Source organism: Diabrotica undecimpunctata, chromosome 3, assembly GCF_040954645.1.
Source record: "Diabrotica undecimpunctata isolate CICGRU chromosome 3, icDiaUnde3, whole genome shotgun sequence".
Lineage (NCBI taxonomy): Eukaryota > Metazoa > Arthropoda > Insecta > Coleoptera > Chrysomelidae > Diabrotica > Diabrotica undecimpunctata.
Genome location: NC_092805.1, coordinates 154656355 through 154728443, shown reverse-complemented (window position 1 = coordinate 154728443; position 72089 = coordinate 154656355). Strand labels below are relative to the sequence as shown.

Sequence of the window (72089 nt, the reverse complement as noted above, 5' to 3'; positions counted from 1 at the left end):
ACTTATCGTTAAGGGTACCTAGTAACAGATGTTTGTATTATCATCACTTTTTTGAAAGGATAAATATCTTAAAATAAACCAAAAGAAAAAAAATTTAAAGAATTAATCTTGTACTGAGGGCAGATACTCACCAGACTTCCCAAAACCAAAGTTTCAATTTTATCTTTTTGCCTGATATGGTTCCTAACTTAACGGGCAACGAACGCCGCAAGTAATTAACTACCAAGCAGACCTAGCTTGAACAAGCTGGCTAAACGACCGTTCCCAAAACTTGTGTATCTGGTGGCACAAGTATGGACACTATTGAGTAGTCCAAGTAATGGATAGACACTAGCCGATTTCCACAAAAAACCAAAGGATAACAGCCATACCTTAAAGAAGCTCTAAATAAGATCAGCATATCGTATTTCATTGGACTGTACTTGCACACTACAAGATTGAAAAAACTTCCTCTATGGCCAAAAAGACAGTCCTTAAAATATTTTTAAAACAATTAAAAGCCGCGTATAATTGAAAAACAGTTAAGAGAAGGAAACATTTAGGGCCCAAAATAACTGGAAAACTATCATTAAAACACAATAAGCGAGAGAAACCTGCTTAAGGAAATGTGCATTTCCTTGCACTGAGCTTTCGACATCTTCTTTGATATCTTCTTCAGGGCTTCCGAGATCTCAGTCTCTCGAGCCCCCAGACAATACTACACTAATAACTAACAAATGTATTACTGCCACTGGGAACAGAGAACGGTTTATTAATACCGTCGAAGAGTGAACGGAAGGTTATTCATCTGCATGTTGTTGGAAATGGACGCTAATATTAACCCGTGGGCTACTTTAGTAAAAGGATGCCCTTAGCTTTTAGAAAAAAGAAATCTATTGATAATGGATACAGGGTCGAAGTTATAGTTGAGAATGTACTTTAGTAGATTAAGAGATTCTTCTTTGTAAAGAGAATTTTACGTCTGTCTTTACTATGTCTTAATTTAATAAGAATGTGTTCTTTAAGGCTGAGGGCTTTTACGAGGTTAGTTTGTATCTGTTTGAGTGTGTCGGAATGGTAATTCAAGGAATGGTTGCTACCATTTTTCTTTTCTGTACTAGGTAGTGACTAATATGATATAATTTGTGCGAATAACTCGCATATCTAAAAATGAGATGCTATTTTTAAACTCAAATTTACATGTAAATTGTATATGAGGATCAAAGCAGTTAAAAACTGATAAGGTACTCAACGCCTTGTGCGGTGGAATTTCTAGAATCCAATCGACGACATACCGTTTCACAAAGGGAACTTGAAAATCTAACTTCTTGATACTCTCATTAACAAGATCGTCTAGTACAAAGTTGATTAGAATGGGGGAAATTGTAAATTCCATAGGATTTCCAATAGTTTGACGATAAAACTTGTCATTAAAAATTAAATAATTGGTGTCGAAGGTCAATTTTAATAATTCGGAGAATGTGTTAAACGATACTGAACTGTGGGGTTGGATTTGATTCTAATGGTTGCGGAGGGAAGTTATTATACTGGAAAGTGGAAGATTTTTAAACAAGTATGCCACTTCAAAGCTTGTTAAGACAAAGCCTCTGGGTAATTGAGCTATATTCGTGTTAGGAGAATTTATTGACGATAATATAGGTCTCATACTCATTTGCGGCTTGTAGATTTTGTGAAGACAATAAAACCTGGGAGCATTGCTATTGTAATTAGAGGGATTTGGCTTGTTTCTCGTCATATATACAGTGTGTCCGTAAAGTATGGAATGAATTCGATATTTCCTAAATGAAAAGCCTTTTTAACAAACTCTAAAACACGTCGATTTTTAAATGTAATGTTCTACATTTTACAATAAAATTTCAATATACAAGGTGATACACAATACAGTGATGACGTCATCGGCTCTTTTTTTAAATGTAACACCCTGTATTTTAGGACATTTTTCTTCTTCTTCAAGTGCCATCTCCGCGGCGGAGGTCGGCAATCATCATAGCTATTCGGACTTTTGAGACGGCTACTCTGATGTACATCAGAGCAGCCGTCTGCATGTGCAGTACATCCGTACCAATCTCTCAGGTTGCGCAGCCATGACATTCTACGCCTCCCTATGCTTCTCTTTCCTTGGATCTTTCCCTGCATAATCAGGACATTTTTAGATCGATAAAAATGAGCTGATTTCAAAAAAGTATAATACTCGGGTCTAATGGATATAATTTGAAAGATATGCGCTTAGAAAATAAATTATTTATTATCAATTGCAAAAAAGTTGCCTACTTCTAGTCTTCTCCTAAAAGTTTTTGGTAAACTGTAATTATTTTTAGTAACGTTCAATAACAATTAAGTAGTATAATAATTGTATTAATTCGTGAATATTCTGTATTATTGCTTAGAAGTAATTTTAAGTAGAAATGAATTTGACTGTAAAGCAAAGAATTGAAATACTCATGATGATTGGGTATAGAGACAAATCGCAAACTCAGATGGAAGTGTGTAATTTATTTAATGATAAATATATCGAGAAATACCCATCACGCAGTCAACAGTAAGTAAGATTAAAACGAAATTTCGAGAAACTGGTGCGGTTGAAAATGCACGCAAATCAGGTCGTCCCTCTGTAAATTATGTTACAACATAAGATGTTCTACTTGCTTTTAAAGAAGATGCGCACATTTCTGTTGGTAAGGTTAGTAGTGATCTCGATGTTTGGAAAACAACGGTACACAAAGTACGTAAAAGTAAGTAAAGTAAGTAAAATGCACAGTTGTACAGGAATTAAACGAGGATGATCTAGATAAAAGAATACAATTTTGCGAAATAATGATGGATAATAGCCACCGAAACCCTCTCTTGGTTCAAAATATTATTTTTTTCTGATAAATCTACATTCAAATTAAATGGCGAGGTTAACCGTCAGAATTGTAGATACTGGGCAAAAGAAGACTTCAACTGGATGCGGTAACATCATACACAATACCCGCAAAAAGTAAACGTATGGGCTGGCATTGTAAGAAATAAAATCATTGGACTTTTGATAAAAGTTTATGGTTTCAACAGGATGGTACGCCTCCGCATTATTTTAGATGTTCGAAGGTACCTAAACGAAATTTTTCCGAACAGGTGGATTGGAAGAGGTGGACACATTGAATGGCCAGCGAGGTCGCCAGACCTCAATCCTTTGGATTATTTTATGTGGGGTCATTTAAAGAATGTTGTTTATAAAACGAAACCTGCAAATTTTGGAGACTTAAAAACAAGAATTCGTAAAGAAATAAACAATATTTCTCAAGAAAGCATAAACAAGGTTCTACAAGAATTTGTACAACGTTTAGGTCACTGTCAAATACAACAAGTGCTACAATTCGAGCATTTAAGATTAAGTCATGTATTAATTACTGGATTACTTTCAAGTTATTAATTATAATTTATTTATAATTTATTAATATTGTAAATCAATAAAAATTAATTTTCTAAGCGCATGTCTTTCAAATGATATCCGTTAGACCCCCAGTAGTATACTTTTTTGGAATCAGCTCATTTTTATCGATCTTAAAATGTCCTAAAATACAGAGTGTTACTTTTAAAAAAAGAGCCGATGACGTCATCACTGTATTGTGTATCACCTTGTATAATGAAATTTTATTGTAAAATGTAGAACATTAAATTTAAAAATCGACGTGTTTTAGATTTTTTTAAAAAGGCTTTTCATTTAGGAAATATCGAATTTATTCCATACTTTACGGACACACTGTATGTATTGATATATGTATACATAATATATATATATATATATATATATATATATATATATATATTATATACATTATATATATATATATATATATATATATTATATACATTATATATATATATATATATATATATATATATATATATATATATATATATATATATATATATATATATATATATATATTATTTATTTATTTTGATATTGCGAGCTGATCACGACCGTTATGTGTTTAATTCTAGATATAAAAGATAAATTCATTCGGGGAAATTTAAAACATTACGTTAATTTTTAATAAGTTAGAGATTTCAAAATAAAACATAGCATAGATTATTATTTTTAATAAACTCATTACCTGGTTTGATTGTAATTCATTATCAGTTTTAGTAAATTTGTAACAATGAAAATTTGCAATTTGTCAAATACTTAGTCTATTGTTCTCGTTTAAATGACTCTAGTGAATTCTTGTGCCATTATAGGACAAAGTGGTAAGTTGTTTTTGCGTAGTTTTTTTAATATAAAAATTTAAGGATTAAAAATTTTTTTTTTTTAAATCATTAGTAAAAGTAATTCTTTCTGGTGAAAATTGAAATGGTAACAAAAATTTCCATGCCTGGCAGAGTATTTTTAGCTAGGACAGGAAGTACCTTCATCTGTGTTATTTCAAGCAATATTTTGGTTTCTGAACTAGTCTGCATGTATGTCATTCTAAACCTTAAGGGCCCCATTCGCGATAAGATCGGTATCGTTACACGTATCACAACAAATCGCGATATCTTGATATTTGTATCTGTACCTCTTCTGTACCTACAGGTTGAGATGGACTCATGAACAATCAGTTGAATTAAAATTTTCTTTAATTTACATGTAGAAATGGTGTTACTGCCATCACCCGTGCTTATTGCAGTAGCCATTACGTTGTCAGATATTTCAAAAAAGAAAAGACGACAAAATGATTATGGGTAAAGCAGTGGTAACCTCAGAGAAATAAATATACAGTGACAAATTTACTGCAAGAATTAATTAAGTGCACGAACCAAGTGCATTTCAGAATGGCGATAAAGCTTCTTCTTCTTATTTCGCCGTCTCCATTGAATAGTTGGCGATCCAAATGGCAATTGTAGCTTTGAAAACTGCTGCATGAAAGATTTCTCTGGATGAGCGGTCAAATCATCTCCTCACGTCTTTCAGCTACGAGTTCTGACGTCTTCCAGCCGATCTTTTGCCCTGAAGTTTACGTTCCAATATGATTTGGAGTAATTAATATCTTTCACCTCTCAACACATGACCCAAGTATTGTATTTTTCTCTCTTTAATTATGCTGAGTAATTCTTTTTATTTACTTATGTCCCAAAGTACCTCACCCTTTATAACTTTTTGCATACATGGAATTCTCAGCATCCGTCTGTATATATACATTTCAAAGTCATCTAATTTTTTTGCTGTTTCAGAGTCCATTGTCCAACTTTCTCAGTCATACAGTAAAACAGAGAAAACGTAACATCTGATCATTCCAATTCTGAGCTCTAGACTAAGGTCTGATCTTGTAAAAATGTTTTCATGTTCATGAGTGTTTTCGTCGCTTGTTCGATTATTGATAGAATTTCGTTTTTGGATTACACTGGCTGTTAATATTTGCTGACAAATATTTTATGAAAGTTACCTGTTCTATTATTTGTCCCTTGGTATACAAATGTACGTTTGTTGGTATCTTTGAAAATACTAAAATTTTAGTTTAGGAAACATTTAGATGTAAATCAAACATTTCGCTATGACGAACTATCGCATTTATTATTATTTTTTTTATTAGAAAAAGATGTCGCATCCACCAAAAGGCTATTAGCGACGGAACAAAATATAAATAACAAAGTTAAACACCTACAGATTATACAAAATGTTTATGGATCTGAGATAATTCACTATATTGTCACAGGAACAGTTTTGACCTAAAGCCTGTGGTAGAGTGTTTGGGATCTTGTAGCGCTGTCTTTCTTGGTCATATTTACTACTAATTGTTAAAAAGTGTTCGACTGTTAATCGGACGTTACACTGATCACATATAGGTGGATTTTTCTTTGTGAAAACGTAGGAGTGCGTTAATCTGGTATGTCCTAGACGTAAACGCGCAACCGCAATTTGTTCTCGTCTATTACGCGACGATGGAAACCACTGAGACACATTATTTTTGATTTTATTTAAATTGGAATTAGTTTGAGATCACTCATTTCGCCACAAACACAACACTTTATTTTTAAAATAAGCTTTTAAGTCACTGGAAACACACTTGTCTATCGGCTCCGACAAATCACTTAAAATTGCCTCTCGAGCTATCTTGTCAGCTTCTTCATTTCCTGTTATTCCGACGTGTGAGGGAACCCATAAAAACTAGAAGCTTCTTCCATGTTCATGAGCTTGGGAAAGCTGGTATTTTAGCAACTTTTCAAAAGGATGTTTCGGAAAAATGTGTTTTAATGAATGTAGAGAGACGTGGCAGTTGCTCTAATAACCTGCAAAGGCTATCAGAACTTACTTGTTTGTCACAAGGAAGGTAAACATTGCAAATAGATACTAAACTGGTAGATATGATTCTGATAGCAACGGCCTCCAAATCACTGACTATTGGAATTTGTATCGCCTCGATGGATTTGTTTACTAGTATTGCTACACCACCGCTTGCACGACTTGCATCTGTACGGTCTTTGCGGAAAAAAGTAAAATTTTTTGAATTGTACAACTGATTGGTCTTTAAGTTTGTCTCCTGTAGACAAATAATATTTAGAGAATATTCAGATAAAAGAAGCTGTAGCATAGGGAGACGATGGAAGAATCCATCAATGTTCCATTGAAGTATCGAGTTAAATGTTGTTAACAGATTCGGAGTTAGATGATACTGAACGATTGTCTACAGAAGAGTCACTATCTAAGTCAGAAATCTCTTTCCTTAAGTGGGTGTATAGTTTCTTTTGAAGTTTTGTAAACTTGCTTTTTGTAGATTTATCATTTGCATATTGATAGCTGCTTTGTAAAAGACGGAGTAAACCAACCATATCAGTTGTAAATTCTTTAACGACGCTAATAGTGTCGGGGGAGCCTTGGACATTATCAATCAGTAAGGACAATTGGTGGAAATTTAAAACGAATGGTGGGGTATGATTATCAATGAAATTTTCAAGAGTTTCCCGTGTAGATTGAACTTTAGATCAGCGCGGTTTTTTTGGTTTAGAGAGTTTGGGTTTTGCAAACAGATTTTCTGATGAAATTGCTGAATCTGAGGAAGGCGTGTCGATCTCACCAATACTGCGTTTTATGGAAGAACTTGCGTTTTCGCAATTGCTAATAGAGTTTTCACTTAGATGATGTGGCTTTATTACATTTAGAAGTACTGGAGGTACTGAATTGGTTGTTTCAAAAAATTGTGGTGATGTATCAGTTTTATTAGAATTTTCTGCAGTTGTATCTAATGGAAAAGGAGCTGATAGATTGGAAAATATTGCTTCCGAAGTTTGTGAAAACGGTATTGCCGCTGAATGAGGTTAATTAAAAGTGTTGCTATGAGTAGGAGTATTAGTAGTTTCTTTGTTGTGAAGATTTGTAGGTGTAGGTGATATGCTTGGATTTGATAATGGATAACTTGATGACTGCTGGGTGTTTGGTACCTTGTGTAGTATACTTGTTGAAGCTGTTTGATTTGGTACTTCATTGTTTGACTCAATATGAGTTGATTCCGTTACTGAACTGGTTTTGCATTGGGATGATATGTGTCCTGTATTTTTGCAAATAAAGCAGGTGAGTGTACCTTGAGACAAAAATATGCGGTAAGGTGTTTGGTCGAAATTTATTAGAATAGAATCTGGAATTGGTGATGTTATAGGGCTTACATAAACTTGCCTCCGAAAGCTCAATATGTGACTATATTCGGGAAGAGTCGAGCTAATTTTCAGAAATGTTATTGGGGAAATAAGCTTTAAACCGATATTCTGTAATTCTTCAACTAATACTTGATGAGGAATTGACGGGCAGACTCCAGACAAGACTAGTCTTTCTGCTGGAGAGACAAGTCTTCGTGCTGTTACAACTTCGCCGAGTACTTCTATAGAGCCATGTTGTGTCATGAAGTTATCTACTACGGTTTTGTTTGCCAAATACATGCAGATTCTATTATGAGATAATCTAGATGAAAAAATATTATTTTTTGGGTTGATGATTGTACCCAAAGGAATGAGATAATCCTGCAGTTTAGCATTATCGATACAACTAAATACAATTGCTTGGTTCTTACTCGGAAAAGAATGTGAAGCGGCTGAAGCATAACTGTTTGTGATATTCGAACGTTGATTTACTGGACTGGTTAGATCGGAAGGTGTGTTTACATTGTGCGAAGTCATTTTAAGCTGCGGTGGCGAAGGCCTTACTCCGACTCTGGTAAATGAAAAACCAATCGCATGCTACTATAAGCTACTTAAAGCAGCTAACCTCACAAAATGATTGTACGGTAGTGTATATTTATTATTTGACGTTTTCTTTTCACAATAATAAAATAATAATTACGTATAGATGACTTACGTAGTAGTATCTAGTAGATAAACACTTTAATTTTAAAAAACTATTTAATAAAACCACTTGTTTTTATTAAAAACTAGGAGTACGCTATCAGTACAACTCAACCGTACCTTGACAGGGCCGGTCTCCCCGCATTTATTTTATTTTGTATTTCTTGTGCGTTGCTTGCTATTAGGACCGTATTATCAGCGTACCTAATGTTGCAGCTGCAAGCGGTGATGTTCGGATGTCGTGTGCTCCATTTCAATTGTTGCCGTTTGGTGTCAATATAGTTCGCAAGAGATAATTCGCAAGTCCTGTTCGTCAATTCCAGTTGTTCTCAGAATTTCGATCATCTTTGGATGGTTAACGCAGTCAAATGTTTTTCGATAATCAATAAACCATGCATATACATCTACATTCATGTCTCTGCATCGTTATGTTAACACATTTTAAGGCAAAAAGAGCTTCTCGTGTTCCCAGTCCATTTCGAAATCCGAATTGAGTATTACTCATCTGAAATTAACACTTCTTGTAAATTCGTGTATGAATGATTTTGAGAAAATTTTTAAGGACATGAGACATCATGCTTCATATTCGATAGTCATCGCAGTGTGAGGCATTGGATTTTTTTGGTAATGTTACAAATGTTGAGTTTAGCCAGTCTGATGGTTTTTTTACCAGTATGATATATTATCTTATTGGATAGTGCTGTTATTAGGTCGAGGCTTTTACTTTCATTGTCTGCAATTATATTAAGTATTTCGACATTGATATTGTCTGGACCGGTAGCTTTTCCGTTTTTCTGAGCTTTTAATGCATAAATAACTTCTTCTTTTTTTATTTTTGGACCTTCTTTATTTATTCGATCATCCGTGGATGGTGGAGAACAAGGTATCTCATCGTTAAATAGTTTCGCTAGCTGATTTACTTCTTAACAAAGTTACAACTTTTTTAAGTTCTCGTCTAAAGGCGCAACGAGAGCTCTGTATTTAGTTCATGAAAAAATTGCGATCATTGTTAGGATACTTTTCTTTGCATTTTTTTTTACCAAAATTGTTATTGCCGATTCCCTAAATTATCTATTTGAATATTCTTTTTACATTGAGTTCAATAAACATTGATAAACTTGACTTCAATAAACAGAACTACATTGAGTTCAATAAACATTAATATAATTTGTATAAATTCATAAATTCCCCCCAAAACTCGCGAACCGCCATATTGAAAATTAAAATTGTGTATACTTTAAACAGCACGATGCCAAAAAATTAACATATACGTTGAGACACATCTGAGTTGCATGCACGCGTTATCATAGTTTCACGAGAATGATACAAAACAAACAGTGATACCTTTTGTTACTGATTAAGTTATACTGAGATAGTCAAATACACAATAATATGAGATTTGTATAAAAATATTGATACTTGCGGCAGGTATCGATACCGACCTCAACGTGAATGGTGCTCTTTAACCTTCGGAGTACCAAGACTGGGTCAAGCGTGACCCGAAATTCACTTATTTCTTAATATTTCCTGAAATAATTTTTTTACAAATCCTATTGATCGTAAGTGCTCCTTATCTGTTTCAATCTATTTTTTCGTGTATCATTCGTGAACATGCAAATTACAGTTTTTCCTCTACGTAAAATCTATGATGCCGGGTCAGTCCTGACCCGTTCTTGGCATTTCGAAGGATTTTTCAATATGTTTGTAGGTACACGTAAAACGCAGCCGTCTCTGTTTACCAGTAAACGTATTCAAGGCCAAATGATTATGTTTGTAGAAATATTAGTCGATAGAAGTTAACCTTGGGAGTAAATGGCATATCCTACAAGACCTAATAGGCATATCCTACAAGAAAGTCCGAGACAAGAGGTCCAACTTTGGTGTAAAGCGGTATTTTATGTTTGTTTATAAATTTAAATCAAGCATCGATCTTGAAGTGTGCAGTATTATATCAAAATGTGGAAAAAGAATAAACCTTTGGGTGAAGCTGAGTTGTATGCCTTACTCCTATCAGATAGTGAAAAAGATGGCCTTGCAGAGCTTGATGAAAGCAATAGTGAAGCGAGTGATAATGACGATTGTGTGCCAGAAGCACATGAAGGTAATTTATCAATTACTGAACTCGAGAACGAGGAAGTTTTAGACAACTTCTGAAAATATAGATAGTAAAAGATCTAACGTATCTGATGTTTTGTGCGAAGGACGAACATGGCGTTATTTAGCTCCAAAAAAGGGTAAGACATTTTCATGTAATTTATTACAGAAAAACGTAGGTCTAACTAAGAAAAGTCAAAATATTGAGACATGCATGGATGCCTTTAATTTATTTTTTTCTGATAGTATTATGTCAATGATTCTCGAGTATACCAATAAGGGAGCCATTGAGTTCATAGCTGCGTATAACAGTAAGAACGAGGAAAACATGAAGGATTGGATTGAAGTTGATCTAGTCGAACTGCGTGCTTTCTTTGGTATACTTATATTATGTGGAAGGTTCAGAGAGTCCCATGAGAAAGTGCAGAATTTATGGTCCAATACAAATAATGCATTTACGCGTCCTATTTATAAAGCATCTCTAAGCCGGAATAGATTTTTAAGTATTTTGAAGTATATTCGCTTTGATAATTTGGATACGAGAGCAGAAAGAAGAGAACGAGATAAATTAGCTCCTATTCGAGAAATCGCTGATCTATTTGCCCAAAATTGTAGGGAATCATATGAACCATCTGCTTTTGGTACTATCGACGAGCAGCTTATTGATTTTAGGGTACGTTGTCCATTTCGGATTTATATACCAAGTAAACCGAAGAAATATGGTATAAAGGCTTGGACCCCATGTGACGCTGAAAATTTTTATTGCTGTAACTTTGAGATATATACTGGAAAGATTGGTGATCAATGTGAACGTAACCAAGGCCCAAGAGTTGTCAAAACACTTGCAGAACATTGGTATAGGTCTGGTCGAAATATTACAACTGATAATTTTTTTACCGACATTGCTTTATCTGAAGAACTCTTATCCAAAAATTTAACTCTTTTGGGTACTATCAGAAAAAATAGGAAGAGTTTACCCAAATCATTGCTTGAAATGACAGATCGCTCACTGTATTCTTCAAAATTTTTGTTCACTAAAAACATTACCTTAGTTTCATATGAAACCAAGCCTAACAAGTTTGTTGTATTTTTATCGACCTTACACAATGAACATGAAATTTCTGATGAAAACCAAAAGTTTAAACCAAGGATTATTTTGGATTACAACAAAACCAAAAGTGGAGTCGATATTTTAGATAAATTGATTCGAGAGTACACATGTAAAAGAGCAACAAAAAGATGGCCCTTACGTATATTTTTCAACTTTTTGGATATTGCGTGCTACAATGCTTTCGTTCTATGGAATACGAAAAATCCTGAATGGAATAACCAAGTAAATATAAAACATCGCAGAAAACTATTTCTGGAGGAGCTTGGAAAACAATTAACCTCACACAATATAAAACGAAGAGCGGAAGCAATACAAGAAGAACCCACCGGATACCATAAATCCGTAATCGCTGCAATAGAGACCACCGGTGTTAGTGTAAAAAAGCAAATAGAAGTGCCGCAATCTGCAACAAAACGAGGTCGTTGTTATTCTTGTAGGGGTAGTGACAATAAATATTCAAAACGGTGTGACATGTGTAAAAGATTTATTTGTAATACTCATTCAAAACGCGAAGAAGTACATATTGTCAAAATTAAATGCAACTACTGCCAAAAAGACCAGGATGGTGAACCATCTTAAAAATTTAAATACAAAAATTTAGTATTATAATTATTTTGTTTCTTTGTTTTTTGTTAAATTAAAGATACTGTATAACAATACTGACTATTTAAAACATCCTTATAAATAAAATGAGAATGGGTCACGCTTGACCCATCATGGTAATCTAAGTAAGTAAGTCAAATAATCTTGGTACTCCGAAGGTTAAAGTATGTTTGTGTACTCTTGATTTTACTTTATTACCGTTTTTTGTATTATTTGTTTTTTACTTAAAATCCGATAACTTATTACCTGTTACTGTAATAGTATATCAAACCTCAAAATAAAAGATTCTCAATATGACATTTGGTTATTAAAATTCTTTATGCTTCCAGTTTGTTTACTTTATATAGCTATTATATGTGTTTTTAAGAAATCTATATCAAAGTTATGTGGGTTATCTGTTTTTAATGTATTTGATGGAAGTTCCTCTTTTTCTTTGATTTCATATGACGGTATATGACCTTATCTGACCTCGTTAAAGTGATAATAAAGAAATTAAAGGGTGCTTTTTTTTAAACTATCTCAAAAATAATCTGTTGGGTATTTGTCAATACGATACTGATACTTTGTCTAAGAACATATTATGCAGAAAGTATCGATGATAGTCGATTTTATTTGATTTTTCTCTATATTAAGTGTAGTAGCCATTATTTAGAATCTTGAATTGATGGCTTTGAGTGAGGATTTCCCTACGAATAAGTTAAATCTTTTACTACCTTTAATGTTAATTAACCATAATTTCATTTTAAAGTACATGTATTTTAGGTTTCTTCGTTTTAATTTATAATTCGGAAATCGTTCTAAAAAATCGCTTGTATTTTGAGCATTAAAAATGAAACCGATTTTATAAGAACTGTTAACGCAACTTTAAGTGACCCTGTTAGTCAGAGCGACAGTAAAATATCACTAAGAATGAGGAATCGTAAAATAAACACCTCCAACAGATGATACTAACAACCTTAACAACCCAATTGTACAACAGTCGCCGATGTTCAAGATGAATTCTGTTGCAAGGGAAGGAATTTGCGAATCAAAGAGGACTTAACAGGGGAAACAAGATAACACACGGACGAAAATTCTAAGTAAGAACTAATACTACTAATCAAATCTACTGAAAAAAAAAAACAAATTCTTAAATTAAAAGATAAAACTGAGAAAATTACACATTATAATCATGGCATCTGCACTCCTAGCGGAGTGATTGTCGCCCTCTTTGGGCTCTTCTGATTGATTTGTCGGTACAAATCAGTCCGCATTAACATTTTGGTTTTATAATTCGTTATGTATTTTTTACAATATTTCTTCATTATTTTTTGTTTTTGCTCATGGTTTTCCAATCTCTAACTCACATCTTCTTACGGTCCGAACTTATCCGGTTCTTTCACCTGGTCTTCGGTCTTCCTCGTGGTCTGCCTTATACTGGTCTCCATTTGGTGATTTTCTTAATAACTGCCTCTTGATCTGAGTATATGTACCTTGATCAATCTGACGATGTCATTTTCTTTCAAAAGTTTCTTTAACCCCTTCAGTACACGTGCTCTGTTCTCTTACGTGACTACACGCATGGATTACATCGTACTGGACATCGTACTTTGAAAGGGAATTGTTGGACTAATATTAAATAAGAAAAGTCTTTTTGATTAGGTGATTAGTGTGCGTACTAGAAGTACTTTAGTGTTTGTATTTATGGATCCCATTTTATTTAGTATGTTATCAACTACAGCTTTACTGGAAAGATTAATGCATACTTGGTTATTATATTCTTGACGAAAAAATAATATTTTTTTGTTGAACAAGTAGATCTAGTTGCAAAAGATAATGTTTTGCAAATTCGAAGCATTGTTAAAATTTTTCACCATTAATTGAACTGAAGATGATGGCTTGTTCTTTTAGTGAAGATTTTGGACTGGTTTGTTAAGATGCAACAACAGAATATATTAAACTACTTTGAGAATTGGTAGGAATTTCCATTGATAATAAATTATTATTAGTCATTTAATTTCACTAAAATACTTTATTTTAGTTATAGTCATATTTAAGAACGGCCCTGATTTTAATTGTTGTTGATAAAAAACCAGTCCAGTGTTGTCTTGATGTGATGATTTTATTAGATCGATTTCCAGAATTATATATGAATACAATCTAATTGATGTTCTTTACTTACGTTATTATGTCTTTATAATACTAAATTTAATAAACAGGTAGGATCACTTTTGTTGATTTACTATGGTGAAAATCCTAGTATAAAATGGCGAATATATTGGAGCTGAAATTGAACACACTATGTGGCTCGGAAATCAGATCTGGTTTTCGATATGTAGCTTTGATTGAGTAAATGTTTTTTATTAAACTTTTGTAGGTAACCAACATGGCACCAGATTTTAAGAAAAAAACCGTTTCTGCAGTTGGAGGGTCAGATTATGAAGTGATGCTGTTAACGCTGTTTGCTACAGGAGGATTTCACGATTATCGAGACCACAATTGGAAGCTGTCAAACGAAAATATAAATGCTGGAAAATTCGAAGATTTGGTATTCGAAACGGAATTAGGCGACATCCTTCTTCAAGCTAAACATAAGGAGAACGGTACACTAAGCGATAACGATTTTTTATCAGTAAATTCTTCCAATAATTTTAGTTTGGCCAAATATATTCTTTCTTTTAAAGGCATTAAAAGTTTTAAGAATGTGTCTCTAATACTCTGCACTAACAGCCAAATAAATAGAGGCACTAATTTATTTATTAATGGTTCTTCCGAACAATACGAGATGATTTCTAAAATCTGTTCAAATGTCCAAATTTATAAACTAAAACATGAAATATTAATAGAAACATTACTAAAAGCAGTTAACGAATATAAAATTAAGCTAAAAGAGGGTCAAGAATTTAAAGATGTAGTTGTAGATATATGTGATATAGAATCTTTTGTAGACAAGTTTGTATGTATTGTTCTTCCAGATGGTACCATTGAAAATTCTATTAGATGTCGACTTGATATCTTCGAAAAGCAGTACAACATTTCCATCAGTTACAAATATGTAACAGATCAAATAAAAAATTGGTATTCAGAAAAGCCGTCTAAAGCTACTTACATGACAAACGACTACTTTAAATCAATTTTATACTCAGAAAGTAGCAAAAAATATATTGAATCTTTGTTAAGTGAAACCATAGAATTTAAAAGCACTTATAGGTTTTCAGAATTTAATTTAGTGTTAGGTGAAGCGAGCAATCTAAAAATCGTTAAAATATTTCAAAGTTTAGGACTTACCAATTCTACGCCGGGTATGCTGAAGGAAAACCTCTATAATAAAATCATATTTTTTAAAGTATACGGTTGTATGAAAATACTACAAGAATTTATTAACTGTTTTTATATAAATAAATACAAATACTTAATAGTTCAGTTTGATGACGTTAAAAGCTCCGATGTCGTAGACTTCTGCGATAAAGTTAAAGTTGAGGTGAGTAAATTAAAAAATCAAAATTCAAAAACTGTAATATGTGTTTTAAATGACCAATGTTTGAATGAAGCCAATTATTTACAAAAATTTTGTGAACCGCTTTCGTTAAATGATTTTACAGATAATGCAAAAAATTATTTTCTCCAAAAGAAAATATTATTTCAAGGATCACCTACAAATCTCAACACCTTTATTAATCTTGTCGATGAAAAGTTACTGGCTGATCTCTATACTGTCGAAGAATATCATATTGGAGACCCTTTAAAAAAATTAGGTGTAATATCAAACTATTATATAAAAAGAACGTTAAATAACATGTACACGTCTATCAATGAAGACGAACTTTTAGAAAAATGTGAAGAAAAATTTTTAGTTATTTCCGATCAACCAGGCTCAGGTAAAAGTACTCTTCTGGTAGAAATGGCTAATAATTTAAAAACACTTAATCCTCACCATTGGATTATGCCGTTAAATCTTAAAACAACTGTAAGTTATCTTAACCAAATGGAGAATATATCTTTATTTGATGCCTTAGAAGCCCTAGAGCAATATTGTAAGAATGACTTTGAAAAAACATTATTAAGACATGTACCAAAAGTAATTATAGTTGACGGTATCGATGAAATAAGCGAGAAAGATAGAAAAGCTCTAATTTTGTTTCTTAATAAGTTATCACTTTTAGATGATGATATTGTAAAAATAGTTGTTACAACCAGATACTACACATTTATATTAGAAGAATTTGCCACTATTAATGATTTGTTAATTCTAACATTGCAGGAATTTACAGAACAAGAGCAAATAGAATTTTTTCAAAAGTACTTTTATTTTAAGCAAAAATTTGATAACGTAGATATTCCAAAATTTGTAAAAACTTTACCAAATGTTCTTTTACACTTTCTAAGCATACCACTCTACACTGAAATGGTGGCAGATATTGTTTTTGATAAAATTTCTGAAGAAACTACTTCATTTGAAAGTTTGGACTTTAAACACAATAACACATATGAACTTTTTGAACGGTTTTTGCAAAGAAAACGGGATGTTTTTATACGCTCTAAAAGTAATTCTGATAGCGATTCTGTATTGTCTACAATACTGGATGATTGCTTCCGACGGTATTTGGAAGACCTTGAAATCCATGCAATCAGATCAAATTTTACCGATACAAAATTTTTAAAACTACTCAACATTGATATAAACCAAGAGATAGACAAAACTGTATTACATGTAGGAATCTTGGAACATATACAAAACAATATAATATTTGTACATAAGACTTTTGAAGAATTTTTTGTAGCACGACATATATGGAAGCAACTAAAGAAAAATGAAAATAATGAGGAACTGTTTTTATTTATTTATCAGGAAATATTTTTACACATAGAAAAACAAAACATTTGTCATTTTATAGATTGTATTCTGGAGCAGGATTCGGATACTCAAAAACATTATCAAATTTCACAAAACTTTGGCAAACTTCTAGAAAATCTTTGGGAATCTTCGTGGCAACAAAATAAAAATATTATGAACCTAGCTTCCCAGGGGTCAGTTAATATTTTAAAACTGTTACTTGACAACTGTAGTACAGTTTCTAATTTTATTAATAACAAAGGAAAACATGGAGAAACAGCTGTACTTTTAGCAGGTCATCATCTACCAACAATTGAATACTTAGTAAAAAAGGGAGCTGACATTTCTGAGAAAGATAACAATGGCTTTACAATACTTCATTATGCAACAACACAATTTTCAAGCTTTGAAGACTTTGAATCGCAACTATCGGCACTTAGTAGTTCCCTACATTACCGACAAATGATGATCCACATACAGTCGGTACGTACTAATCTATACAGATACAAAGAACTGGATACGTATATAAAACGTTTGGTTTCGCAGCATCAGAAGAGCATAATTCTGAGACGACAAGGCAACAATTTTAATAAAATAGCTGATTATTGCAAAAGCAAAGGACTTGACTTTAACGTAGAAACAAAAATAGGGACTTCCATTTTACATTATGTTGCGTACTGCGGCAGGTACAAAGAATTTAAATATTTGATAAAACAAGGGGCGTCGATATTCCATAAAGATTCCTATGAAAATAACATAGTACACTACGCAGTACTTGGAGGAAATGTAACTATTCTTAAATATTTATATAGCAGAAACATCAATCTTAATGAAAAAAATTCAAATGGGGTAGCACCGATACATTTTATTCCTATTGGCAACTCAATTGACGTAGTTAATTTTTTTATTACGATTAAAGATAAAGTCCCTATAAATACCGAAGACTCTTTCGGCAGAAACTTACTTTTCTATATTAATTCTGCTACCTCACTAGAGTTACTTCAATTATTGATTAAATGCGGCATAGATATTGACCAAAAAAGTTCTGATTTACGATATAACATGCTGCATATGGCTGCGTATACGGGTGCCCTGGAAATTGTTAAATACTTGATAAATGAATATCCTATTTTATATTGTTGTGACAAAATTGGACAGTATCCAGAACATTACGCAGCTGAAGGTAATTCTGTGAATGTGTTAAAACATTTTCTAAGGTCAAAGTCAGACATCACTAATATTATCGACTTAAGAGGACAATCGGTTCTTCATTTGGCTGCTGTTGGAGACTCTCTAAATGCAGTTAAGTATTTAGTAGAGACATTGGGAATGAATCCTGATCTTAAAGATTTCTCTTTAAGATCAGCAGTTCATTGTGCAGCTGGAGCTGGTTCCCGACAGGTTATAGAATATTTTATATCAAGAAATGTTAACTTAAATTTACGTGATGATATGGGAGCCACAGTTTTGCATTATGCAGCAGACAGCAATTCATCTACTGTATTTGAGTATATATATCGTCAAATAAACGTAGATCAAGATGCTGTTGACTATATTGGAAATCACTGCTTACATTACGCTGTCAAATCTAATACATCAAAAATATTGTTATTCTTGTTAGAGTTGGGAGTAAATTATAAAGTAGTTGATTACAAAGACAATAATATTCTACATACAGCTACAATGTGCAACATGTTAGAAACAACGCAGTACATTTTTGACAAATATCCAGATCTGTATGCGCAAAACAAATTACATAAGTTTCCTCTACATTATGCTGTTGAAGTAGATGCTCTGAATATAGTAAAATATTATATCGCGAAAGGTAAAGACCATAACATTTTGTTAAAGAATAAGGTCAATATTCTGCATCTGGCAGCAAGCAAAAATGCTATTAACGTCTTTATGTTTTTAATTGAAGAATTAGGTATGGATCCAAAAATAGGTAACAAAGATGGAAAACTATGTATTCATTACGCTGCTGAGAACGAGTCTTTCAAAATAATCAAATATTTAGAACAAAGACGATTCCCATTTACTGATACCGATTTAAACGGTGGCAATGTCTTACATCACGCGGCTTCTGGAAACGCTATTAAAGCCTTAGAATATTTTACAATCGAAAAATACATGCCCCTTTTAACACCAGATAAAGGGGGAAAACTACCACTTCATTACGCTTGTCGAAATAATCGTTTAAATGTTGTCAAATATTGGCTTCAAACAGGATTGAAAATCGATACTCCCGACTATCGAAACAGCAATGTTTTACACTGGTGTGCCATTGGAAACGCTTTGGAGACTTTAAGATTTTTAGTTAAGAAATGTCACTTTGACAAACTACACGATAAAGATAATAGCGGAAAAATACCTCTTGATCTTGCCGTAGAGTATGATTCTGTCGAGGTCCTGGACTTTATACTTAACTATGATGTCTTTACGGTGATAGATCAAGATGGGAATACCTTACTTCATATTGCTGCACAATATGATTCGATTAAAGTTATTAAATATTTACTAAACGAAGAGGGTATGTACAATTACTTAAATAATAATTTAAGTTATTTATTTAATAAATACAATAAAACTCCTATTGATATTGCCATCCAGAATAAGTCCCAAAAGGTAATGGAATATTTTAATGTATACCAAAAACAGAAACGTAAACATTGTGCTGTTATGTAAGAAGAATATATAAGTTCTAATATTAGTAAAGAATGAACAGACTGATATGTTTTTGTACACACTTATGACAAATCAAATAGTGGAAAATGAAAAGCATTTTTCAAATATGTAAACTGTTTTGTATAAAACTTAGAAGTCGCTGGTTAAATGATATTAAAACAATGCAATATTTTGACTGTAAATAAATTATAGAAAAATAGCAAATACAACTGTGAATGAATTACGAAATTAACTAGCTTTAACTCATACTGTTGTCTGTAAAAAGAATATATACTCACCTTTTAAAATATTGATGTATTCGTAACAGGCAGAAGAATTGGTCGCGGTGCGTCAAGACGACATCCGAGGCACAAAAGAAAGGACGTCTCGTACTTACTGTTCGTTGTTTCGGTGTCGAAGTGGAAGTGTCTTGAGACTTAAGAGGTTCAGAAGGAACCTTCTAACCGTAAGGTGGTTTATGGACAAGAGCCTATAAATCAACCCTATTGTAGAACCCTTCTGAATAGCGATAATCCAATTCAATGGTACTTCACACGTTTTGTGTATATTGGCGACACAAGATAACAGAAGAAGTCAAATTCTCCGTACTTAAAAGACCATCTAAGCCAGTTTAACAATTTTACGAAATAACAGGAAACATATAGTTTAAAGTTAGGATATACAATTAAATTAGATCGCATTATAGTACAGTAAAAGAAAAATATTAAATGTAAAACATAAAAATAAATACCACATACTTTCCCAAACATAAACATTTATTTCTTAGCTGAGCGCTTTAGGCTTATAAAGCCATCTTCGGAGCTATGCTACAATAGAACAATGACATTAATAACTAATTTGAAGTTTACAATGTTTCACTTACGTCAAGTATTTACAATATCACTACTAGGAAAGATATCATTTGGTAAAATTTCAGAAATTTTCTTTTTAACCCTTTCACTGCTACATTTTAATTTAAGACATGCCCAGAAGCGACTATTTGTTATTCTAAAAAAATAAAAAAATTTTATTGAAAAAGTCTTTTTTTGGATTAAGGGATGTAAAATTATTACTCAGATGTCAAATTTGACATGGTGCACGGATCCGTGCCATTCGCACTGGTCAAAAAATTTTCTATGCAGTGCTCGTCGGCACGGATCTGTAACAAATAAATTGTTAGGAGTGGTTTAGGCTAAAATTTATGTAGAAGAAACTTTAAAAGATGCTAAGAAAATCTTTATTTTGTTAATCAGTAAATAAAATATTTGAACTCTAAGATTAAAATATTGTTTTGAAGCTATTTTCTTGTGGCATTTTAAATTAATTACTATTTAAATGGGAATAAGCCACAATTAAAGGTTAAAATACGTTTATTGATGTTTCAATTTCCACTTCGGAAATCGTTCTCAAAATACAATTAAACAAATTTTGTTTTTTGTTACTTAGTGAAAAATTCTTCTAATAATGTATTTTGAGAACGATTTCCGAAGTGGAAATTGAAACGTCAATAAACGTATTTTAACCTTTAATCGTGGCTTATTCCCATTTAAATAGTAATTAAGATTAAAATAAAAAAAGAACAAGAATAATGCACTTTTCCCAATAAAATAACAAAAACAGAAAAATATGTGTGTTGTAACAAAATAAAATAATCTAATACAATAAAAATATAATCATTTTTCCAATAAACATAAAACGAAAAAGAGCAATCTAAAACAAAAATAGTAAAAATGTTATTTATGGGTAACATCGAAGCAATCTCCCACACAATATCCGGATCGTTCAGGACATCCTTCAGAATGGTACAATGTCATTTTCCGAATTTTCTTTTAGGAACAAAATCTACAACGTTTTCTGTTTGTTTCACCTTTTTTGTTCACAGATGTAGGTAATTTTTCTCAGTTTATGTGATGTTGGGTTATTGGTCCAGGCAGCTTTAGTATTGAGTACTTCAATTTTTAATAGTTTTGATATGACAGCTAGTCGGAAATCATAAAGACTCATGGTTTTACCTAAATATTTTTTGAAGAGGAAAAAAGCATCGAGGAGCATAAGTTGTATGAAATGGATACCTAATTTTTTTACCGCCTTTATGTTTTTCTGTCACAGGGATAATATGCATTCGTTTGGTCCTGGTGGTCTACTCCGCCTATCTGCTTATTGTAATGAAAAATTGGTTTAGGTTCTGTTTTGGTACAATGTCTTCTATCTGCAAACTCGGCCATTTCGTTTTCATGTTCATTAGATAAATATAGAACATCTCTTTTTTCTCTCAATTTGCCTACCAACAGGTGAAAATACACTGCATATGTTTCACCCTTTTTAAGGTTTTTAGAAATAAGTTTCGTGGGATTATTAATTCTTTTTGAATTCTGCGTTCCAGTGCAATAAGTCTTGCGCTTAGTTAGCTGGTTGGCTAGGTCAAAAGAGTTATAGAAATTGTATAAGTATGTAGAATGGCCAACATCTAAATAGGTTTTCAGAAGTTGCAAAATCACCTTTGTGATATGACCTTTTCCTCCAATATGACCCGAAGCCCCGGTATATACCAAAGTTTTGCAGAATTGTGCCACTCGGTGCGACCTCGCCATAGCACCATGGATTCGTCGATCGATAGATTTTTCCCAAGTTAAAAAAATCTATAATTGGCCTTATTTTATATAATCGATCCTGGGCTGCTTGTCCAGGTATGTTTCTATTAAAATGTAAACACCTCGTTATCAGAAAAAATCGATCACGACTCATGTGCTGTGAAAAACAATTCAAATTAAATAATGGGCTTTTTCAATAATCTTGGAGGCGATTTAACCGCATTGTACCTGTGTGTAGCACTAGACCAATAAATGTTGAAAGTTACATTCTTGAAAAGTTACATTCTTCCACCTACTAATTCAAATTTTTTCTAAAGCACCGTGAGACAGGAAAACATCATCTACGTAAGTATTAGTTTCTTCTACTATGTGGCCTATAATTTGGTCATCAAGTATTGCTCTGAAGTAGTCTATGGGTTAATTTCCCGGTATCTCGTTAGTTTTAGAAAATGGAATATCTAACATACGCATGGGAACTTCCGACCACTTTGGAATGGTACTTGCTGTGGTTTCAGCAAGAGTTGTGCCTACTGCAGGATTCGCAGCTGCACCCAGATCTGTAAAAACGGGAACTTGATGGTATCATTGTGTAGTCGACAAAACTGCTCCTGTAACAAAATTTATATTAAGTTTTTGAAAAACTAATTAAAACTATTTTTGAACACTACATATATAATACTACAGTGGCCACTTTTAAAACTAAACAAAATTATGAATTTTACTACCCAAATAAATATGAACTGTAATCCTACCTGATTCATTGTCGCCATCATCTACTCCATTACTGTCCAACTCGTCATTACTTGACTCATCGTCGAGTTCAAAATTGTCATCGTCATCACTAAAATATGTTTCATCATCACTCAATTCTTCCAATAGTTGTAACAGTTCCTTATCAGTGAGTTTTTATGATTTTTACACACTAATTTACGTTTTTTAATGCCTGACGGCCCTGCATTACTATCATCCATAGTACTCTATCTACGAAAAACAAAATCCGAAACGAACGAACTTTTCAGAAGTCCCGATATGTACGCTACACGCTCGTCAACGTACGTCTACCTTGAACTAGCGCTCAGTTCCTACTGGCAAGGAAAGTGATGATGTGCAAGTGTCATGAATACATGCCACGCGCACTGTCTGAAAACTCAGCAATGAAACGGTTAAGCTTATTCTATTAGAAAATTTTCTAAATCTTTTTTTTTTAAATGATTCCTTAACGTTGACAATTCATAATGAAAGAAGAAATTCATCGAAGACTGTCCAAAATAAAGTTTTTTAAATCTTGGTTGGCGTAGCATCATAAAGAATAATATGTTAAAAATTGACTGAAGGTGAAAGTACAGTACATTCAACCAACTTACACCTCGAAACTACTCACGGAATTCGCAGAAAACCTTTCGTTGTGTAAAAGGCATGGTAAACTGTACTGGTGTTCTCCATAATGTTTAATTGCTAAATTTTAGGTATAAAATAAATATATGTGTGTCATTAACCCGTTGTTCATAGTTTTGCATATTTTGTTACATTTTTTTAATAGTATTAAAAGTACTAAAATATCACTTTAAATTTTTGTTAAAAAATACTTCGGAGTTAACTAGAACTTTTTAAGTCTTTTTAAATAGTGGTGGTTAGATTGACCACATGGCTTTTAGGGTGTACCGTTTTTGAGACGTCTGCGATTACGGGTTAAAGTTAGGGTTTTGGTAAATATATTCAACTTTTTATTTTCAAATGAAAATACTTGTATACTTAAAAAAATTATTTTGGGAAAACATTTTAATTTCTTTATCTACGGTTTCCCACTATTTCTAAACTTTTTATCAAACATAATTAAATTCCAATCGGCATTTCTAATGAGCATTAGGCTAATTTGCTTAATGTGTTTAGGATGTTTGTAAGTAAGCGGTTATATTATATTTTACCTCTTAAGCACAACAGTTAGAAAGTTTCTGTCATATTGATCTAAACTCAGTATATTATAATTCAAGCGTGTATTTTCAAGTGACCATCATGCCTAGACGTAAGTTGGATATTGATGAATTACTTGTAAATGTGAATAAATACTTTACCATGGAAAGAGGCAATGGTGGACCCTTAGTCTTTACATTATTATGTATAAATCAACTCGGGATAAGTAAAAGTAAGGTAAAAACTGTAATGAAGACTGTCAGATATTCTCAAGAAAATCTTACTGTGACTGAGTATCATGAAGACAAGAAAGCAACTCGTAAACATTCTAGGAGCATTGACTTATCTGATGGAGAAAAATTTGAAATTCACCATATTCTGTATCGAATGCATGAGAACAATCAACATGTCAGTTAGATACTTTACTGGCCAAAATAAGAGAAAGACAAGTTTCAAATTACCAGGACTAGCCTGTGAAAAGTGTTAGGAGATTTAGGATTTAAATTCAAAAAAGAAAATAATAGGTTACTTTTATGCAAAAGGAGTAGTGTGGTTTACAAAAGTATTAAATTTTTGAGAAAATATACTAGATTTAAATTTGAAAATGCAACATTGGTATACTTAGATGAGATATGGATATTTGCAAAGGGTGGAATTAAAAGAATTTGGCAAGACGACAGCATAAAATCAATAAAACACACAAATAGAGAAGGCAAAAGACACATCATTCTTAATGCAGGAGGGAGAGAAGGCTATATAGAAAAGGCAGATTTGAATTTTTCTTCAAAATAAAAATCTGCTGATTACCATTAAAACATGAATGCAGATATATTTGTTAAATGGCTTGAGGGAACCTGTTACCTAGTTTGATTGAACCATCAGTTATAGTTTTAGATAATACACCTTACCAGTCGGATATTTTGGAGAAACAACCAAAACAGTCGTGGAACCTACCGTGCATAAAAAATTGGTTAGTTAAAAATAATATCAATTTTCCGGAATACGCTTTCAAATCAGAGTTACTGGAAATTTCGAAACGTAATGAACAGTTTAGTATAGTTGATTTAGTATAGTTGACCAAATTGTATCAAGTTATGGACATCAAGTACTACGCTTACCGCCGTATCACTGTCAGTGTAATCCCATCGAACACATCTGGGGTATATCAAATGCGTATTATGATAATCACGTTTGTATGCAGTGGATACAGTGACGATGCAGTTAGGTAAAGATAGTGCAAGCACTCCTGACCACGACGCTTCTTCTTAAAGTTCCATCTCCTATCGGAGGTTGGATATCATAACGGCTATGGTCACTTTGTTGGCTGCTGCTCTGAAAAGTTGTAGTAAACTACACTTAAACCATTCTCTAAGGTTCTTCAGCCAGGAGATGCGTCTTCTTCCTATGCTTCTTCTTCCTTGGATCCTTCCTTGCATAATAATTCTCAGCAGCTCATATTTTTCTCCTCTGGTTATGTGACCCAAATATTCTAGTTTTCTTCTTTTTATGCTGTTCATAATTTCTAACTCCTTATTTAGACGTCGTAGTACCTCAACATTGGTAATCCTTTGAACCCACTGAATTTTTAATATTCTTCTGTAACACCACATTTCGAACGCTTCTATTTTCCTTATGTGTTGTTTCTTCAATGTCCAAGCTTCCATTCCATATAGTAAGATGGAAAATATGTAACATCTTAGAGTCCTCAATCTAAGATGCAACTGAAGGTCTCTGTTGGTAAGCATTGTCTTCATTTTCACAAATGCTTGCCTTGCAGTTTCAATTCGGACTTTGATTTCTCTGCTTTGGTCATTTTTGTCATCAACCCAGGTTCCCAGATATTTATATGTCTCTACTTTTTCTATTTGGGTTTGCTCTATCATTAATCTTTCATTTCCATGTTGCGTTTTTGAGACAATCATAAATTTAGTTTTTCTCTTATTTATTTTTAGTCCGTATCTAATGCAATAATCGTTAATTCTATGCGACCACGACGCAGTAGACGAAATTTGGTTTAGTCCCCACTTACATGCGAAACGCATTGTACTGCGCACTGTATAATTCCACTTACAATAGAACCTTTGTGTCTATATATATTTTGCCTTCGCACAGCTCCATGGTCAGGAGTGGTTGCACTATCTTTGAATGTGGCAAGAAGATCTTAAAATTTCAACTCCATAAATATGGGCAAAAACTGCAAATAAATGTGAAAATTAATAGAAGAGTGGTGGGTCCAAGAAAATAAAATTAGTGAAATTAATCCGGAAACTAACTGTCGAAACCAAATTTAGATTTCTGCAAGGCAAAATCTTTTAGAATCATTTTTAATCTGTGCCTTCTAAGAATTTCAAGGCAAAACAGACGTTGATAAAGATGTAATTAGAGACATGGGGAATCTAAAATTGCATTCCACAACATATCTCCTCAACTAGGCAAAAATCCTTGGCGAATTGACTTCTAGTACTCATAAAAAGTATATCGAAATAAAAGGAAAGACAGTTAAGATTTTATTTGATGTATAGTGCGTCTGTATATCCGCTTATACGTATATCATCCTAAAAGGAATCTTCTAGGAGCGGCTTAGAAGGCAGAGATTAAAGCAGAAATCTGAATTTGGTTTTGACAATTAGTTTCTGGGTTTATTATCAGATGTCGCCGTTGCGTCCATATCGAAACCATTTTAGTGTTGCTTCTACTACTATAGGAAAGATTGTTTTCACGTTCAGAGCGTTTGTAAATATCCGCTCCAAAGATTCCTTTTAGGATGAAATACGTATAAGCGAATATAGAGACAAACTATACGTGAATTAAAATCTTAACTGTCTTTTAGTAAAATTAATCCAGTGATTATAGATTTACATAATGATAGCGGTAGTGAATTTAGTAACGATGATGATGATTTATAAATTTAAATAATCAGTAAGTACACTATTATGTTATTTACAAAATAATTGTACAGCAGGTTAACCATAATGTTTATACATTCATTATTAGCCAAATAAGTAATAATATTTAAAATTAAATTTGAATTTTTGCTCCTCATTTTATACAAATTAACTGATTATACAGGCAAAAATATTCTAAACAAAGTAATTAAAAAATTATAAGAACTCCAGTGCAATTTACTACAACGAAAGGTTTTCTGCGAATTTCATTAATCGTTTGGAGGTGTTAGTTGGTTGAGTGTATTTTAGATTCAAGAGAAAAGTTATCCCCAAAATAAATTATTCAAATGGCTTGGCAACATGGCGTTTGACGAGAGTGTTTATAAGAAAGTAGATCGTCTAAAAAAGTGCGATTTAATAGAAATTTTAATATCTAAAAAGGTGCCAGACTCGTTAAAAGTGAGTGAAAGTATTAAACAACTGGTGGAATACAGGGAGACTGATAAGTCCGCTGAAAATGGTGTGATCAACAGTGATAATCTCGAGTTGAGGTTAGGATAATCGTGAAATTGAAAACAATCATGAAACCTTACAGAAAAAAAAAGAAGCTAAATGTAAGTCAACTACCGTCTCTACATCGATGCCTCAACCGTCCAATAAGAAAAATGATCATGATCACGAAACAAAAAAAAATTATGACGTCAATAGTTTCCCTAGGAGAAGGCAGCTCTTCAGACAACGGCAGATGGGAAGAAGTTCGTCATAGAAGCAGAAGACAGAGACAAGCTATTGTAGGTACAAATACCACGATAAAAGGTACTCCTAAATTCGTGGATCTCCACGTATACAGAATAGAACCAACTGCAACAGCGGCTTCTATTGTACAGCATCTAAAGCCTCATTTTCCAGAGGTCATTTGTGAGGGGATGAATTCCCGTCATCCTGAATTATATGCATCCTTCAAAGTACCAAGAACCAAGAACACTTGCAATGGATCCTGCAGTATGGCCTAAGAATGTGTAGTAAAGCTTGTGTAAATAGTTTTTTATACCTACGGGGGCAACCTCAAAATCAGGGGTAAGTTTTAATCCAAATTTAATGCTGTTAAATATTCAAAGCATAAATAGTGATAAACTCAATAAGAGGAGGAGGCGTAGGAATTTGGGTTCAAAAAGGTCTTAATTTTAATAACAAACTCAACTCTATAATAGGATAAAGCAATATTGTGTTGATAAACATTCTGAATTTTGTATTACTTTTTTCAAAGACAAGAAAAATAACTCATATGTTATATTAAATTGTTACAGATCACCATCTGGTGATTTAAGTATTTTTTTGAATAACCTCGAAGGTATTTTAAATTATTTATATAAACCAAATATACGTTTTGTAATATGTGGTGATTTTAATGTAGATACCAGACATATGACTAACGACCATGTTAATCTACTCAATGTTTTACTGAATTTTAATGTTAATTTTAATCTTGTCAATTGGCCAACTAGGGTTACGGATACCAGCGTTACAACATTAGATAATGTATTTGTAAATTTCTCGAACTCCGGTTTGTCATGTGTAGTTGACAACACTGTATCAGATCACAGAACGGTTTTAGTGGAACTTGACTTTGAAACGGAATTGTCATACTTTATACAAAAAAGACAATTTGGTGAGGAATCGAGAAATCACTTTATCGTTAACCTTATTAACGAAAATTGGAATAATGTTTATGGAATCTTAGACACTAATCTAGCATTTCAAGCTTTTATTCGCTCCGTGCGTGACCATGATAGGGGTACCTTGAAACGATGCCAGCGTGCGTAGCGGCGAAATATGACAAAATTGGAATCATTTTATGCATACATTTTATCAAAAATGTGTGCAAATACATGTTGCGTATTTAATTGTGCTAATAATAGCAAAAATAGTAAGTGTAGTTTTTATAGGTTCCCAAAGATTACATATAAATTAGAGAAAAGAAAAAGATGGATCCGTGCTATTAATATGAAAAAGTAAATATCACATAACCTCATTTTTATGTAATTGAAATAGGAAATATTTAAATAATTTACCTTAAATGATATTTTATAAGGCTTCAAGCTAACTGCAGAGTACCTGATGACTTTAGCTTTTATATCATAACTTTTACTATTACTGTTTTTAATTATATGCTCTTCCACGTGAAAAACTTGATTTGCCAGTACTAGATTTTTCCCTTTCTTTTCCGTTTGGGGTTAAAAAGATATATTATGATGAATTTTGAGAAACCCAGTTTTTAATACTACATTTATTTTGTACATAAACTGAAAAAATATAATTAAAAAGTTAATTATTAATAATTGTCAATTTCGCCTGTATTTAACAATGTCAAACATATGTCATATGTTTAACCTGAAAATTAGTAGGGTCCAAAACTGTCAGATGAAGGCGGTAGGTGTCGCGTCAGTCACGCACGGAGCGAATAAATATCTTTTTGTATCATTTTAATAATAGCTTTCCATTAACAAGGAAAAAAATCAAAACAACTAAAAATAAATGGATTAATAGGGAAGTGCGAAAGTCTAGTTTTGAATTAAGAAATTTACACGCTTTATCAAGGGCAGTACCAATTCTTAGAGATTTTATCAACAACAAAGGAAAAAACATAGAAAACTTTTGACCAAAACAAGAAAAGATTATTACCAGAAAATCATTACTTCGTCTGATAATCCCAATAAAATCACGTGGAAAGTTGTCAATGATTTTTCAAAAAGTGCTAATAACAATGCTAATATGTAAAAGATTTAATCTTTTAGCGAAAGCCGCTATCGCTTTATTAAATTAAATGGCCAAATATATGGCCTAGGAGGACAAATTCGTTAAACTTCCCATGCTCGAATCGGTATCAATAAAGTGTTATGATCATTTCGGCCTAGCCCAGCCTCATCAGACACTTTGGGCTGATACAAATTCAATTGAATTCAATTCAATTAAAAACAAATCCTCTAGTGGTTTTGACGAGATACCTGCGTTTTTGGTGAAAAAAGTTTTACCTTTTATAATCAATCCTTTAACTTATCTCACCAATTTGTCTTTTTGCAATGGAGATTTTCCTAATTAGGTACTTAAAGACAGGCAAAGTAGTTCCCATTTTTAAAAAAGGAGATCCAAAACTGGTCAGCAATTATAGGCCTATAACAATTCCCAGTATATTTTCAAAGGTATTTGAGTATGGATATTTAAAGAGATTAAATGGTTATCTAAAAAACAATAATATCGTAACTATAAATCAACATGGATTTCAAGAAAATAAATCTACTAATACGGCAGTCCATGCACTTTATGCTCATTTAACCAGTTTGATTGATGCAGGCGAATGTCCTATTGGAATATTTTGTGATCTTAGTAGGGCATTTGACTGTGTCAACCATGAAGTATTATTTAAAAAACTAAAACAGATAGGTATTACAGGAAACTCTTTACAGTGGATTATGTCATTTCTAAACAATAGACAGCAATATGTGAGCCTGCAGACGAGGATCGAGGATTGTGTGACCAGTTGTAGATCTAGTCTTGTTACTACAAACATGGGTGTTCCCCAAGGATCTATAATAGGACCAATTCTCTTTGTAGTCTGCATTAACGACATCGTACAAGTGGACAGAGCGGTAAATTTCACTATATATGCGGATGATACGTCAATTTTTCTATCTAACAAATCCAACGTAATCCTACAACATCAATGTAATCATTTTCTTTCATCTTTATATTCTTGGTTATGCGATAACTCGTTGCATCTTAATGCAGAAAACACGCAAGTTATACATTTTCACAATAAACAAAAATACTTGGAAAATCTTCGGCTTATTTTTAACAACATGCAAATAGCTACGGTGTCGTCAGGCAAGATTTTGGGAATAACGATTGACGAAAGTTTGGATTGGAAGTTGCATTGTGGAGCGGTTGTTTCGAAGTTGAGTTCCATTAACTATCTAATTAGAAATTTAAAATATGTTCTGACGGAAAATCAGCTAATTATGATTTATTATGCACTCGTGAGTCCAGGCTAAGATACGGGATATGTTTTTGGGGTATGTCTGGTTATGCAAATGGTATTTTCATCATACAAAAGAAAATATTGCGTTGTGTCGCTGGTGTCTCCCGACTAACTAGTTGTAGAGAATATTTTAAAAAATATAAAATTTTAATAATGACCATCAAAATTGTCATGTGTATTAAATAAAATTTTAACATTGGCGTGTCTATACATTTTTGAATTATGTGTTTTTATTTTTAATAACTTACATCAGTTTAAAACGAGTGGTGATATGCATAATTGAAATACTAGATATTGTAATAAACTTTAATACCATTTTTAAAAGGTAACATTAAATTTAAATCGCCCAGGGTATACGGGCTACAGGTGTTTAATCATTTACCTACAGTTGTAAAGTCCACCAGTTCAATAAATATATGTAAGAGGAATCTTAGGCAATTTTTATGTGAAAAAGTGTTTTATACAGTCGAAGAATTTTTTAGATCTTAGATATTAGCTGTATTTCATTTAGCTTTTAAATTCATTTCATGCCTTGTTTAGTCTAGTTTAGTGTTTAGTTTTTAGCAATGTATATTTATGACTAATTCTATACAAACTATGTTTGTCGAAAAGAAAATAAAGAATTTAATTAATTTAATTTAATTAAATTTAAATATAAAGATGTAAAAACTATATCGTAATGTTTCTAAGTATTATACTTAAGTGTATTAAAAAATTGTATCTGTAATTAAAATTTTAAGAATTGTAAGTAAAATTGAAAATTTTTTACTTGTTTCAATGAAGAATACTTGTCATTGATTATAAATTAGTAATGGAATTTAAAAAAGTAGAATAATTTTATTAAAATTGCATGAAGTCACTCTTTTTCCTCTACAGTCTCCCACAATAATTTAAAAAGAGGTTTTTAATTGTCATTGAGATTGATTTTTGTGTTTAAACAACAATCAGGGTTCACTATCATCTCTTTGGATATCACAAGGTCTTCAAACAAATTCATAGGTCAAAAATTTTTATTTGGGATGATATATAAAATTTTGCTCTTTTTGGTAGAAGAAAAGGAATTATTATTAAATTTAATGTACAAAGTTTGATTTATCTGTTTTATTGAAATGTTCTTTCATTCTTTGTCTTTGAGCCAGGGTTTTCCCAGATTCTCTTATGTTCCACCTACATAAGTCATGTTACAATCACCACAAGACAATTTCTAAATACCACTTTTGTTTTATTCAATAATTTTGTCCTTATCTGTGGCTAAACCTCTGAAATTGGTCCTAAATAAAATAGAAATCTATAAATGGATGTAGTGTTGGTTTTGTTTTCCACATTAAAAGCTTGGTTTAGTCTCTTTTGAGTAATGACCTTATCTACAGTAGAAGGATGAAGACTATTGTTGTTTGCTAATTGTTTAATAATTGTGATTTTTTATTTTTATCACACTTTTCTTGGGACAGAGGGATGTTAAGAACATTTAATAGCTGCCATATTATGTTGAAACGGATGTTTCTATGATGAAGGTATCATAAAATATAATTAGTTTGGGTAGGTATTATAAAATGTAGAAGAAAAAAGAGGAAGGATTATTTTTAATGGTTAAATCTAAAAATTGGTACTTAATGTTATTTTCTAACTCTGAAGTAAAATTAATAGCAGGATGTAAATTATTAATTATTGACAAAATGTATAAATCTGAAGGTGGGCTATCTATAAAGGCTAAAATATCATATACATATCTATACCACAAGATTACTTGTGTTTGAGAATGAACAAAAGTATTTTCAAGAGAAGCTGCAGAGAAGAAAAAAGGTCTGCAAGTAGGGGAGAACTTGGATTTCTCATTGCTAAACCTTCTGGTTGTCTATAATTTTATCGTTAAAGATAAAAAAGTCATGGGAAAGGCAGAATGAGGTAAAGAGGTAATTTGTGAAAATTTATTGGGGTCGATGGATTTACGAGTAAGAGGTTATTGATGAGTGGAATGGTGTCTAATATGGTGTTAAATATTTAATTTAGAAATACTTACCTTTAGTTAAATAATTAAATAAAATAAGAACTAACTACATGTAACGTAAGCAGATGCACCAACTGCAACTGTTGTATAAAGATTGGATTTGGTTGCCAATTAAATCCAACATTGGGATATTCAATATGCATATAATATCTGCTTGGTATCATGTACAATAGATGACATGAAGAACATGATAAGGAAGCTGGAGGGAAAGGCAGAAGATAGTAAAAATGAGAATAGGAATAAGTGAACATGGTAAACTATACATCAATCAATAAGAAATAAAACAGGTTAAAGAATTCTGCTAGCTTGATAGTATAATAGTGCAACAGGTGGAGTCCAGGCAAACATTAAACATAGAATAGGAAAAGAACAACATGCTTTGAAATCCTCTCATATCATATCTCAACATAAATTAGCCAAAACACATTTAATAGTATCATCAAATCAATATTACTATAAGGGAGTGAGACATGAACAATATCAGAAGGAAATGCAAGGAACAGTTTTTGTAAATAGATTCCCACGAAATATTCTGCTTCTTCTTGAGTGCCTTATCCGGTCCGGATGTTGGCGATCATCAAGGTTATCATGGTTTTGTTGACTGCTCTGCGAAACAGCTCCGCGGAGGTCATTCCAAACCATTGTCAGAGGTTTTTCAACCACGAGATACGGCGGCGTCCCGGTCCTCTCCTGCCAAATACTTTACCCTGCATAACAACAAAAAATATTCTGAAGATATATTGGCTCAACACCATAACAAATGAAGAATTGGGGAATCCATTAAGATAAAGAAGCAAAGGACGAAGCTAGTAATAACTTATTCCAACAGGTGGGTACATAAACCTTAAAAAACACATTTTTTATTAATTTTATTACTTAAGGAAACTACAATTTTTATTTACAATTATTTTATTACCTAACAATTTATACAGTTCAAATTTTTTTATTTGAAGCTCTACTTATAAAATTTCTTTTTTTCTTAATTCATTGTTTAAAAATAATACTATTTTACTTTTTTTTCTACTGTTGCTCATTCAATTTTTTTTATATAAAATATATATTAAAGAGTTTCCCTCCCTACATTTTATTATTTTTTATTTTTTGAACAACCCTGAAACATCTTAGCTGTTTTCTTGGTCAGAACAGCAGATGTTTAGGGTGTACTGAGCAGAAAGGCAGAAGTAGCGGGTACATTGGATGTCTGTTCTGTGTCTTCCAATTGTAGATAATCTACTTCCACTTGACTATTTTGTGCAACTATAAAAATAAAAAAAATTAAATTGTTTTAGATGTACCAGATAGTTTTTTCTTTATAAAAAAATCTTTCTCGAATTAGGTAGGTAGTTACTTTTATTTATCTACTTATTAATAGCTAAGTTAATAATCTATCTTAATTTAGAATTGGAATAAACAATTATAATAATCAATTCATACTAATAATATTTATAGAGATATTAATTCTCATATTTTGAGTTTGCTTAAATTTTGTTTATCAAAAGATTTTTTTTTGTTTAATGATGTCTATAGACATGCACAAGATCTGGCTATGGGTAACCACTAATCACCCTTGTTATCAGATTTATTTTTGATCAACATAGAAATTATAATATATTTAACAATCAAACTGTATACAATAATACTTTTTTTATAATCCAACCAATAAAATAAGTGAATTAAAGGGGCTTATTCAAAACAACACCATGTCAACATAGTTTAGTTTACCTATGAGGTCCAGATATAAATAAATTTAAAATAAGTTACCTTTATTTAAATAAATTAATAAAATAAGGACTCACCAGATGTGAAGAAATCAGATGCACTGTCACAACTGTTGGATAAAGGTTGGATTTGATTTCCAATCAAACCCAACATTGTGCCCCTACATCTGTAAGACGAGGCTTAAATGTGCCACCACCTGTTGCAGGTATGACTTTCTGAAAACAATTCATTAGTTGGGTTAAAATCAAAGTGGTGTGGTGTAAGTCATATTCTTGAGATGATGTAAGCCCTATTTTATAATCTTTATATATACATAGACCTCTTCAGAGAAAAAGTGGTGTAAGTTTTTACTGTAAATACTTACACTACTTTTCCTGATGAAAAGATGTCTATTTATCAAAGTTATAAAGCAAGACTTTCATTATTTCACAAATATGACTTACACCTCTTTGGCTTTAACACCCTCAAATACTAAACTTCTATTGTCTCAACACTAGGTTAGTTCCCATCATGAAATTAGTTTTATTGGATTATATTTTTATAAAAATATTCCACTCAGAAATAGTGTAATTCGACTGACCAGGTGTTAAGAGCTTTAAATTTCAGTATACCTACTTTGTACCCAGTTTGGTCTGTCTTCAACTGGTCCAAAACCTTCTGCTCATTATATTTTTGAATCTGCAATGTAATTAATCCATATAGCTCTAAATCAACCGAAAGTTTTATACACTTACATTTTCTTCTGCTACTTTTTGGCGATTGACCCTTTTTAAGTTAAGATAAGCAGTGTTCAACTGTTTTGGAGTTCTGGGAAATTCAGCGCTGACATTACATTCCAGCACTATTTTTTTGCAGTTTTCATTTTTTTGGGTGGTGGACATAGGTACATTTGATTTCAATTATATGCTTGTATCTGAAAACAAAGATACAATTAGAAATTTGTTCTATAAGTTAGACAATTTCGTACTTACTTTCCAATTATATCCAACAGCAAACATTTCTCCCTCTCGGTATAATTTTTGCGTGTAGGATTTCCATTGGGATTACTTATTTTTAATATATTTTTTAATTTTATAAATTATGTATTTACAATGGAATGAAATTTTTTTTATTTATTGAAAATTTGAAGGATGACTAATGACAGCCGAAGGTGACAGTATCGATACCAAATCGTATGTCAGATAATCGATTTTCTACGATCATATTTATAATTTTAAGATGATCGACGTTTTAGAAACTATAACTGAATTATTTTTAGAAACAGTTACAGTTGATCAAATCTACAGCTCGATTAGATGATCGGAGATTTGAATAACGTTTCGAAAACCAGCTGTTACTGCTGTTAGTCCCCTCTCCTAATCTATGGTTAATAATGGTTAGTCCCCTCCCCTAATCTATGGGCTATTCCGGCTATTATGGGTTAGTCACTATTAGTCAGTCTATTCTATTGTTCTGGTTGAGATAGATGACTCTATACTGAACACTTGTGCCATTATAGGACAAAGTGGTAAGTTTGTTGTTTTTGCGTAGTTTTTTTTTAATATAAAATTTAAGCATAAAATTTATTTAAAATCGTTAGTAAAAGTAATTCATTCTGGTGAAAATTGAAGTGATTTCTAAAATTAGGATAGTTTTTAGCTAGGACAGGAAGTATCTCCATCTCTGTAGTTTCAAGCAATGTCTTGGTTTCTGTACTAGTCTCCGCAATCCGCATGTATGTCATTCTAAACTTTAATGGCCCCATTCATTTTGAGATCGGGATTGTTACATGTATCACAACAATTCGCGATATACATATCTTGAGATTTGTATCTGTATCTCTAATATACCTACGCGTTGAGATGGACTCATAGGTACATCAGTTGAATTAAAGTTTTACTACTTAATACTCTTACTCAAAAAAATAGCCAGCTATTTTTTTGTTGTTCTCGTTGTTTGTTCTTTTACCCAGAGATACCAGGTCTGGAGATTTTTCCTCAGAACTGAGGGAAATTGAGAATCTTTGGGGACTGGGGCAAACTTTTTTAGAATGACTAATATCTGGGGAAATCAAAGTGGCTAAAATATGTTATTAAATTTAGTAAAAAATAGTTATTTGTGAAAGTCCAGTAATTATGTGAATATTAAATATACTACAAGGACAAGATAAGATTGCGGTGACCGATTCCACAATAACGTCATACTCAATACAGTTTGGTGAATTGGCACTTCCGTGAATAATGATATTGCCTGGGGCTCCCTGGTACTGTTATCTATTATGAACCACCGGCGTAGGTCCGGGGTTCCCCGACTTACGAGAAACAAAATTATTAAGACTTCTTAGGAGTCATGATTCATTGTCATTTGTAATTCTATATAATAACTGTTGTACAAAATTAATTATATTTTCTATAATAGTTTGTTTATTATTCTAATAATTATTATTATTCTCACTAATATATCTTAATTAAAGTCTAGGCGATCAGCACGACATTCCTTCTACCGCAACTACTACGCTTCGTTTTTGCCTTCTCAAATACCAGCACGTAAGTCAAACCTTTTTTAAGCTTCTCAAACAGAAGCAAGTTATAGTTCTCACGCTTCTCAAATAGAAGCAGTTTTCAAATAACTTATTTTATTAAATAGTTAATTGACTATATTAAATTCAGTGTCTGTGCATTTAATAGGTAAGTACCTGTTATTCTTTCACATAGAAGAAAAAGTTTTTGTGCCAACATTTCGTAAAAGCTGGTGCGACAAATTACAGGGTTGCCGGATATTCAATAAATTATAAACTTTCTGGTTCTATAAATTAATATAAACAGTTGTGAGTTTTAAGAACATTTTATATGAACATTTATGTTTTTTTATTATTATACTTCTACTTCTATTAATTTCTGTGAATACTATAATAAAAATATTTCTAGCTTAATTCTTATTTTAATTATTTTATTTTCTATTTTACGACTCACTACATTATTACTAATCCGCAATTTTGCGACCTATTGGTCGCTGGTCCTTCGAGATTTGATTCATTTTTTATCTACCAAATGTAGGAAGGTGGGACCATGATACTATGATTAAGAAGATAAGATATTACGCATAAGTCGTGACGTAATTGGAGAGCTGCACGTTCGTAATGTCAGTTTTTTGTATGTGTCAATAAATAATCTTTAATAAATAGTTTGGAGATATCCTTTTGTGTACGAATATTGTAATTATTAAACCTTTATTTAATATTATCATTTTGCTAATCGAATAATTTCATCACAGAATGCATAAAAATCCCATTTAACTTTAACAAGAATTCAAATTCTGCTCTCCAATGACGGCATGCGCGAACACGACCGATTTTGTGCTACGGGAAGATCCTATCTTGTTATTCATAGTATCATGGGTGGGACTATAATTTTTCAAATATTTACTTTTAAATCATCGAACCAGCTACCTTTTTCTGTCCCCTACACTGTCAATAATGTCAAAAATAATTACTATGCCTGTCAGTGCCACCAATGGACCGTGGAAGTGATGATGTAGATTTTATTGACATCTGTCAGTTTCACTTTCCAAACAAACCTTGTTTAGTGTGGATAATTTGTATTTTTCGTTATTTTTTCATTTTTTTTACAGAATCTTTCCGCTTTTAGCAATATCTAAGTATTCTAATAGTTACTACAACAATTATACAAGGTTGTGTAAATAATAAACCATCTTGTTTTATAAAAATAGCAATAAAATGCATGTATCAATAAAGTAAGGTTAGAATGTCTTTAATATAAACTTTTAAACTATATTTCATAGAAATAGAACACTGAATTATGATGGTATTATCGTAAAAAACACTATACTTAAAAGAAAAAGTAGCAGAGGAAGCAAAATGTTAACTTTATAGAAATTAAAAAGTCTTGAGATTGGACATTTCAACTTTTGTTTGGAAAGTAATTGACAGTTGTGACGTCACACTTCCACTGTCCATAGAACTTTACAACGCCTCTCATTTGTTTTGAGCTTCTGTCAAATGTTATATAACTTATGTATTCGCGATTGAAACTGAATGTAGAGGGCAGCTCGATTGCAGTGTCATGGCCGATATAAATGGTATAAACAAACATAACAGTCTAATGTTTACCATTGCTTTTGGATGTTTAGTTTGGTTTAAGACGAGTTATTTTTATTATTTAAAAATGGAAATTAGCCTAATGATATCGTTGAGTATTGTGGTGAAGCAAAGAGACCATTGGTTGAAGGGAAAGCAGTTTTCAAGTGATGAATTCTTAAATTTTAACTTTAATGGTTGGAACTGGCTTGTGTATTGGTGAATTTGTATATTTTTTGTATAAATATTTTGTGTATACCTGGGAACCCATAGTATAATGTTCTGTGTAATGTTTGTCTTATTAATATATGCATTATTTTATAAAATTATGCCTAATGTTTTTTATATGTTAATTTTTATTTTATACTATTTTTTGACATATGTAAGGACTTTATTGTATATTAACATAAATAAATAACTTGAACTTGACTTTATTTAGTTATTTATAACTTTATTTATTTATTGACTTTATTGTAATATAGTTCATTTGATTACACGAAATCGACCTTAACTTGAGATCACCTGTCAGAAAAGATCGTAGCACATGATTTGTCTTTAAATGATAGCGGTATTTTCTTTTTATTGATTTTCTCAACTTTTCCAGTTTCTGCTATTTGTGTGATATTAGTTTGTATTCAAGTTAATTATTAGTGTTTTGTTAAACTTTGCTAATTATTTTCCAATGTTATGCTTACTTTGAAAATGTTTATATATATTTTGTTTCAATGTAAATGGTATACCCGTTAATAAATAAATAAAAGTTTAGCAAAGAGAAATAGGGACATATCTTTCCCTATTTCGCAATAGGGGAGGAACAGAACAATATCGATTTGATTTAAAATACTTTAACGTAGTCATAATGCTGAAATTTACTAAAAAAATTTAATATTTCTATTCAAATCAATTGCTGTCTGGTTTGTTTATACCACTTTTAGTAGTTTAAATTTATTCCGCCAGAGGTCAGATACTTTGTTTTCAATCGCGAATAATATGGACCGTGGAAGTGATGACGTAGAATTTATTGACATCTGTCAGTTTCACTTTCCAAACAAACCTTGTTTAGTGTGGATAATTTGTATTTTTCGTTATTTTTTCATTTTTTTTACAGAATCTTTCCGCTTTTAGCAATATCTAAGTATTCTAATAGTTACTACAACAATTTTACAAGGTTGTGTAAATAATAAAGCATGTTGTATTATAAAAATAGCAATAAAATGCATGTATCAATAAAGTAAGGTTAGAATGTTTTTAATTTAAACTTTTAAACTATATTTCATAGAAATAGAACACTGAATTATGATGGTATTATCGTAAAAAACACTATACTTAAAAAAAACGGCAGAGGAAGCAAAATATTAACTTTATATAGATATTAAAAAGTCTGAGATTGGGCATTTCAACTTTTGTTTGGAAAGTAATTGACAGTTGTGACGTCACACTTCCACTGTCCATTATTATACGCCATAATTATGACAGAAGCACGAAACAAACGTGGAAAGCGTTGGTAACTCCTATGGCTGGATATAATATCGGTAACCTACATGGCAGGCAACACACAGCGCAACATGGATTGCATGCATGTAGAAAAAGATTTGTTAAAATCTGAAATACATAAATCTGCGGAATTCTGTTCAAAATCTGGCAACTTTTGAAACAGAATTTGGGGAAATAAATTTTTTGGGTCTAGCAACGCTATTTACGTAAAGGCAGATAACGTATTACCTGTTCATGTAAGAGTATATCAAACCTTGAATCAATAGATTCTCTACATAATATTTGGTTATTAAATTTCTTTATGTTTTCTGTTTATTTATTTTCTAATATATATATTTATTTATTTTATATATGTGCTTTTAATAAATCTATATTAAAGTTATCTGTTTGTTATGTATCTGATGGAAGTTTCTCTTTTTTTTTTGTTATCATATGACGTTATATGAACTTATCTGACCTCGTTAAAGTGATAATAAAGAAATGAAAGAGGTGCTTTTATGAAATGATCTCAAACATAATCTGGTGGGTAGTTGTCCATAAGATTTGACACTTTGGCTAAGGACATAAATGCAGAAAGTATCGATGATAGTCGATTTTTCTCTATCTTAAATGTAGTGCCATTATTCGGAATCTCGAATTGATGGCTTTAAGTGAGGATTTTTCTGCTTATAAGTTAGATTTTTTACTATCTTTCATGTTAATTAAGCATAATTTGATTTCAAAGTACATTTATTTTAGGTTTTAATTTACAATTCAGAAATCGTTCTTAAAAATTGCTTGTATTTTGAGCACTAAAAATGAAACCAATTTTATAATAACTGTTATCAGATATATTGTCAAAGATGTCATTGAGTTGAATAAATTCGCAACTTGAAGTGACCGTCAATTAGTCAGACGACATTACAAATATCACTAGGAACGAAGAAACGTAAAAAAAAACCTCCAACAGATGATATTAACAACCTTAACAACACAATTACCAAAACAGTTGCCGATGCTCAAGATGAATTTTGTCGAAAGAGAAGGAACTTGCGTATCAAAGAGGACTTAACAGAGGAAACAGAACAATACAAAGACGGACATTCTGAGAAAGAATTAATACTACTAATAAAATCTACTGAAAAAAAAACAAATTTCTAAATTAAAAGATAAAAATGAGAGAATTACGTATTATAATCATGGCATCTGCACTCCTAGCGGAGTGATTGCCGCCCTCTTTGGGCTCTTCTGATTGATTTGTCGGTAGAAATCAGCCCACATTAACATTTTGGTTTTAGAATTCGTTATGTAACTTGGCGTTTTGTACAATATTTTTCCATTATTTTTTGTTTTTTCTCATGGTTTTTGACTCTCTAACTCCCATCTTTTTAAGGTCCGAAATCATGTGGTTCTTCCATCTGCTGGTCTTCGGTCTTCCACGTGGTCTGCCTGATACTGGTTTCATTTGGTGATTTTCGTGATAACTGCTTCTTGATCTGAGTATTTGTGCCTTGATAAATCTGAAGATGTCTTTTTTTTCAAAAGTTTCTTTAACCCTCCAGTACACGCGCTCTATTTACTTACGTGTCTACACGCGCGGATTACATTAGTATTCCATACGTAGTGGAGCTATGGAAAAGCAATAATATTTGAAAATAGTGTTTTAATAAGGTTTTAATAATACCACTGCAATTTATAATTTGCTTTATTTTTTAAGTAAAATGTACATTAAATAAAAAAATAAAAATAAACAATAAAAATTAAAAAACAAATACTATAAATCAAAGTTACCTATAACCAAACGTTACAAACCAAACTAGGTTTTATAATATCCTAAATATAAGATCTTAATCTGATTTAGACTGCATTTTGTGTTTTATCTCAGCACAATGTACACATATTTGCTTTAAATGTCCTGGGCAAGTCCACTGATTACAGCTGCTGCACTATTTTCTTGTGCTCTTATTCCTTGCTCGTCCACAAATATGGCAAGGCCCAAGGACCGAAGATCGAGTCTCGATCGAACTTCTTTATGAGTTTCCTTAATTATTATGAAAATAAATTTAATTTTTTCTTTTATTTCTGTTAATGTGTGAGTGTTGCCTAGTCGCCTTCACATCAGTGGTTTTATTAACTCAAACGAAATGTCCTGAAGATAAGTGCTTCTTGGGAGTGATGCAGTGACATTATTAGCCTTATACATGGAAAAAGCATTAATTCCTGATATATTTAATAAATAACATTGAGTGGCCAACGTCGAAAGTTTCGTCAAACATTATATTATGCACATAACTAGTCAACCAGATCCACACCGAATTTTGTTTTGTTATCTATGGTTACATTTCTGCTCGTTCCCTCTATGAGTTTAACCATTCTTGTAACAACCTCTGCTATTCCAATCAGTTCGAAAAGGACCGGTTGGTTGTGTTCCACAGTAAATCTCCATATTATAGGTATACATATGCATATTTGCTATCTACTAACGCAAATATTTTTATACCATATTTAGATGGTTTACTGATTCACTGATCTGATACAAAGTTCAAAAATGTCTCGTATAGGAGTAAGTTTATCCAGCTCTCTCCGTTGTTGTCTAGAATTAAAGTCGTCAAACCTCAAACATCTCAGTAGAAATCAGAAACGATTTAAAGACATTCTCAAGTAAAAAACTTTCAACACCAGTACCTTTCTTATTATCCCACATTTGCAAAACAATTAGTGGAAAGATTCGAACGTAGTTATGAGGTTCGAATCGTTTTATAATGTCCCTGTGTCCGCTTCTTGTCGATAGACGATAACAAAAAGTTGAAATTGTGGAGTAAAAGTGCTGGTTTTATTGACAGCTACTAGTAATTACACAATATGATGTTGGTTAGGTAACTACTTATAATAAACTGTACTCTCATGAGCTCAAATCCCCAATTTATAATCTCACAAATAATTCATACCTCAGCACAGAGGTTATTGCTTGTATCATACCATACCAACAAACTTTGAAGTATTAGCTTACATTACAATTTAATCTAGGCCGTAATTGCGACACTGAAGAAGTTCAATTAAAAAAGATATTATTCGGCAATTTATTTAGTTGTAGGTAAATGAACTAGTTATTAAAATATACGATATGGTTTTACAATGTCTCACTTATACACGGTGAAACTATAAAAGATTAAGAAGTTAAGAATAATGTGAGATTACAAATTAAGGGATTAATTTGTGATTGAACATATTGGTCACTATATAAAAATACAGACGACCAATAGAAAATATTTAAACACATATAAAATAATAATATAACAATAATCATAACACTAATTCACTCGGAGTTTGAATTATTATCTCCCCGAGCAGTGCTACCTATAACTTGATTATTTAGAATTTATGTTTCAGCTAAACCATCTAATTCAAATCTAAGCTCATTAAGTGAAACTGATCTAGGAGGGGCTTTCTTTAAAGTACTACTTAAATTTGGTTGTGCTACCGTATGTCTTCGAGGCGCTGGATGAGGTTGGATGCACGAACCTTGATGCCTTTGTTTTCTGGCTCTCTTGGAGTTTCGAAAATATCTGACTACCTTCCATATAAAGACAATCAACATAACAATGAATATAGTGACTAGTCCCGTGGTTAAATGAGGAATCAACTGATGGTTAGCAATGGTTTTCCACTTGTGTTCGGGTATATCTAAACTGCTCTGCCTCAAGTACAATATTTGGCAACTCATCTCCTCGAATATCTATATTATGTTTGGGAATGTTGTTCTGCCTGATGATTGGCCTCTGCATAAGCTCTTCAATGGGACTGACGGGAGTCTTTAAATAGCTTCCAATTGCTGTTTCCAATCCGTTACTGGATGTGAGTAATGTTATGTTTCGAGTTTGAGCAACGCATTTTGGTGACAGTGTAACATTTTTTTTATAATTAAAATATGAAATTATTTTTAATAATGGGTTGTTAAATTTTATTGGAAACTACCTCAAAATATGGAAGAAACGACTTATTATAGACGCCGGTTTGTTTAATCCTTTCCTTTTCAATCCTGAGTATGAAAGGAACTAATGATTTTCTAATGATTTTACTAGTAACGAATTACCTCGAACCTTCCGATAGTCGTTAGAACTTTACCTTCTTAGAAATGGATACTGTCCTATCATTTTTAAGTGGGAGATACCCTTACCTTTTTTTGGGTAGTTTGGTAAAATTTTAGAGGAACCAAGTTACTTCTCGTGGGGCGATCTTTGAGAACAGATGCTTCGCTCATATTATCATCTCTGTGTTACCTAAGCGCCTCTGAGCATTTTTTTAGTGTGTATACACTTATATAGTTTGAGTTTCTAAATATAATACTATATTAGATTAAATATAGTTATAAAGTATCTTTTAATTTAAATAACTTCAGCGCTTAAAACTAGTAAAGTATATTAGCTTCAGTGAATTAGTGTAACAGCCATCGAGAATTATTGTAAGTTATCATAATCATAGTATCTTCAATTATCTGGGCGAATCTAAGTTCATCCATTTCTACACCTATAGTTAAGATTAACTACCGATTTAACTATTGAATTCAAGGAACATTTAATAATTACATATGAACTTAGTTAATCATTAAATAACCGTGCGAGATAGATAATTAACTACGACCAAGTGAAGGTTGGTTAAATTTTTGTTTTTGTTAACTTTTTGTATTATTTTTGAATATTTTTATATAGCATTAGACTCTCTTCGCTGATAATTTAATTTGTATATGATTTCAGTATATTGTATTTGTAAAGGTATTTTCTAATTATAATACTGTTCATTTCTATATATATACAACCATTGATCAATTGATGGTGCATTTTTTATTACTTGTGTGTACATTCAGCCGCCTATATCATTGTGTTTTTGAATATATTGTTTTTGTTTTAAGAAGTATGAATTTTATTTGTCGACTCCTAACAAGTTTCCTGATATAATAATAACTCTGAATATTTGCTTATTATATTAAATTATTATTATACCTTCGACCAGAAGAAAAATCAGGTTGATTAAGTTTCGTAGGTAAGTAACCTAATATGTTTATTATTTGTTTGTGTATTGTGTTGACCAAATTTATTTAATAATTAACTGTTAATATCTTTTCTTGGGTTTGGTATCTAAACCTAAATATCTTTCCTTATCTCTTTTCTTTTCTAAGGTTTCTTAATTTTCTCCTTAAACCCCAAAAAATTGAGTGGCGCCCTGTTTCTATCTTATCGTATCTTTGGTAATTTTACCCATCTATCTTTTTGCTTATTTCTGTATCTTTGCCAATATCTCTTATCCTATCTTTATTTATTTTATACGTTGGACCCATTCCCGGTTCCAAAAGCTAGTTTCGAACCCACGACTCGCTCTCCACCAACCATCTGGCTGCCGTCCGCAGTGTCTCCATTGGTGACCTTTCTAGCACCATCACTGCTGGTTTTATAAAACTCTTTTGATTGATTATATGTTCAGATCGAGAACCATCGCACATTATAGCTAAATTTATAGCGTATGGTGGAATGACTAACCAGAGGTTCGGTGTGCTCATTTTCAACCAACTGGCTTCATTTATCGTATATTCTATTATATTGCAAGTGGTATTGGTAGTTCTATCATATAATTCATTTAAGATACAGTTTGGCTGAGTATCCATATCAATGATTCCCATTGGTGAACATGCCAACTCTCCCTTTTTTAATATGGTCCCAATAAATAATGTAAGTTATTGTAATCTACTGCAAGTAGATTCCTTGGGACCAACAACGAGCGCACAACGCCACCTCTCACCGACAACGGAAGAGCTGTGTCTCTCAGTAGGTTGTATCTAGTGTTGTCAATTATTAGGAAATAGCCAATGACGATGTCTCCTTCTTCATTTTGTACGACCGTATCTATTATTGGCTGCCTTCTTATATCCACTCCTTGTGGAAGGAACCTTGTAGCATTCGAAATGATTGACTCTATTTGTCCGGGTTTTATAATATCTATGAAGTGTCCACGATTGTAATGAAGATTTAATATTTTTTCGTATGTGTTCGAATATTCTTTTGCATATTCCATTGTATATAAGTCGTTTCCACTTTAAGTCGTATATACTCTTTCTCTAATGTGTCAGCTCTATATGAGACATCACTTAGGCCCTTAGACATTTCCTTAGTTCCGTTTATCAGTGATTCTCGGAACCTATTTATATGTCCGTTTATTCTTTCTTCTGTAGAGTTAATCGAGGCTATTGTTTGTAACATCAGCTTCGTCTGATGTTTTGAATTTTTTATTAGATCCTTCTGATTTTCGTCCAAGGAATCTATGTCCCTGTATACTTCATCATTTACCCCAAATACTAATGTGAGGACTGTTCCTAGAAAGTTTGTTCCATTGTCACTGTATATATGACTGCACTATCCCCTTCTCGAAGTAAATCTCTTAAATGTAGCTACAAATGCATCCGTTGTCATATCGCTTACTACTTCCAGATGTACAGCTTTTGTGGCTGGGCATACAAATACTGCTTATATCCTTTATAGCTCTTGTACCCTCTTCCTTTGGTTGCTCTTATTTTGATTGGTCCGGCGTAGTCTACACCAGTATTTGCAAATGGATGAGCTTGGTTTACCCTCGCTCTTGGTAAACTTCCCATTAATTGTTGAGCCGTTTCGGCCTTGTATCTTTTACATTTGACACAAGTGTTTATTTCTTCTCGCACTACTCTTTTTCCGTGCGTGGTCCAAAATCTTTTCTTTATGTAGTGCAGAGTTTGTTGTAGGCTTCCATGCAACGTTTTTGTATGGCAATGTTGTATTATTAGTTTACTTAATTTGCTTTTGTGGGGTATTATTAAGGGATGCTTTTCATCATGTGTTAACTCTGAGTTCTGAAGTCCCAATATTACCCGTAATATGCCATGGTTATCCACATAGGGTAGTAAGTTTAGTAGTTTACTTCTCCCATTAAGTGGTTTTCCACTCTTTAGCGTTTTTATCTCTTCTGCATAATATAATTATTGAGTATTCTTTATTACTCTTTGCAAGGTATTTTCTAATTCTTAAGGGGTGAGTTGTTCATGTTCTACCTCTCTTTTTTTGGATTTGTCTGCAAATCTGATGCAGTGAGATAGTACTCGTTGTGTCACTAATGTCACTAATCTTGACGGTTGTGTTAGTTATTATTTCTATTCTCTTTTTCTCTTCGTCGGTATCCAATCTCTCTGGTAGTGGAAAGCTAATATTTGTTTGTTTTAGCCAAATCGGTCCATTCCACCATAGGTCCATCCTCACTAATTCTTTTACTTTTATCCCTCTAGATAAATAGTCTGCTGGATTTTCTTTTGTACTTACTTTAAACCAGCGATCAGGTTGTATAGTGCCTGATTTCCGTTACTCTGTTCGCTACAAACGTTTTCCGTCTATTTGGTTGTCTTTGTATCCACGCCAGAGTAATTGTTGTTAAACCGTTAACTGGTGCAACTTTTGTTCAGGACACAATGTTCTAGTATATATTACTGCTCCGTATCCTTTCGTAGACGCATAAGCAAATCCGTGCAATTCTATTTTCCCTGAATTGGTAAGATTATTCCACCTAGGTATTACTATCTCTTCGAGGTGTTTTAGCTGTGAGTAATACTCAATCCATCGTTTTTGATCAGAATTATCCAATTCTTTGTCCCAACTTATACTTTTTGTCCACAAATCTTGTATGAATATTTTTGATTGCCATATTTATTTTAAATGTGATTACATCTTCTACCTTTAACCAGTGGATCCCTAGCATTGTATGTATATCTTCTGTGTCTAACGTTTTAAGATCGACACTTTTTAGTTCCTCCGGTATAGTTTCCATTAAATCTTGACTATTACTAAGCCATTTTCTTAATACAAAACCCACTTTTTTAAACATTTCTGTTAACTCTGTTTGAGCTTGATGAGCTTCAGCCAACGTTTCTGATCCAGCTAGCACGTCGTCTACGTACGTGTTGTGTTTAACAATTTCCGCAGCTAGTGGATATTTTAATTTCTCGTCATTACATAATTCCTGTATCGTTCTTAATGCAAGGTATGGCGCTGCCTTCGTACCGTATGTTGTAACGCTGCCGTGCTACAATGATATATATATATATATATATATATATATATATATATATATTTATATATATATATATATATATATATATATATATATATATATATATATATATATATATATATATATATAAGGCCAGAATCGCTCGTTGTCGAAGAGTGTTGGGCGGGGTTTTCATACACATATAGAAATTATATCGTATCTTAAATTCAAGCACAATTAGATAATATGAAATTATAATTTATTATTGGACGCCACCCCTGGTTTATCCTCGATGGGAACGAGCAAAAAAAAATAAGATTTATCGAAGGTTTACAAGAAAACTATTCTTTATTATTTCTTAGTAATGAACAAAAAGAAAACATTAAAAGTTATGTCATCCCAAAAGGATACCAAAATACCATTTTATGTTTACATTATCATAAACAAAAAAGCTTTGTATCGTATTAAATTAAGAATTTGTTATAAAGAAAATGAATATATATATATATATATATATATATATATATATATATATATATATATATATATATATATATATATATATATTAACCCCAAATTTCGAAATTTGTTTACATCGAAAATAATATAGTTATTTATCAACTAGGAATAATGAAGAAAATAAACTTTTAAATAAAATTAGACCACTTCACTATAATTTCATCTTTTTGAGTTCATAATCATTTCCGTTGTCTTGAAAGTAGGTATAATAAAAATTGGTACAACATTAATCTGCTCTGTTTCTTTTCTTATTTAATCAGTCGGCTACGTACTATATCAAACCACCACCATCCTAGATAAGAGGGGTTAGGTATTCCATAAAAAGATGCCGCTACTGGGCCATGATCTGGAATAACTCCATACCAATATTATCTTGCGACAATGTATTAGAAATATAATATCAGCATTATAGCCTCTCCAATAAGGGTCTAAAAAAAATAAATATCTATCTGAAATATGGACAAGAAAAGGATTTATTAGCTCACCTCTAAATTGAGACCCACTTTGGAAACACGTCTTAACGGTTGGACGGTCTTAACAGAAAAGAGGGAAACGCTATTCTTTCGCTCTCTGGAAATTGGGCGTGAGTGACAAGTTGATGAATAGGCTCATCTACCGGATATATTTGGGAATTACAGGAGAATCCTTGAGTCGGCTACAGGTAGGTACTTGACAGATAGATGAGTTTAGAAGTTTTATTTAAAAAAAATTATCGAAATTTATAATGATTTTCTTTTAAATCTCTTGAAACGGTTACAATGTTACTGTTGACAACTGATACTCCTTTATTGGTTCTTTTACAGACTGTCTCCATAATATCTTCTGGTAAATTTGATTTTCTTCAGCTATCTTTATTTACCTAAACATTTTCTCTAAATCTGCCGTGTATGCTATTTTGTACGACCTCCAATTTATTAATATATTTGTAAGATCTTGTTGCAAACGAGGTCCAGAGTGCATTACATCATTGAGACTGATTCCTGTTGAACTTTTACTCGAAGCGTCAAACACCGCCCTGCATTTTGTTGTGATACTATCCTCTTTTATTACTGCATGATGAGAAAGGTAATGCTCTTGCTTATTTATAGTTTAGGTTTTATTCACTTTCATGTGACTTAATTCTTCATATTCCTTCATAAATTTTCTGTACTCTTTTTCTAGGTTTCTGTCTCTTTGAAATTTTTTCTCTAATTGCAGCAGTCTCGCATATGCTTACTGTTTTGAGTCCACTAATAGGCTTGTATTAGAATTAAAGGGTATTTTAACTTCAAATCTTCCTTCGTTATCCCTTTTTACTGTTCTTTTATAATATTCTTCACACTCTTTTTCTTCTAGTGAAAAAGCATTGCTTTGATCAACTTCTTCTAACTCCCAGTATTGTTTTTATTTGTTCATCCATTTCTCGTCTAGATATCATGCTGACTACTTGTATATTAGGGATATTCTCTTGCTGTGCTATCCCTGACATTATCCAACCCAATTTTGTATTTTGGGTGAGCAAACCATCATTTGTTCGATCTATTTCGTCCAGTAATATCAAACTATATTCTTTGGCTCCTAATACAATATCTATTGAACCTGTTTTATTAAAATTTGGATCCGCCAGGACTAAGTTCCTATGGTTCCTTTCTTTCATTTGTATCTCCTCCGGTCGATTTTTTGTTATTTTTCGTAATACAATTGCTTCGGTCTTCATTTCAAATTCATTTTTGAAATGCGCCTCTAAGTTTAATGTTACGCTTCATTTCGACGTCCTTTGGTCTTCATTGCCATTTCCAGATATCTGAGCGTGGACAGCCTTTCTTTTTATTCCAGCGGCCTGCTCCGTAATGAATGATGACTGCGAGCCTTGGTCAATCAATGCTCTCATCAATTGTGAGCTTCCTTTTGAGTCTCTTACTCGTACTAATGCCGTTGCAAGTAGCACTTCTTTATTCTGATGACTTAAACATCTCACGGTATTCTCTTGTCTCCTTGGCGATCCGTTGTAACTGTTGTCACCTCTGGTCCCACTAAAATTGGGTCTATTTTGTGGAATTTTGTTTTCAGAATTTCTTCTGTTGTCATACTGACCTTCCATCCCACTAGAATTTGGTCTATTTTGTGGCCTTCTGTTCTCAGAATTCCTTCTGTTATCATACTGACCTGACCACTAGAATTTGGTCTATTTTGTGGCCTTCTGTTTTCAGAATTCCTTCTGTTATCATACTGACCTTCTGACATGTGTAGTAATTATCATACTGACCTTCTGACATGTGTAGTAATGAATGGTGCTGTCCACCACATTCTTCACATCTATGAGAGGAATAACATGGTACTTCCCTTTTGTGTAGTAGGCATCTACCGCACCAATGCTTTTCCTTTACGATTTGGTTTCTTTCACGTACTTGTTGACGTAGAAACGTTGTACAATTGAACAGTTTATGTTTTTCATGACACACCACACAGGTTATCTTCTTCTTTACCTGTTGTCTGTGATCTATTCCTTTCCTTTCTGTTTCCAACATCTCCAATGTCTGGAATCTTCTTTGTAGAAATTCCTGTGTTGACTTATATGTCGGAATGTCCCTAATGTTGACGTAATGTGTAATTGAATTGACGTTTCATATAATGTCTTGGTTTCTGTGTCCCACTTTAACATGCTTATGCTTGCTATAAGAGGGCTCCAGGACTCTGTCATTATAACTAGTCCACTAATGGCTTCTAAGCATTCGTGTAGAGTATCATGTAATGTTTTCAGCGCCTTTGCTGACGTTTCTTTTATCTCCGCAGCCTGAAGCAACTTGTCTATTAATATAAATAGATTCATCCTTGGATTATCGTACCGATCTTGCAACATTTTCCAGGCAGCACTGTAGTTTGCATCTGTTGTGTTTAAATGTTGTATTATTCTACTTGCTTCTCCTCGGAGGCTTGTCTTCAGATACTGCATTTTTCCACATTTGATAGTTGGTTATTCTCATGTATCAAACGTTTAAAAATATCATAGAATGTTACCCAGGATTCATACCTTCCTTCAAAACAGGGTAACTTCACTTGGGGTAATATTATTTTGTCTTTCTTGCATCCTTCCGCCTCTAATCTCTTGTTTTCTTTTATGATCGACCACACCCTTTTTTTCATTGTATAAAATCTTTCTATTTTACCTTGTTCTAGTGCATCCTGTTCATTGTCCACAGTTATTTCCATTATTAAAGCATCTATTTTTTGTACTTCTTCTTTTAAATCTTTTTGTATATCTTCATCGGTTTCGTCGTCTTCCAATAAATGATGAAGTTTTCCCATCCTAATTTCTACTTTCCTAATTTTTGTCGAAGACTTGTACGAATTTTTAATAAATTCTTCTAGTCTTTTTCGTTTCTTCATATCTTTTTTGTACTTGTTCGTAAAAGTTAGACGTAAAATATTTATCATCTCTCGAACCCTTCTCGTCAATTTCTGTGTTGTCTGTCTTTTAATGTTTAAGTACTCTCTCGTTCGTTTTTCTTACCGTAGTTTTCGCAAATTATTTAAAATCTTTGTAATTTCTTGACCTAGTTTTTCTTGTTCTGTATATAATCTTTGCATTTCGAACGTAAATATATAAGTTTGACCTAAATTCAACTTTTTAAGTCTCAGCAAGATTACCTTACACAACAACGCAATGAACTTATTGACACGGCTTATTGTACAAATTAAAAAATGTTATTATCACTTGTAACCAGAGAGAAAAAATTCTTTATATAAAAATGCAAATACTACAAATACTATATATTTGGAATTGAATGAACTGTAAATGTGTATAAAAATAACGATTTGTCAAGTATTTCACTATTATGAAAATCAAATGTTTTAAGAATTTTTAATTAAAAGAATCAAAATTATCGAATACAATTAATATCAAAATAATTAAAATATTAGATTTGAATTCACTGTAAACAAAATATTACTATTTTAAGTAAAAAAGTATGCAGAATAAAAATATTTCAATAAGGTATTATTAAATTTCAATCTTAAGTTTCTTTAATAATTTTTAATAAATCTAAATTTATAAAAAAAAATGCACTGCTCTAAATGATAATAAATATTCAAAAACTTACAGTTTTATCCCGACGTTTACTTGTATGTTCCTGCTTCCTTCTTAGAACTGCAACTGGAACTGGTGAGCTGGATCTCTGGATGCTGCTAGATTTTTCTGCTGGAAACTGGACCTCCAAACTGCTGGAACAGTAGACTTAAGGACTGCTATTCAGGTCCTCTGGTGATCAAAGGCTCTCGTAAGGCTCCTACCCCTAATTTCGGTGCTTTCTGGTCTTTTTTATTTCTTTTTTCTTTTCTCCACACTTCGAATTTGATCGTCGATCTTGTACGGAACTGGGAAATACCTATTTAAGTCGCTAAGGGTCGTCTCCTTCGAAGCTCCAATTAACGCCCTTTTGATGATGTTTTGACGAAGGACCAATGGAAAGATTTGAACGTAGTTATGAGGTTCGAATGGTTTTATAATGTCTCTATGTCCGCTTCTTGTCGATCGACGATGATAAATATAATAAAAAGTTGAAGTTGTGGAGTAAAAGTGCTGGTTTTATTTACAGCTACTAGTAATTACACAATTTGATGTTGGTTAGGTAACGACTTATAATAAACTGTTCTCACATGAGCTCAAATCCCCAATTTATAATCTCACAAATAATTCATACCTCAGCACAGAGGTTATTGCTTGTATCATACCATACCAACAAAATATTAGCTTACATTACAATTCCAATGTAGATATAAGGATCTACTCGTTTGTAATGCCCCTTTGTCCGCTTCTTCTCGATCGACGGTGGTAAATACAATAAAACGTTGAAGTTGTGGAGTAAAAATTATGGTTTTATTGACAGCTACTAATAATTACACTAAAGATGATGTTTAGGTAACTTTCTACAATAGACTGCGCTCGAATGAGCTCAAATCCCCAATTTATAATTTCACAAATAATATATACCTCAGCACAGAGGTTATTGCTTCTATCATACTAACAAACTTTGAACTATTAGCTTACATTACAATTTAATCTAGGCCGTAATTGCGACACTGAGGAAGTTCAATTAGAAAATATATTATTCGGCAATTTATTTAGTTGTAGGTAAATGAACTAATTATTAAAATATTATACGATATGTTTTAACAATGTCTCACTTTTACACGGTGAAACTATAAAAGATTAAGAAGTTAAGAATAATGTAAGATTACAAATTAAGGGATTAATTTGTGATTGAACAATTAGTCTGCCAGATTTTAGAACACCTGCTAAAAAGAGTATACTCTTACAATAAATAAGCCGTAGTAGATAATACCCACGGGTCTCCTCTTATACCCGCGATTGGAACTTTCCAGATGAGGGTCGAATAATTCGTAACGTTCCGACCGAAGGTCAAAGAAGCGGGCGGAAGAGATAAACAAATTAGGTATAAAAACGGACGATTTGAGATTTACAAGGACAGTCTGAAACAAGTGTCGATGAATAAATTGTTCGCGCGGCTATTTAAATTGTAACCTGTGTGAATGTCTTAAATAAATTATATAAGTGTAAATAAATTAATATTTAAGTGTTTCTATGTAGATTAAATAAATAAATGTATGTAAAGAAACTTGTAAAGTGTAGAACATTTTATAATAAATAAAGTTAATAAATTAGATTTATAAAAACAGTTCAATACCAATAAGTCCCCAAATCTCTTCGACGTCGGTCATTTTAGCATCTCTGTAGCGTTGGTAATTTCCTCTTACCTTTTCAATATAGATGTTGGTACAACGCGTAATTTCTTTGACGATATTATCATCTAGCGTGCATTTAAAGCATTCAAACTGTGTTTCTGTGTTTCTAGCTTCTCTTGTTGGTCCTGGTAACTTAAAAACAATATTTGTTGCACGAGTTCTTGAAGTAGGCGCAGGACACATCTTACTCCACTTTGTTTTTTTGTCTTTGCCAAGATAGTATTTTCATTTTCATCTTCTTCCCCTTGAACCTCTTTATCACAGTCTTGTTCCGATTCTTGTTCAGACATGGTACATTCTTGTTCTCGAACATCATCAGATACATATTGCTCAACATTGTAGTCATCTGACCAGCTGTCGTCGTCACTACCATTTATATTCGGCTCCTGTTCGCTCTCTATTTTATTATTCCATTCCATCGGTATTTTTCCAAATTTACAGTCGCGAATCTTACTTTTTTTGGTCAGGGCATTGATGACAACTAAAACAAAAATAAAAAATAAATATCTGTTACTCTTTTTCACGCAGAAAACTTACCTTAACCGCCGAATACAAAATATAATTTTTAGTTTAGGTGTTACGTAAGTACATGCGTGAATTACAACGGTAACAGAACACAATCTATTTCTTACACCTACAAAGATCAAGCGACAGTCGCATACTAAAACAGTGTTTTATTCTTTATACTATACCTTGAAGGTATAAGGAGCTAGGCAACTTCATATACAGTATAGTCGTATAGTCCGAATAGCAATATTATAAAATTCAATTCAATCTAAATAACTTTTCCCTGTAGTTCTGTTTCCTGCCAGGATTCTTCCATTAATTACTAACCTTCTTCCATTAGTTTTATTAACGGAGACCCCAAGATAGTTAAGGTGTTCTACCTTTTCAAGCTTATATTCCCCAATATTTAACCTTGTCACATTATCTATACTTTTTCTTGAGTATATTAGGTATTTTGTTTTATTTTGATTTATTACCAAACTCCCCTTGGATCCTTCCTTGCACAACTTCGCAAGATCTTTCTTTAAACTGTTTAGGTTTCTTCTGCTATGCTATGTCGTCAGCGTACGCCACAAGTTGCGATGTCGATGTTATAAGTACACCTTTCAATTCAGTAGCTCTTATCCTTCCTTCTATAGCGACGTTAAATAGTGACGTCAATACTGAGACGCCCTGTCGTACTCCTGTCGTCAAATGCTTACTTGAAATCTATGAAAAGAATGTGTAGATATCATGTTCGTAACACTTCTTAATTGATTGTGTGATTATGTGTATTGCGTCGATTGTTAACATTCCCTCTCTAAATTCCTGCTATTATTCTCTTACTTTAGTTTCAATGTATTTTGAGAGTTTTTGTCTGATTAATGATGTTAATGTTTTGTAGCAGCTGTTTAACAATGTTTTTAATCTATAATTGTTACACTGTGTGGTGTCCCCTTTATTTAAAATATGTTTGTACGATGGCATTATGTTTTTATCAAGTGCAGAATTAGTGCCGCCCTTATTTTTTTTTAATATAGAATTACTTTTATTACATCCTTTGAAATAAGTTTGTTGCTAGTTCTTTTGTAGGAGATGGAGTTTGCGATAGATGTCTTTTGGTTAATTCTGTTGATTTCTCCGTTGTTGGAAGGATCAGAAGGTTTGGCAACTTCATCAAATTTATTGGAAGAGAAGTTAGTGAATTACTATCGTGGCTGTCTCTTATGGGAATCTGCAAAGTGACCTTGTGAGGTGGATTAGAAGTTGGATAATATTTAGTATATACTTAGAATTGATTAGGGTAGAGGTTTCTGATGAACATTGTGAGGCAAGACGGGCATTTTGTTTGCATTTGAAACAAAGCGATTGGTCTCTGAATAAGAATACTTTGTAGCTAACATTATCATAATTGACCACGATAAACTCAGGTTCGGTTATATTATCTAGGGTTCTATGTATACTTGACGCCTAAAACTGAGTATGTGGCTATATTCAGGATTTGTAGCTCCAATTCTTCAGCTATTGGTGACAATAATTTCAAATCTATGCTTTGTAGAAAATTGTTCAATATTTTGTGTGGGATTGTTCTTCTTCGTCTTCTTCTTGTAATGTCTATCTGTTTTGGATGTTGGCGAACATCATGGCAATCGGTAATTTGCAGACTGATGCTCTGAAAAGATTTGTGGTTGTTGTATTGAACTACGTACGTAGATTTTTCAGCCAGATCCTTCACCTTCCCAACTAAGACTAACAGACCCTAACCTAACTTAACCTGACCCTCGTTTTTCTTCTACTTTTCCTTGTAAAATATCTTCGCTAGACCAAGGTATTTGATTTTGGCTATTTTTATTGTGGTTAACAACTCTTCTCCCTTTTGCATTCTTAATAAAACGCCCTGCTCAGTAACATCGTCGGTATAGGATATCTTTAGAATTTGACGATAAAACTACATGTCCAAAGCCTTAATTTTCTTGCAGGTAGCGTCTGTGAGATTTCGCAAATGGCATTTGAACAGTTTAGCCATTTTTTTAAATTCAGATCTTGCTTTCTCTATTCTACATTTGACTTTTAGGTAATGGTCCCAATTTTCATTGACGTTCGTTCCAAGGTAGATGTATGTTTTTACTCTTTCTATTGATTGATTTTGTTTTCTTAATGTTCAGTGAAAATCCATATCTTTGACTTATTGTATCTGATGTTATTGATACATTCTCCGGTAATTCAAATTTCGGATTCAACATCCTCTACTGGTTCTTAAAAGATTACCTCAGAGTATATGTTAAACAGCAAATCAGGTGATATTATACATCCCTGTCGGACCACATGTTTGATTCTGATATCATCGGATTTTCCTGCTTCTGTACGGATAGACGATGTTTAATTCCAGTAAAGATTGCTAATAATTTTTAGATCACAGATGTTGATTCCAATATTTGTTAATATCTCCATCAGCTTGTCGTGTTTTGCTGTATCGAACGCTTTATGGTAATCAATGAAGCATGCATAAATATCGCAATTTACATCTCTCCATCGTTGAAACAGCACACTTGTATGCTAAAGAGAGCCTCTCTCGTACCCACTGCGTTCCGAAAAACAAACTGTGATTTTTTCTTCGCATAGTCCATATATCCTTTGATGTATGATTTTTAGAAATAACTTTAAAATGTGACTCATTAAGCTGATGGTCCGGAAATCGTTGCAGGATACGCATTTTGTTTTCTTTGGTAGCGCAATAAACGTTGACTTCAGCCATGATCTTATTATTACTCCGTTTAAATATATATCATATGTGGGATTATTGGATTAATAATAAAAATGAAAAGTTTTTTTGATTAGGTGATTAGTGTACTTAGTAGAAGTACTTTAATATTTGTGTTTATGAATCCTATTTTATTGAGAATGTTATCAACTACATCTTTACTGGGAAGATAAATGCATACTTGGTTATTAGATTTTTGATGAATAAATAATATTATTTTTGTCGAACGAGTAGTTCTAGTTGCAAAAGATAATGTTTTGCAAATTCAAAGCATTGTTGCAATTTTGCACCATTACTTGAACTAAAGATGATGACTTGTTCTTTTAGTGAAAATTTTGGACTGATTTGTTAAGATGCAACAGCAGAATACATTAAATTGCTTTGAGAATTGATAGGAATTTCCATTGATAATAAATTATTATTCGTCATTTAATTTTACTAAAATACTTTATTTTAATTCTTATCATATTCAAGAACGGGTCTGATGTTAATTATTGTTGATAAAAAACCAGTCCGGTGTTGTCTTGATATGATGATTTTATTAGATCGATTAGCAGAATAATATATTAATTCAATCTAATTGATTTTCTTAACTCACGTTATTATGTCTTTATAACACTAAAATTAATAAACAGGTATATCACTTTTGTTGATTTACTATGGTGAAAATCCTAATATAAAATGGCTAATATATCGGAGCTGAAATTGAACACACTATGTGGTTCGGAAATCAGATCTGGTTTCCCAGATGTAGCTTTAATTAAGTAAATGTATTTTTCTTACTTTTGTAGGTAACCAACATGGCACCAGATTTTAAGAAAAAAACCGTTTCTGCAGTTGGAGGGTCAGATTATGAAGTGATGCTGTTAACGCTGTTTGCTTCAGGAGGATTTCACGATTATCGAGACCACAATTGGAAGCTGTCAAACGAAAATACAAATGCTGGGAAATTCGAAGATTTGGTATTCGAAACAGAATTAGGCGACATCCTTCTTCAAGCTAAACATAAGGAGAATGGTACACTAAGCGATAACGATTTTTTATCAGTACATTCTTCCAATAATTTTAGTTTATCAAAATATATTCTTTCTTATAAAGGCATTAAAAGTTTTAAGAATGTGTCTCTAATACTCTGCTCTAACAGCCAAATAAATAGAGGCACTAATTTATTTATTAAGGGTTCATCCGAAGAATACGAGATGATTTCTAAAATATGTTCAAATGTCCAAATTTATAAACTAAAACATGAAATATTAGAAACATTACTAAAAGCAGTTAAAGAATATAAAAATAAGCTGAAAGAGGGTCAAGAATTTAAAGATGTAGTTGTAGATATATGTGATATAGAATCTTTTGTAGACAAGTTTGTATGTATTTTTCTTCCCGATGGTACCGTTGAAAATTCCATTAGATGTCGACTTGATATCTTTGAAAAGCAGTACAACATCTCTATCAGTTACAGATATGTAACAGATCAGATAAAAAATTGGTATTCAGAAAAGCCATCTAAAGCTACTTATATGACAAACAAGTACTTTAAATCAATTTTATACTCAGAGAGTAGCAAAAAATATATTGAATCTTTATTAAGTGAAACCATAGAATTTAAAAGTACTTATAATTTTTCAGAATTTAATTTAGTTTTAGGTGAAGCAAGCAATCTAAAAATCGTTAAAATATTTCAAAGTTTGGGACTTACCTATTCTACGTCGGGTATGCTGAAGGAAAACCTCTATAATAAAATCATATTTTTTAGAGTACACGGTTGTTTAAAAATACTACAAGAATTTATTAACTGTTTTTATATAAATAAATACAAATACTTAATAGTTCAGTTTGATGACGTTAAAAGCTCCGATGTCGTAGACTTCTGCGGTAAGGTTAAAGTTGAGGTGTGTAAATTAAAAAACCAAAATTCAAAAACTGTAATATGTGTTTTAAATGAGCGATCTTTAAATGAAGCCAGTTACATTCAAACATTTTGTGAACCGCTTTCGTTAAATGATTTTACAGATACTGCAAAAAATTATTTTCTCCAAAAGAAAATACTATTTCAAGGATCACCTACAAATCTCAACACCTTTATTAATCTTGTCGATGAAAAGTTACTGGCTGACCTCTATAATGTCGAAGAATATCATATTGGAGACCCTTTAAAAAAGTTGGGTGTAATATCAAACTATTATATAAAAAGAACGTTAAATAACATGTACACGTCTATCAATGAAGACGAACTTTTAGAAAAATGTGAAGAAAAATTTTTAGTTATTTCCGATCAACCAGGCTCGGGAAAAAGTACGCTACTGGTAGAAATGGCTAATAATTTAAAAACGCTAAATCCTCAACATTGGATTCTAATGTTAAATCTAAAAGCAACGGTAAGTTATCTTAACCAAAAGGAGAATATATTTGTATTTGATGCCTTAGAAACACTACATTGTAAGAATGACTTTGAAAAAAAATTATTCAGGCACGTACCAAAAGTAATTATGGTTGACGGTATTGACGAAATAAGCGAAAAAGATATAAAAGCTCTAATTTTGTTTCTGAATAAGTTATCACTTTTAAAGGAAGATATAAAAATAGTTGTTACAACAAGAAACTACACATTTGTATTAGAAGAATTTGCCACTATTAATGATTCGTTAATTCTAACACTGCAGAAATTTTCAGAACAAGAGCAAATAGAATTTTTTCAAAAGTACTTTTATTTTAAGCACAAATGTAATAACGTAGATATTCCTAAATTGGTAAAAACTTTACCAAATGTTCTCTTACAGTTTATAAGCATACCTCTTTTCTCTGGAATGGTGGCAGATATTATCTTTGATGAAATTTCTAAAGAAACTACTTCATTTGAAAGTTGGGATTTTATGCACATTAACGTATATGTACTTTTTGATTTCTTTTTAGAAAAAACAAGAAATGTTTTTATACGCTCTAAAAGTAATTCTGATAGCGATCCTGCATTGTCTAGAATACTGATTGATTGCTTCCGAAGGTACTTGGAAGACCTTGAAAACGTTGCAATGAGAAAACAGTTTACCGATAAAGAATCTTTAGAACTGCTCAACATTGATACAAAGCACTTCCTAGACATAACTGTATTACATGTAGGAATTTTGGAAGAGATAGAATACAATTTAGAATTTGTACATAGAACTTTTGAAGAATTTTTTATAGCACGATATATATGGAGGCAACTAATTAAAAATGAAAATAATACGAAACTGTTTTTATTTATTTATGAGAAAATATTTTTAGACTGGCAAAAACAAAACATTTGTCATTTTATAGACTGTATTGTGGAGGAGGATAAGGATACTGAAAAACAATATCAAATTTCACAAAGGTTTGGCCACATTCTAGAAATTCTTTACAAACATTCATTGCCACAACATATAAATATTATGAATCTAGCTTCCCAGGGATCAGTTAATATTTTAAAACTGTTACTTGACAACTGTAATACAGTTTCTAATTTTATTAATAAAAAAGGAAAACATGGAGAAACAGCTGTACTTTTAGCAGGTCATCATCTACCAACAATTGAATACTTAGTAAAAAAGGGAGCAGACATTTCTGAGAAAGATAATAATGGCTTTACAATACTTCATCATGCAGTTAAGCATTATGCAACATTTCTTTCAATCTTTGAAATATTTGATTTTAGACTATTGGCAATTAGTACTAAGATACATTACCGAGAAATGGTGGCCCACATACAGTTGATGGATACTACTCCAGACGAATGCAAAAAACTGGATACGATTGCGAAAAATACGGTTTTGCAGACTATGAAAAGTGAAATAATTCTAGGACGAGAAGGACATTTTAATAAAACAGCTGAATATTGCAAAAGCAAAGGACTCAAATTTAACTTAGAAACAAATAGAGGGACTTCCATTTTGCAATATGTTGCGTATTGCGGCAGGTATGAAGAATTTAAATATTTGATAAAACAAGGGGCGTCGATATTTCACAAAGATTCCTATGAAAATAACATAGTACACTACGCAGTACTTGGAGGAAATGTAGATATCCTCAAATATTTATATAGCCTAAATATCAATCTTAATGAAAGAAATTTTAATGGGATAGCACCGATAGGTTTTATTCCTATTTGCAACTCAATTGAGGTTGTTAATTTTTTTAATAATACTATGAAAGATAGAGTCCCTATAGATACCGAAGTCTTTTTAAACAGAAACTATTTTTTCTATATTAATGCTGCTAAATCACAGTTTCTTCAAGTAAGTATTAAAGTAGGCTTTGGTTTCGACCAGAAGGATAAGATAAAAAAGTTATGATTTACGATCAGAAATTGAAAGTGCTGGAAATTGTTAAATACTTGATTGATGTATATCCTACTTTAAATTGTTTGACTAAACTAAACTGACAAAATTGGACAGTATGCAGAACATTACGCGGCTGAAGGTAATTCTGTGAATGTGTTTTTCTAAAGTCAAACATCACTACTATTATCAACTTAAAGTGAATAATCGGTTCTTCATTTGGCTGCTGTTGGAGACTCTCTAAATGCAGTTAAGTATTTAGTAGAGACATTGGGAATGAATCCTGATCTTACAGATTTCTCTTTAAGATCAGCAGTTCATTGTGCAGCTGGAGCTGGTTCCCGACAGGTTATAGAATATTTTATATCAAGAAATGTTAAAATAAATTTACTGATGATATGGGAGCCACAGTTTTGCATTATGCAGCAGACAGCAATTCCTCTACTGTATTCTTGTTAGAGTTAGGAGTAAATTATAAAGTAGTTGATTACAAAGACAATAATATCCTACATACAGCTTCAATTTGCAACGCGTTAGAAACAACACAGTATATTTTTGACAAATATCCAGATCTGTATGCGCAAAACAAATTACATTTTCCATTCATAAGTTTCCTCTACATTATGCTGTTGAAGTAGATGCTCTAAATATAGTTAAATATTATATCATGCAAGGTAAAGATCATAACATTTTGTTAAAGAATAAGGTCAACATTCTGCATCTGGCAGCGAGCAAAAATTCTATTAACGTCATTACGTTTTTAATTGAAGACTTAGATATGGATCCAAAAATAGGTAACCAAAGTGGAAAACTCTGTATTCATTACGCTGCTGAGAACGAGTCTTTTAAAATAATCAAATATTTAGAACAAAGAAGATTCCCATTTACCGATACTGATTTAAACGGTGGCAATGTCTTACATCACGCGGCTTCTGGAAACGCTACTAAAGCCTTAGAATACTTTACAATCGAAAAATACATGCCACTTTTAACAACAGATAAAGGGGAAAAACTACCACTTCATTACGCTTGTCGAAATAATCATTTAAATGTTGTCAAATATTGGCTTCAAACAGGATTGAAAATCGATACTCCCGACTATCGAAACAGCAATGTTTTACACTGGTGTGCCATTGGAAACGCTTTGGAGACTTTAAGATTCTTAGTTAAGAAATGTCACTACGATAAAGATAATAGCGGAAAAATACCTCTTGATCTTGCCGTAGAGTATGATTCTGTCGAGGTCCTGGACTTTATACTTAACTATGATGCCTTTACGTTTATAAATCAAGATGGGATTACCTTACTTCATATTGCTGCACAATATGATTCTATTAAAGTTATTAAATATTTACTAAGCGACGAGGGTATGTACAGTTACTTAAAAAATAATTTAAGTTATTTATTTAATAAATACAATAAAACTCCTATTGATATTGCCATCCAGAATAAGTCACAAAAGGTAATGGAATATTTTAATGTACACCAGAAACAGAAACGTAAAGATTGTGTTGTTATGTAAGAAGAATGTATAAGTTCTAATATAATTAATGAATAAACAGACTGATATGTTTTTGTACACATTATTACAAATCAAAAAATGGAACAAAAAAGTATTTTTTAAGTGTGTAAGCATTTATTTCCTAACTGAGCCCTTTAGCCTTACAAAGCTATCGTCAAAGCTATGTTACAATATGACAATGATATAAATAGCTAATTTAAAGTTTACAATTTTTTATATCAAATGAGATCTCTCCTACTAGGAGAGATCTCATTTGGTAAAAATTGAGAAATTTTCCCTTTAAGCTGGTTCTGTTACAAATGTTTCATTGAAAAAACCCCAAAAAAACTGTACATTGGTCTCCACAAAAAACATATTAACAATTTGGTTACGGCATGGATGTTAGAACCCGACCATTTGTTGGAATTGAAGCAGCAGATAGAATGAAGGAACCAAGGAAGTCGAATATCAGCCTTTTAAATGATTCCTCAAAGGTGACCATTGACAGATTTCATTAGAAAATTATTATTATTAAATAATCAAAAAATTAATGAATTGAAATTCATAGTGAAACAAGAAATTTATCGAAGATTAAATCAAGTACTTAAATGTTGGTTTGCTTAGCATCATAAAGAATAATATGTTGAAAAGTGACTGAAGGTCAAAGTAGGTTCAATTGACAAGTTATCCCGAAAACAAATTATTTAAATATAAAGAAGAAACTGCATTATAATGTTTCTAATTAATATACTTAAATGTATTAAAAATTGTATCTTTTAATTGAAATTTTAAGAATTGTAAGTAAAATTGAAAATTTTTTCTTGTTTGAATTTAAAAAAGTAGAATAATTTTATTGAGATTGCATGAGGTTACTCTTCTTCCTCTAAAGTTTCCTACAATAATTAAAAAAAAAATTATAATTGCAATTGAGATTGATTTGTGTGTTTAAGCAACAATTAGGGTTTAGTTTCATTTCTTTGGATATCACAAGATCTTCTAGCAAGTTCATAAGTCTAAAATTTTTATTTGGGATGTTATGTAGAATTTTACTGTTTTTGGTGGGAGAAAAGAAATGATTATTAAATTTAACATCCAAAGTTTGATTTATCTGTGTTATTGAGACGTCTTCCCAGGTTCTCTTAATTATGTTCTACCCACAAAGTCATGTTACAATCACCACAAGGCAATTTTTAAATACCACTTTTGTTTTATTTATCAATTTTGTCCTTATTTTTTGCGTACAATGGACTGTTTGGTTTTTAAAAGAGACGTTTAAAATACTTATTTTATTACAAAGTACTCCTGATATATTTTCCGAAATTGGTCCTAAATAAGACAATTTCTATAAATAGATGTAGTGTTGGTTTTGTTTTCCACATTAAAACCTTGGTTTAGTCTCTTTTTGAGCATTGATCTTTAATGACCTTATCTACAGTAAAAGGACTAAAACCATTGTTCTTTGCTATTTGTTTAATAATTGTGATTTCTTTTTCATAGTTTTCTTGGGACATAGGGGTGTTAAGAAGTCCATAGACATAACACTGAATAGCTGTCATCTTAGTTTGAAAAAGATGTTTCATTGATGTACAGTTGGTTCCTAAAAAACTTATACGACTCTTAAAGCGTATTTTGTAGAAAATTAAGCATTGTATTTTGAAGAATAAATACTTTGTCAATGTCACTACCAAATCTTAAAATTGGTCAGATAACTTCATAATTTGTTCAACCTCAAAAAATAGCTCCACATGCTAGTAAAGAACTAAAAGCAAGAGTTGTAACGAAATTAGAAGATGGTTGGTCACTATCTGCTGTAGCGAACCATTTTAACGTAAGCAGGACAACAGTTTTTAATAATAATAAAATATGGAGAGAACAAAAAACTCTCGAAAGAAAGCAAGGTTCTGGAAGATCTAAAATATCTACTGCTCATGAAGATCATATGCTTTTGGAGAAATTAGAAGAGAATCCTTTTGAAAATGCGAAAATTACAAGAATTATGTCACAGTTTCCGGGAAGAAAGACAACAACTTGGCGCAGAACTAAAGCATCGCGTTTTAGGTACCGAACTGCAGCAAACCTTGGCATCGAGGTTTGTCCAATCTATGTAATGTCCAATCTATCCAAAATGTAACATTTTACAAAGCGATATCGAAGCGCTAAGTTAAGGCTGCTGTTACTTAGCAAGGTTTTCATATTAGCAAATGCTGTTCTGGCTTGCTCAATCCTGCTATGTATTTCTATGTCTGGATCTGGATCTTTAGTTATCCAACTACCGAGATATCTGAACTTGGGGACCTTTTGGATGTTCTTATTGTTTACTCTTATACTTAATTGCATATTTCGTGTTCTGCTAACCACCATTACCTTCGTCTTGTCTATATTAATGTTTAAAGCCAGTTGTTCTCCTTCAGTGGTTATTCTATCTATTAGTTGTTGTAGCGGTTCTTGGCTATCAGCTATTATGACTGTATCATCAGCATAACGAAGATTACTAATGGTCTGTCCGTTGATTTTGATTCCATCTTCAGTGTTACTTAAGGCTTTATCGAAAATCGTTTCAGAGTAAAGATTAAAAAAGAGGGGTGACAGAACACAAATATGTCGTACTTTTTTTTTCGATTGAGAAATATGATTTAGATTCCAGTCCTACTCTCATAGATGCCACTTGATTCATATAAAGGTTCTTTATGATTTTAAGGTCATTCTCATCTATCGAACGTTTCTGGAGCAATCTTACTAATTTTGAATAATTAACACAATCAAACACTTTCTGGTAATCTACAGCCACTGTTCTGTAGCTTTGCGACACTCTTTTCGTATTTGTCGGTTAATCTGCTGATGTCTGGTTCGGTCTTTGTTTTTTAAATGATCTGCGGTCATCCATCATTGATAATATTTCGTCAGTCATCCAATTCTTTATTTTGTACTTTTGGGAAGCGATCAGAGACTTTTTTAATACAATTCCATTTGTCTTTATACAATTCTACACTCAGGTGGTGGTTACGATAGCTTTTTTAATACAATTCCATTTGTTTTCTATACTGGCTGGTTATTTAGATCTTGCCGTGATATCCGCTATTGCCTTATTTAATTTTTTTGCGACTTTTAGTTTAACGTTAGGTTGTTTTAAACTCTTATATCAATTTTCTTTTTGGATTTTCTTTTCATTTTCTTCAGCTTAATTTTCAAGTTTCCTACTAAGGGATTGTGATCAGATCCGATATCTGTTCCAGGGTTCGTTTTTACTCCTTGCAATCCATTTCTGTATCTCTGATTATTCAATAAAAAATCAATTTGATTTCTTACGATGTTGTCATGCGTATGTTGTGGAGACTGCCAGGTGTAGAGTCTCCGACGTGGCAGTTTGTACCAGGTATGGTATTCGCAATTACTAATTTTTCTTCTTGACAGAGCTGGATTAGCATATCACCTCTCTTGTTTCGATCTTCTAAGCCAAATTCAACCACGACATCTTCAATGATCAGTTTCATTAACTCCTTAATCTCTCTGTACAATTGTTTTATTTCATGTTCAGGCTTGTCCAAGGTTGGTGCATAGATTTGTATAATGTTAAGATCAACAGGATCGGCTTGGACTTGTAATAGTGCTGCCGTATCTGAGTATGCCATGAAAATTCTAACTGATTTGTTTGAGGCTTTGTTAACTAGAAATCCATCCCCGTTATAATGATGGGGTAGGTTTTTCCTGAGCAATATAGTGTCGCCATTTCTTTAGTACATTTACCACTGTTGGGTTATCTGATTTTGGTAAATCCTGGAGATATAAGAAAATATTAATTTTATTTTTACATACCTAAATTAAGTATAGTTTTGGTCTTCCAGACCCTCACTTTCTTTCGAGAGTTTCTTGTTTTCTCCATTTTTTATTAATAGAAAAAATGTGGTTCTGCTTATCTTAAAATGTTTAGCTTCCTCTGATAGTGCCCAGTTATCTTTTAATTTAGATCTGTCCTTTTAAATCTTTAGATAGATGACTCATCGCATTTTTTTACCATACCAATGCGTCTCTGAATTCTGCTTTGCAGTTGCCATCATTAGGTATACTACATTCGAGATATTTACCGCTATAAGCAGGGTGGACTATTTTAAACAGCCAATCCTGTATAAAATTCTCTATCTAATACGTTATTACGTTTCTCTTATACGTTTTTTCAATAGTAACCAGAATTTTAAAATAAATTAATTATTAGGTTTATATTTTACATTTAAATATGTTTCTATTTATGTAATGACTGTTTTAAATTATGTTAGCCCGTTAATTTATTAAGGTTAATTTATAGATATTATAGTTACACATTGTACATATTGTAAATAAATTTTTATATAAACTTATACAACACATATCAATACATTCCACCTAAAAATCCTAGAAATATCTTTAATCTCCTTATCATGACACTTGTGAACATTTATTTAGATTTATATATATATATATATATATATATATATATATATATATATATATATATATATATATATATATATATATATATATATATATATATATATATATATATATATTATATTATATATTGTTGTACTTTTGAATGTCCATAAGCAATAAAAAACCGATATACAAATTTTATTACTTAAATAAAAATTAAAATTATTGATATTTCATAAAGACACGGGCATATAAATTTTCAAACATCCTGTATAAGACAAAATATGTATTTTAAGTTGTTCGAAGAATTGTTCATTAGGCCTCAGAGACAAGACTTTCAAATATTATCGATAAGAAATTTAAATAAGTCGGTTATTGTGGAATGGATTTACCCGGAATAAAAGTGTATATAGAAAGTGTAAACAATAGACCGGGATTTGCGGTGGTTTTTTCTCCCCGAAAGATTATATCGGTAAAAGTTTATTAACAAAAGACATTGAATTGAGAAACAGGTATCGTTTGTAGCTATTAGTAAGAAATATTTGTAAAGCAGATAGATTTAGTTAGAATAATTAAAGAAGGTTGTTTTCTGGAATTACCCGAATGACGTTTTATAGAGAGAGTTGTTTGGTAATGATATACGTCACAGAGGTGGATGATTTTTATTGGTCAAGTTTTAAATGCAAGGAGGTGGCGGTTTTTGGCTATGAGAGAGGAGAGAGAAAAAAAAGTTAGTTAGTCAGTTTTAGTCGTCCAAGAAGGAAGGAGCTTTGTGATTTGTGTTTGTTTGAAGTTCCGAAGACGAAATTTACCGGGTGTGTTTATTTGCTGTGTAAAAGCTGACCAGTGTGAGGAACGGGGTACAGAGAGATAGAAAACCAAAGGGTATAAGAATTTTAATAGCAGACGAAGCCGGAAACATTTGGAGTTGTAAACAGGCGCGGAGATTGGCTCAAAGGGAGGCTGCATAGACTAACACGAGTTGTTGGGTTGCAGATACAGTGATAGATAGGAGAAAGGTGTACGTCATCTGGACCACAATAGGAGCAGAAGCAGAGAAAGGATTTTTTGTTGTGGCGTGGCCATAGAATTGCAACGGCAGAGAAGGAAAGGTCAGTCAATTTTCATTAGAGCCGGAGTGTGATTTTCATTTATTAATTAAATAAATTGAATAAATAATAGAGACAGTTAATTTTGCGATCACTTAAAAAAAAAAGAATTATAAAAAGAGCTTAGTTATAACACATATTAAAAATCAATGTAAAATAACATTTGGGTCCATGATAGAAAACAACTTTTCATATATTTAAAGTTAGTATATTGCAAATATTACAGGATTGATTGTTATATAAAATTTCATTAAAATAAAGGACATCTCACATATAGTTCAGTTGAAATTCTATGTATTTTATTCAGGTCATATTACCTATCCCGATTAGGAAGCCAATTGGAAAATATTATGAATCCACGATTAAAGGTAAATAGTACAATTTAAATAGCCTGAGATTGTAATTAATTAATGCTGATTTATTGTGATTAATTGGAGATTAGATCATTTAATAAATATAGACAGGATTTTTCCTAAGTAAGCAATATAATACAATTTAAATAGCATAACAATATATATATATATATATATATATATATATATATATATATATATATATACCATATGCATTGTATAGCTGTTTACTTTCTATTTTATTTGGCCTTTGAAAAGGTACATGGCACTATCATGGTGTAAATTATACGAACGACATTGCCGTCGGCGAGTCCGCGTTATCCTCGACGGCAAGCGTCGCTTTCTAGGCCGATTGTCTCTGATTCTCTCGATAATTTGTGGTTTGTACTTACAATAAATACTGAATAAAACTTAGATTGCAATTACTTCCAATCAGTATTCATAGATCAGAACTACTACCACTTTTAAACTTTTATTCACTGATTTATTTTTACAACCGTTTACAACTACCGGCACTCAATTACTTCTTAGGATCTGACGTTCTTCTTTATGGGGTCAGCAATATGTAACGACCTTCTTCTCCTTTCAAAATTTACCTAGCATTTAAACCCTCCTTCCGCACTCTCTTTTTAACCAATCATTTTTCGTATTTTAAAAACAAACCAAAATTCCCAATTTGTCTAAATTTACGATACTTACCAATTTTGTGTTCAATAAACAAAATAACAATGGATCTTATAATTATTTTTCTACAAAATTTCCAGCGATTTAAAAAAAAACAAGGGAAAGATAAGGCAGCGTAAATAGCTTATATTTTGTTTATTCAAACTATGTCTGAACAGGTAGACGGTTTTGCCCATGACTGATAAACGATGCAACTTGTCGATTTAACATATTTTAAATCTTATACTATATAATACTCTGAATTTAAACATTTACTGTATAAGGCTATAATGAATTGATATTACTTTTAACATTAATATATGTTCCCAATACATACATGTCCCGAAAGATTTCCATGATTAGTACAATTAAACCTAGAGCTGAGATTAATGCTATTACAAGAATTAATATTAAACTCAACAGTCTTTCAGGTTGAACCGCGTCGATTAGCATTGCACTGCTAGAATTCTTAGAAACTCAAAGCCTCCTACTCCGAACATTAGCCAATTCGAGAAAAGAGCCCTAAAAGATCTTTAGTCAAATCAAAATTTAGTCATTCTTTCAGCCGATAAGGGAAATGCCATTGTCATTTTAAACACTTTTTCTTACAATAATAAACTCTTAAATATCATTAATACTCCAGACTACAGACCAATTCCCAATAAATCTACCAACTTAATTGAAGAAAACCATTATCAATAAAACCTCTCTTCCTGATGATATAAAACAATATTTAATTCCTCGAGAAAAGTCTTCCGGAACACCTCGAATATATGGCCTATCGAAAATTCACAAAGCCGACATTTCTCTGCGTCCTATTGTCAGTGCATACAACTGCCCTACTTAATATTAATTATTGACCAAGTACTTGTCCAAAACTCTTCAATTTCTGCCGAAAATGCTTCATCTTTCGTCAAAAATTCTTTTTATTTCATGAACGTTTTCAAAAATGCCCTATCTCACCGTGAGACATTAGTAAGTTTTGATATCGTTTCACTCTTTACAAAAATGCCTATAGACAAAACTCTAAACATTCTTTAAACTAACTACAGTATCCAGCAAACTACTTATCTCTAATTAAACATTGTATGTCCAACAGCTATTTCATCTTCCAAAATCAATTCTATAGACAAATAAATGGTGCTCCAATCTATCTCCAGTAATTGCCGATATCTTAATGAAAGACTTCGACACTTGAGCACTATTCACATAAATGCTCAAACCCACATGTTGGCTACGATATTGCACTAATAATACAATAGTGTACAACTCAAAAAAGATGATTTTTCAGAATCAACGAAAAACTCATTTATCATTTCCTATTGCAGGTAAAAAAAATTAATGCATAATATGTCTCTAATTAATATTAAAGGAAGTTTCTTTGTACTCTAAGCTAAATAAAAATACTGACAGTGAAGGTCTATAAAATTTTTTAGTTAACACTGTATTGCTCTAAGCAAAATGTTCGAAATGAAATATTATTTTCAGTTATGACATTACTTATGAAATATTTTGTGTTACTACAATTTGATTTACTATTTTTTTCTCCGGTTTACGTTAGATTTAGAACTTTACAACAATTTTGGGAACTAATTCTTTAATATTAATAAATAAATCAAGACTATTTTCAATTAAGTTTATATTATAATCAAACAAATTCAGATACAGATAACAAAATACATTATTCTTGAACATATTGTACTTAATCTATACATTTAACAAAATAAACCTTCCAAAAAAAAAGAACACGAAAGTAGTTCTAGTCATATTTAAGTAATTTGTAGTGAAATAAAAAGACATACTTAAAAAAAACAAAATGTTTAAACTTAGTTTGAATCAGTCTAAAAATAAATTATTACTGATTACAAGTAAATACAATTTTAATGTTTAATCGGTCAAAGCCCTATAGCAAAT

At 32.0% G+C, this 72089-nt stretch overlaps 2 protein-coding genes and 1 long non-coding RNA gene across 9 annotated transcripts; 2 read left to right on the top strand and 1 right to left on the bottom strand.

The window, feature by feature from the left end:
• Positions 1 to 4064: 4064 nt before the first annotated feature.
• LOC140437629 (uncharacterized) lies at positions 4065 to 20917 on the top strand. Of its 2 annotated transcripts, XM_072527250.1 has the most exons (3): positions 4065 to 4233; positions 12866 to 13182; positions 14460 to 20917. In XM_072527250.1, the coding sequence occupies exon 3, from the start codon at positions 14469 to 14471 to the stop codon at positions 19599 to 19601; it is 5133 nt and encodes a 1710-aa protein (XP_072383351.1). In that variant the 5' UTR covers positions 4065 to 4233; positions 12866 to 13182; positions 14460 to 14468; the 3' UTR covers positions 19602 to 20917. The 2 variants fall into 2 exon arrangements, with proteins under 2 accessions (XP_072383351.1, XP_072383350.1); XM_072527249.1 differs by lacking the exon at positions 12866 to 13182 and having other exon boundaries at positions 4066 to 4233.
• A 12972-nt stretch (positions 20918 to 33889) lies between these two features.
• On the bottom strand, positions 33890 to 35857 carry LOC140437628 (uncharacterized). Its single transcript, XR_011950396.1, has 5 exons — positions 35702 to 35857; positions 35465 to 35643; positions 35346 to 35408; positions 34808 to 34945; positions 33890 to 34268 (listed from the first exon to the last, which is right to left on the bottom strand). It is a non-coding gene; the product is annotated as an uncharacterized lncRNA (long non-coding RNA).
• Positions 35858 to 36010: 153 nt separating this feature from the next.
• Positions 36011 to 64535, top strand: LOC140437626 (uncharacterized). 6 transcript variants are annotated; one of them, XR_011950394.1, is made up of 3 exons: positions 36078 to 36237; positions 37183 to 37255; positions 41672 to 42434. XR_011950394.1 is itself a non-coding variant. In XM_072527246.1 (3 exons), exon 3 carries the CDS (start codon positions 58651 to 58653, stop codon positions 62158 to 62160), a length of 3510 nt encoding a protein of 1169 aa, XP_072383347.1. In that variant the 5' UTR covers positions 36095 to 36237; positions 37183 to 37255; positions 58642 to 58650; the 3' UTR covers positions 62161 to 64535. The 6 variants fall into 6 exon arrangements, 3 of the variants coding, with proteins under 3 accessions (XP_072383347.1, XP_072383348.1, XP_072383349.1); XR_011950393.1 differs by lacking the exon at positions 41672 to 42434 and adding an exon at positions 43669 to 45137 and having other exon boundaries at positions 36084 to 36237; XM_072527246.1 differs by lacking the exon at positions 41672 to 42434 and adding an exon at positions 58642 to 64535 and having other exon boundaries at positions 36095 to 36237.
• The last annotated feature ends 7554 nt before the right edge of the window (positions 64536 to 72089 follow it).

Coding starts and splice junctions, on each gene's coding strand:
- LOC140437629 (XM_072527250.1), top strand. CDS start 14,469: ATGGCACCAGATTTTAAGAAAAAAACCGTTTCTGCAGTTGGAGGGTCA.
- LOC140437626 (XM_072527246.1), top strand. CDS start 58,651: ATGGCACCAGATTTTAAGAAAAAAACCGTTTCTGCAGTTGGAGGGTCA.